The 56611-nt window shown below is 39.2% G+C and overlaps 1 protein-coding gene across 1 annotated transcript; it reads left to right on the top strand.

Annotated features, from left to right (window-relative positions):
- Positions 1-200: 200 nt before the first annotated feature.
- LOC139935304 (uncharacterized) lies at positions 201-54619 on the top strand. Its single transcript, XM_071929829.1, has 2 exons — positions 201-333; positions 45759-54619. The coding sequence occupies exons 1-2, from the start codon at positions 294-296 to the stop codon at positions 50063-50065; spliced, it is 4347 nt and encodes a 1448-aa protein (XP_071785930.1). The 5' UTR covers positions 201-293; the 3' UTR covers positions 50066-54619.
- The last annotated feature ends 1992 nt before the right edge of the window (positions 54620-56611 follow it).

Below are 56611 nucleotides of genomic sequence, written 5' to 3'. Positions count from 1 at the left end.
AGCGATTCAATAAATCAGCAAGAACAAATCTACTTTGATCATTTTAAACTGAAATGCTGTGAATCGACAAGAAAGGCGAACATGTTTTTGGGGAAGGGGCACCATTGTGAAAGTTGACATCACTTTGCTAGTCTAGTTGGTTGTGTACGTTATAGCGCCCTCACATCTCATTATCTCGCCATGTTGATGTCTGCCAGCTGCGAGTGCATGTCGTGTGCACGTTAGGTCCCGTATTAAAATCCCAATTCCAGCCAGTTCTTCTCCGCGCCGCCTGGAAATTCCGTCAGAGGAACATGCCCCGACGGAAGCAGCAGGCACCGAAACGTTTAAAAGGTGAGTTTGGTGTGATTTTCTGTTGTTTTGGGGCAGGCAAAGGTGTGGTTGATTTTTACGTCCGGGGACTAGCCGATCGAGCGAGCGAAGCTTTGGCTTCAACCCCCGGCTGATGATGGGTAGTGCGCGGCTGGCTGGTTCACTCCATCCTGCCTGCCGTACGAGAGAGCTAGCTCCCCTTGCATTGATGTGTTGACGGTTGCAGACTGACATGTTTCATTCGCCTTGGAGTTAGATGATTGACGCATCTCGGTCAACACCCTCGCCAGGGTCAAGTGTTAGGCTTGTCTAATAAATCACCGTTTGCCGACATGTAAGCGAATCGTAGGCGCCGAGGAAATTAGCCTAAATGAAGTTTTGTTTGGTGTGTGCCGCCGCCGAGCTAGGAGTTTGTGGCCGGCGATCGCCTCCATTTGGGGTTCAAAGGGTTAGGTGTTTGTAACGGAGCTTTAAATAATGTTAACTGTGCGAAGCGGTGGGCTGGTTTTTACGGTGCGATTATAACTGGGCGTTATGTGCAGTTAGGAAGTCGAAAGTGGTAATTTAATTAGCTGCATGTATTATACTGCACCGAGGATTTTAGCTGAGCTTGGGCTTGTGTTTACACTGTGGTGTCGGATGAAGTTTGATCAGGACAACATTATGCACACCACACCGCTGTATTTAAATTTAGCTACAGTGTGTTACACTGGCGGTCGACATCAAAGGGCTTTGTGTCTGCTGCTGTTTCCTGTGTAAAGATTTATGGCTGGATTATGCCTGGTGGTGTGGGTGCAAGTAAATGATGCATCAAATATCAGTTGGCTTTGATATTTTGCCCAGCAGCCTTTTTTACCCTTTTTAGAGCATTGTTTGATGTTGTGAAATACATTGAATTATATTTTTAAACATGATCTAATAATAATATAAAGCGTTCCAGGCACTGTTCTGTATTTAATTTCGTGTTTCCAAGTGTATGTATTTATATTTTTGTTTGATGATGAACATATACTGTACACAAATCATGAACAACATAAATAGTATTTTTTTTTTGTAATCTAACTGTCCCAGAGAGATGAAACTTGTAATTTGACCTTCAGTCCTAGTGATTGTAATGTGAAGAGGAAGGAATAACTTATTAGACGGCTCACACATGTACTTCTGGTGAAGGGTAATTATCGAGGGTTCACGCATCCACACAAAAGTTTTTTGTTTACAGTGGGCTTATAATAGCTGCCTTTGTGGAGGGCGCTTGTACTCTGAAAGATTACATTGTGCCAGGAGCACTATTGTTAGAGTTAGAATTATAATTTTTTTTCTTCAGAAATTTAGTTTTCAGTGGCACATATTAGATTAAAAACAATTGTTCGTTAGAAACGTAATGCATTTATACACTGTTACACAGATTAAAGGGACAGAAATAGTTTATACTCACATAACATATCCACTAAATTATGAGAAAATTTACAAAGTATTCCATTGAAGAGAAAACTGGCTGACTGTGGTGGACAATTTTGTATGTGTATTTTTAAGTTAATTCTTACTCTTGCAAAATGCATTATCCAAAACAGGACAAGTTGTGTTCAAGATTCCTTTATTTTATGAATGAAAATAATTCAAGATTCTGTCAGAACAGAATTTGTTCGTTTAAAAGTACCCAGCATATGATTCGGTTTTCATTGGACTCAATTAAAAAATGTAGGAAATCCAAATTACATGTAGGATCTGTGTTGTTTTATTTTTAGGAAAGCAATTCAAGATTCTGTTTTTACCCATACACCTATATGTGTTTCCAAGTACTACAAAGTCCTGGGCCCAATTTCATGGCTCTGCTTACCGCCGAATTCTGCGCTTACGATCGCGATTCCCCGCTTACGTGCAAGCGCCGAATTTCTGCGCTAGCCTTGTAAGCGTAGAATGCCTAGTAACGTGGAGTACGCACGTGCAGAAGCCCAAATTCGCCGCTAACCCGTAAAATACGCTTGCCGTAAGCACAGAATTCCCTGCTTCTGTAAGCGCCGATTCTGTGCTTACGGTAAGCAGAGCCATGAAATTGGGGCCCTGCATATTTTGCCCGGGTAGAATTCGAACCCACAACCTTTGCCAATTCCAGAGCAGATGTTTTATCACTTGGCCATTGAGATTGCCTGATAGCTAGAGGCAACTTTCAAATTTGATATTTTAGCAGCTTGGTCCCACAATAGTTTTGTTAGTCTTATTTATCAAAATCATACTAAAATTTTATAAAAACTGATTTACATAAAAAAATGTGTCCTTAGTTTTCTTTTTGTCACAGAATTACAACGTCTACCTGAGCAAGAAGATCAATAGTTTCACTGGATCAGAAATATTTGCAATAAGCATTAAATACTTAGAACTTTCTTATTTGCTAAGCTTTAAGGAGAATATTTTGAAGTGAATTTGCTTTTTTCATACATTTAATGTGGAACTTCAAAGTATAGGCCTGTTTTTTTAAAACATGGGACTGCCGATTTTTTGGTTGAAATCTGGTTCTGATCAGATGCTGGACTCCGCTGACCAGTGGTCCATGGGGGTTTTCAAGCCCTCACAAATATTAGTGTGTTTGTACCTTTAGGCAATCTTTGGAGATTAAAGTTTTTTAAACATCAAAAAAACAAAAACAAACATGGAGAGAATGCTGCGTACTTGACTTGTAATTTCTGCAGGGAAAAAAATGGCTCGAGTGGGATTTGAACCCACAACCGCTTCTCCTTAAAAGATGGAACATTTTTTTAATCTTGTGTAATTTGTGTCACATACCTCACAATTAAACCAGCCACTTTCTTGTTCCCTGACTCAAAAAAAAGTGCAGGTCCTGATTCCGTACCTTCCCTTTTTTTGTCTGGAAACATGTGTTACCTCAATTTTAGGCTTTCATTCTTTTGATCTCTGGTATTTGATAAATAATCATCAACCATAATTGTTGAAAGCTGTTACATGGATTAATAGAGTAAACGAATAGTTAAAACAGTCTGTGAAATTGTTGTTTGTTCACTTTAATGTGTACTTACAGAGATTTATGCTGTTGGACAAGTGTCGCAAAGTTCAAAGGGGAATACCGCCTCAGGGGGCGGGGGTTGTTGTGGGGGGGGGCTATCGTTATCTGAAGTATAATGAGGATGTGATTTTTGTTTTTATCAGCTAGATTTATTAATTTTTTAAAGGTACATTACAGAATTGGTTTTTGTTAACAAAAGAGTTGCTAGCAAACTATTTGTTTGACAAACCTGTGTACAAGATCAATCAGTAAACCAAAAACTAAAAAGTTGACAGATTTACAAATAACTTACAGGGTTTACAGAAGGTAATGGTGAAAGACTTCCCTTGAAATATTATTCCATGAAATGCTTTACTTTTTGAGAAAACAATAAACAATTTTCGATATCAAGAATAACGGATTTATTTAAAACAAACATGTCATGACATGGCGAAACATGCGGAAACAAGGGTGGGTTTTCCCTTTATATTCTCCTGACTCCGATGACAGATTGAGCCTAAATTTTAACAGGTTTGTTATTTTATATTTATGTTGTGTTACACGAAGTGTGGGCCTTTGGACAGTACGCGATTGCTTTAAAGGGAAGGTACACTAATGGTTATTGTCAAACCTGTGAAATTTGAGCTCAATTGGTCATCGGAGTTGGGAGAAAATGATGAAAGAAAAAACACCCTTGTTGGGCGAATTTGTGTGCTTTCAGATAGGAATAAAAGACTTCTAGCTAGAAGTCTTTAATTACTTTAGTGAGAAATTACCTCTTTCTCAAAATCTATGCTACTTTAGAGGGAGCTGTTACTCACAATGTTTTATACTAACAACAGCTCTCCAATGCTTGTTATCAAGTCAGTTTTTAAGTTAATATTTGTTTTGAGTAATTACCAAACGTGTATGTTTCCCTTTAATCAACCGATTACAACTGATACTATGGATTGCAATGAACCTTAAACCTGCGGTGAAATTCCTGAAAACATGGGAATCTTGTCGTTAAAGCTATAATGACTATGAATTTTGGTCTTTTGAAAGATGGGCTCGTTTCAGTTATCGGAAAGAGGAATATGAGGTTGCAGCTTGTGAGTGGTCTTGGGGAGGTTTGTTTTCCTAGCAGATTGTTTCGGCCAGATCTGACAATTTACAAGAAATTATTTCAAAACATGATTAAAGTCACTCTACTCTACTACATATATTGCTATTCCTGAAAACCTGGGAATCTTGTCCTTAAAGCCATTGGACCCTTTCGGTAAACAGTGTTGTCCAAGGCCCACACTTTGTGTACCACAACTTCTATATCAAATAACAAACCTGCGAAAGTTTAGGCTCAATCGGTCATCGGAGTCGGGAGAAAACAACGGAAAAACCCACCCTTGTTTCCGCGCGTTTCGCCGTGTCATGACATGTGTTTCAAATAAATTGGTAACTCTTGTTAACGAGAATTTATATTGTTTTGCTGTTTTCTCAAAAAGTAAAGCATTTCATGGAATAATATTTCAAGAGAAGTCTTTCACCATTGCCTTCTGTTAACCCTGTAAGTTATTTGTAAATCTGTGAACCGAAAGGGTCCAATGGCTTTAAAGCTATACTTTGAATTTTGGTCTTTTGAAAGATGGACTTGTTTCAGTTCTCGGAAAGAGGAATATGAGGTTGCAGCTTGTAAGTGCTCTTGGGGAGGTTTGTCTTCATAGCAGATTGTTTCGTCCAGATCTGACATTACAAGAAATTATTTCAAAACATGATTAATTTTTTTAAGTCACTCTACTCTACTACATACTGCAACGCAGTTGAAACGAGAACCGTATTGCAACAAGGGATTTTGTTGCATTGTACAGGACTGAGCAAGGGTGTTTGACCTGCTAAATGCAACAGTATGCATCTATGTGTGGGACCATGAACTCAGTTAAAATGCAACAAATTCGATCCAGGTTTGAACTTGAGTTGACTGCCAATACAACAAAAAGCAACACCAATATGAAGTCACTTGATTTCTAAATACAACAAATTCAGTCAAAGAATAACATCAGAGTTGACTGCCAAATGCAATAGATTACAACAACTATTACCAGTTGTATATCATAACAATACATTTAGATAGGGTTTTTATCTGAATATTGATATAGTGTAACGATTTGCCGAAATGTCTAGGTTTAAAGAACTCTGTAAACAGCCGACCGCCAGACTTATCACCCTGTGGTATGGTACCCAGACATGTCAACTTCATAAAGGTGTAGGAGTTTTAGACATCTAGGAAGGTTCCTTGTGAAAATGCCAAACCTACAGGGTGTATGGGGTTAATCGCAGAAAGAGTAGCTGTTACGTTGCCTTGTTACGCAAAATAGTATTTGTATGTCACAAGTTTGCTGTTTTGCCGTCCCTTTACTGTCTGCCATTTGAGTTCCACAAAACCTATTTGCCTGGAATACAGATTGACATTTAAAAGAAATGTGCTTATCATAAATATATTTGTGAGGGCTTGGAAGGGGGATGCAGGTACCAAGGAGCAGGCAAGTTTGTTCACCTCGGGAAAAAATTAGTATCAATAATGGACTTCAGAAACATTGAGACTACGCATAGTCAGCAGAGTCAAAAAGAAATAAAAAAAGTTGATAGATATTACCCAGTGCCAGCCGCCCATATATCAATTTGAAAGGGGGTCGTTTCTAAAAGCTGGTTGATGTGTGTGTATAATAGTGTGCAGAGCGAAGGGTTGATACTCTTAGATTGTGAACCCAGAGGCCCCTTGAGCAACAAGCCCCAGGGGAAGGCAAGGGCACCGTTTTTTTTCTTCTTCTGAGGCTTGCCTCTCATGAATTGATCTGTCAAGAATGGTGAGAAGCTAATGCCAGCGATGTCATGCAGCCCCAGCGCACGCTGATTTGTAGCAAGACTGACAACTACTTCAAATGCTCACTTCCGCATGGGTTGGCCAGGATATCCAGCCGTTTCCTGGACGGGGAATGTTGAATTAAGAAACGGCGCAAAGGAAAGCAAAAACTGATATTATCCATGGAAATTATCGCCCATTCAGTGCCCCCTCCAGTTTTGTTGTGCTCATGCGGATTGCGGTCTATAGTATTTATATGTGTGCCACAGGAGTGCGGGACAGCGCCGTGTGGTGAACTGCACTGGCGATGAATAATCACAGGGAAATTGAGTGACTGATTCTGAGGTCCTTTAAATTGGTGATCCGTTCATGTTATGATCCGTTCCGGGTCTGATTGAGTGGTTGCTTGCATGTAGGATGCAAACACGCAAACAACAACAAAACAACGTTTGCCCACCTTCTCTGATACTCTCTTTAGAATGGCAAACTTCTAGCATTTATTTTGTGCGGGTGTTCCCTGCAACTTTGACCAATAGACCCATTGCATTTGACTCTTTGAGGTCACAAGCCTAACAGTGCTCTCATTAAGGTCAAAGTTAGACCTATCATTGACTGATAGTTGTGCGCGGTGCGTGCCTGCATGCACGTTTGCTTTGTAATGGCCTCAATGATGACGATCAGTACTATAATATTTGGCAATGTGATGAAACACCTTAACAAAGATTATTAGTGGTAAATAATTTGTAAACAGTGGTTGTCCAAAGTTGTCAATATTGTTGAGGTGCTCGAGAGACGACTTTGACCTCAGTGAGGGGGCTGTTTTGGCTCACGACCTCATAATGCAAGGGGTCTTTTGGATGCAGTTGTCGATAACACGCACGAAATAATTGTTAGAAGTTTGCAATTCTGCAGTGAAGAGTTTATCAAACGATGGGCAAACATTGTGTTGAAGCATACATTTGAAAAGAACTAGGTAGTAGTGGTGTGTTAGAAGGGGGAGGGGGGGGGCTTTTGCTCAGAACCAACTGCCCCGCCCTTCAGCCCCAAAAAAGGCACCGAAGAAAGAATATAATGTATAGTATTAATCAGTACTGTTAAGAAGCCTCTTGCAAAAAAACATTAAATTGTTTATTCAAATCAGTCTTTGAACTTCATAACCCAATCATAACTGGAAGGAAATGCTTGCACGATCGGTGTTTCCACATTATTTCCTGTTTGTGAGTGCTGTGGTTTGGCTGTGTGTGTTATACCTCGTGGAGGTAACTCTTATCAAGACCATTAGCTCCAGTTACAACTTGTACTGTCATATATGTCATTACACATGCATTACACAACACACTGGACCAATGACTTTACATCCCTTCCGATAGACAATCATTCTCAAGTTGCTGTATGGTTTTGTCATTCTATTATTTGTTTTTTACAGTGTACTATTTTTTTACTCAAAAGACATTGATAAAGTTGTCTACATAATAGTGTGCATGGTGTATAATGCATACTGTACATCTGTACAAACTTTCACTCGTTACGTGTACTGCTGGTTTGTGAACTGAATCCGCCTTCTCTTAATTTTGTGTACCCCCTATGGACCCCCCACCCCAATCCCCTAGCCCCCCGATGCCTGCACTTCATGAAGAAGTCATCATCATCATGCCTAGTCTAGTCATTGGGTGGGGTTGTACAATCTACAAGACTTCTTGTCAAGTTTATTTAAGATAATCGTACCTCACTCGAAAATATCCGCGTATGAAACATTAAAATAAATCTTTCATCACATCCGACCCTATCAGACTTCCGAATTCAAATGAATGAGTAACGCCCACTTCTCTAAAGCACAAGCACATGTTCGTCAGTCGCCAGCCTCCCGCTTAATCTAGGTAACCAACATACATGTTTGTTCTACTTACATGCTGCGATTGTGAGGCTGCCCTGTTTAAAAATAAATACACACAGGCTGTGTGTATACACCGAAATGTCATAATAAAAGAAAACACACTTGTCGCGCTAAAGCGGGATGGCCTCTCAATTTCCTTGATTTCCCCTTCGATTAGGAGTTGGCAAATTCACGATTGGTTGTGATGTCACATCGGACAGATAAGAAAATCAGACTTCCTCATAACAAGGTTAGCGAATCAAGAGGCTTGGAGCCTTACTGACTTGCCGTTTTACCCTTATCGACACAACACTCCAAACAACACAGAGCTTGGCAACAATATATATCTGCACCCAAGAAAAAAAAAAGCAATTAGCACCTGTATGGAGATGTATACTATGTATACCTTAGGTCGGGCCAGAGCAAACTGACCGACGGCTCCTCGTGTATATTTAATGATTCTTTTCTCAGACTTGGGCCATTCAATATGCAAGGGGAAAACGAATGCAATGCTTTGGTTTACATCTGAGTTGTCCGTGTACCAAGCGGTTTGTTGTAGACATGCGATGCTGCCATTTTGAAAATCGAACAAATGATTTTGTTTAAAGGCAGTGGACACTACTGGTAATTACTCAAAATAATTATTGGCATAAAACCTTACTTGTTGACGAGTAATGGGGGGAGGTTGATGGTTTAAAACATTGTAAAAAACGGCTCCCTCTGAAGTGCCATAGTATTAGAGAAAGATGTAATTTTCCACGAAGTTGAATTCGAGACCTCAGATTTAGAATTTGAGGTCTCGAAATCAACCATCTAAACACACACAACTTCGTGTGACAAGGGTGTTTTTTTTCTTTCATTATTATCTCGTAAGTTCGATGACCGATTGAGCTCAAATTTTCGCAGGTTTGTTATTTTATGCTTATGTTGAGATACACTAACTGTGAAGGCTAGTCTTTGACAATTACCAATAGTGTCCACTGCCTTTAACTAGTTCTAAACTGGAACAAAACAAATTTATTCATGTTGCTTCCCCATGTTGACAGCTCCTCCCTCCCCTGCCCTACATAGAAAAAAAGATAGAAAGCCAGGAGCCCCCCAACTACACACTACCACTGCTTTAAAGTCATTTTCCACTAAATAAAAATTGGTAGGGAACCAGTCAAAAACATCACACCTCACAGTATCGCATAGTGTTTTTAGCTGGTGGCCTTTTTTCTGCTCGCCAAAATGTGTTTGTGAAGAGCAAATTATTGGTCTCTGGAGTTTGTTTATTGAACATTCTCTGAGTGGGCAAGGCGGTAAATGTATTACAATTCACCGTGAACAAATTTGTGTTTTATTGTATGTAAACTGCACCTTCATCGTCTGGTATTTGAGTAAACCTAGATAGGGGTCACGGTGTAATTCAGTTTTTGTATGTGCTCGCAGCTGCAATATTCAGTGATGATTAGAATGAATGCCCATATGGTATCGTCGGAAACTAAAACATCTGTAGAGTATCTGGAATTTGAATAAAACTTTAAACAGGATTCTGGTTAGTTTTCTGTTCCCTGTTCCTTTTGCATATCTTTGCATACAGATGGATATTAGTAATATTGAATTACGGACCAACTTGCAACATTAAGGATTTTAATGGATGCTTGAATTGTTTGTCATCGGGGATAAACAATATTACTTTGTTTCAAGTTGCTTTGTTTTAACCCTTGCACCGATATAAACACACTCTTTGCAGAGTCAATTGAGCAATTTCCATTGGCAAACATTCAAACCCATGACCTTTGCCATGCTAGAGCAAATGTCTTAACCACTAGACCATCAAGCTAGCCAGTGGCTAGAGGCAGTTTGAATCCTATCGCCTCTCTTAATACTTATGCATGACGTCATAATTCCTACCCAAAATGAGGCTACGGGCGCACGTTCCCCATCACTTGCAGTGGCTGCGCCCATTGCCTCGTTTTGAGTTAGCATTGTGATGTACATCATGCATAAATATTAAGAGAGGCGTATACCAGGTACTGCACAATTTGAAGGATAGTTTTGCATCGGGATAAAGAATACCAATTTTGTTTTGCCCTTACAGCAGAAGAAGAATTGCGTACATTCCTGAATACTGTGAAGAAGAAAAAGTTAAGGGTGCTTGAATTGTTTTTGTTTTGTTAATTAGAATTTTCAAAAATGACACTGAGTTGGACTTTAATACTTTTCGAAGTATCTTCTATAGTTAAAGAGAATTGTCAAAAAAGGGACAGACAAACTGTTACTCCGGTGTATGGGAAAAACCAAAATTAATAAACTGTGACTTGACAAAGGCTTGTGGCTTTGGGAATTTGTGTACCCTGGAGATCAAACTAGGACCAGGCGAAGGCACTATTGCATTTTCAAGAAGAGGGTTGCAAGGGTTCCAGCAACCAGAAAACTTCTGTTTCATTTTATCACATACAAATATTTTTACAGTGGACCCAACCATTAATCGGAATTTGCTCTTGAGAGAAACGGCTCCCCCAGAAGTGACGTAATTAATTTCTCACTCAAATATTTTAACAGGCCTTTTACTGAAACCTTTGTATGCATCTGAAAGCACACAAAGTTGTGCAAGAAGGGTGGTTTTCTTTCATTATTCTCTTGCAACTTTTATGACCAATTGAGCCAAAATTTTCAAAGGTTTCTTATTTTATGCATGTTGGGATACACCAAGTGAAAATGATGGTCTTTGACAATTACCAAAGGTGTCCGGTGCCTGTAATAAGAGAATGCTTTAAAGATGCTATGTCAGATTTTTGGTCCCAAACATTAAAAAATAGATTTTTTTGACAGAATGGTATTTCATATCACCCGCTCTAACGAAAAAAAGTTAAACTTTTACTTTTAATGGTCAGGAACCATGAAAACAATTTAAAACGTTTCTTATAAAACACATAAGAATTGGTCACGTGATATATTGTCGGGATCCCGACAAAAACTAATTTTGAGCACTTTATTTCACTGCTACTACATGTACTATTTGGCAGACTTTTTCGAGCAATGGCTCAAATGAAAGCTTGTAACTTTCTCAACCCCCATCAAAATACCTATTGAATTTTAACTCAAATTTTTGGGTCAAATCGGCAAAAAATCTGACATAGCATCTTTAAGAGTAAGGTCTTTACATGTGGCTTGTCTGTTGTTTTGTATGACCCCCAGCCTTGAGGTCAAGGTCTGACTGCCCTCTGGCCCCTTTAAGTGTGTAATCATCTGGTTGACCCTAAAGTTGAGGTCAAGGTCTGACTAGTACCCATGTTTATTTACTATATAAATCTCTACTGTGTTCAAAATAAAGTTTGATTACATAACTAGTGGTGTACCACATGGCTTTCTGTATCTGTGGCTGGTTATTGAATTGGTCAGGATACACTATACAATTGTTGCACGCTGTGACGGGGTCCATGGCGTTTTGTACACTCGAGGGGGAAAATGGAACGAAGCCGAGGGTGCCATTTTTTCAAGATCAAGAAACAATTCCCTCGAACCCGTGGCTGTTTCGTACACAGCGCTGGAAATCGACCAACGCCGGGAACGATCAAGGTGATGTACACCGGTGTACATCACTTCTCATGTTACCCGGCCCGTCGAGCCATGTAACATGCGTATTTGTTGCACGGCACGTGATTGGTTCTCGACCAATCAAATTTCACAATTTGTACAGAGGTATTTATAACAATGCTCTATGGTTCTACTAAGCCGTGTTGGCACTGGATAACCATTTTGAATAACTTTACCATGACGCTGGGTAACTTTCCAATGGGTTAATCTTCCCACTATCTGCACTTAGATTTAATTGACGTGGGTAGAATTACCGAGACATTAAACCGTGTACAAAAGATGCCAGCTCTACGCGTGTGATCCACAATGTATGCAGGGCGATGAAATGTAACTGGTTTTCTGGCTCGGTTAAACTGACCTGCAGCCGATTTCACGAAACGCTAGGATTAATCCTAACTCGAGCTAGGACGAGTAACCCTAACTTAGGATGCGTTCAATGCGTCCTACGTATTTGGATACGGAACTGAACCCGTCCTTAAGTCCTAAGATTAATCCTAAGTTAGGAAAAGTTTGGTGAAATCGACGGCTGGTCAATCTTCCTAGGCACCTTTTGTTCTGTTAAACTACCCACGTGGTGTCGTTAAGTTACCTGTCAGGAAAGTTACCTGGGCTGTTCGCACTGGACTTAAAATGGGTAAGTTACCCACTGGCTCGGTTAGTTTACCCAAATTAAGTCCAGTGCGAGCATGGCTATAGTGTAGTCCTGAAGTATTGGCCAAAACCCTCCTCTAATGTTAGATGCAGTAAAAGCCACCAGTGCTGACATGATGTCATATTGCAAGCTGGAACGAGAGCAATGTTGGATGTAGTCAAGGAACACCTGCAAGTCATTTTAACTAATCATTTAATTATTAAGTGTGGGTTTTTATTTTGTTTTTGCCGAACTATGGGCAAGCATGTTTTCATGAACTGTACGTTAAATGCAAACTCAAGATCAGCTTTTTGCCCTTCATCTGACTTTTGCTTTCCTCTCGGATTGATTTTTCCTTAACTTGATTATATACAATGTTGCGAGAGATGCCTGCTTTCTTTTCAGCTGTCATTTTGTATTATACATCAAGCTCCTCCACTTAGTTTCATTTTTTGAGTTGTTTTGTTTGGTTTAAAGGCAGTGGACACTATTGGTAATTACTCAAAATAATTATTAGCATTAAAGGCAGTGGACACTATTGGTAATTACTCAAAATAATTATTAGCATTAAACCTTACTTGGTGACGAGTAATAGAGATTGATGGTATAAAACATTGTGAGAATCGGCTCCCTCTGAAGTGCCATAGTTTTCGAGAAAGAAGTAATTTTCCACGAATTTGATTTTGAGACCTCAGATTTAGAATTTGAGGTCTCGAAATCAACCATCTAAACGTACACACTTCGTGTGACAAGGCTGTTTTCTTCTTTCATTATTATCACAGGGTTTTTATTTTATGTATGTTAAGAATACACCAAGTGAGAAGACTGGTCTTTGACACTAACCAATAGTGTCCAGTGTCTTTAAATTTATGATTCTAAAGAATGGATCAATTTCACATAAATTATACACTGTAAATATTATATGAATGTCATCTGCAATGTTTCGATTTCTAGTAGGCCTTTGTTGATCACTTTTATTATAAATTGCTATTTTTGTTGTAATGTTTTTGTTGATGTTGATGGTGGTTTGCTAATTGTTTTAAGGGTAGACAGGACACATTCAGGGAAGTTGTAAAGTGGTTTAAAAACACAGCAAGATTTTACAAATCTCTCAAATTGGTTTTGTTTCTTTGGGGTCGGTCGGGGGGGGGAGGGGGGGGGCAGGTTGACACAACCCATTCATTCCAGTGGTCAAACACGACAAACAGAAATGGTGAGCAATAAAAATGCCAGAATTTTTTTTTTTTTAAACAAACATCAGCACCAATTTTACGACTTTGAAGAAAAAAGAGGCACAAAACATGCGAGAGCTACTCTGAACTCTTATGAAGCTGTGGACCATTTGTTTTGGGAAGACGAAAGAATCCAGTATGAGTAGTAGGATAATGCCTTGACTTAGAGTTTGTAGGGGGGTCCTAGCTGCAGCGCAGGGGGGTCCATGCAAGGACGCGTAGATCCCATTTCCAGGGGGTAAATTCATTTTGGCTGTCAAGATTTGGCGATTTCCTTCGTCTGCATCCAGGGCTCAGATGTGGAGCCAACGCAATTAGAAAATTGTCACCTAGTGACGGCGCCGATTATGCTCAAACTCTAAGGAGATCTGAGACGCTCAGGGATCGGCGCGGAGTTGACAAATGCTCAACTCCCTATTGTGCCAAACTTGTACAACAGTTGATGGAACGTCATGCTGAAGGAAAGAGTTTTAATGACAATTTAGTCTTGTTTGTGTGAGGCGTGAGTCATTCACTCAGCTGAAGTGATGACTTTAAATTCAAAATGTTTGAGACTATGGGTTAATAGTGTTGCACTGAAAGCTGTGTATTTCCTGGTCAGGCCTGATACTTCACTGGGGGCAACGAAGGCGGTTGCCTTCATGCCCCCTTGTCATTGTCTTGGTGCCCTTGAATTGCTCCAGTTTAAACTTAAAATTTCCTGATAGGGTGCCCTTTACCATGGAGAAAATACCTTGGTGCCCTTGCCCTTTCAAAAACAAAATCATAGGACCTACATATGGGTTTTTTCTTTCAGAATACTCTAATTTTTTTCCTCTTCGGCCGAACAACCTCACTTTGTGTCCATTTTTTCTTCCCACCTCATTTTGAAACCCTTTGCTTCATTCTAGTCGGAGCTAAACTACTGCAGGACTGTTTAACTGTCAGGTTTTGTTTCTGATTCAAGGATTTTCCACTAATCTCCCTGTGCCATCAGATTTTCTTGAAACCTGCAAAGCTTAGCCAGCACAGAGTATGACATGACTTTCCTATGTTATGACCTGGGCCTAGTTTCAGCACAGAAAGTAGCTTAAAGCACAATAAATATTATACACTTACCAAAATGAGGTGATCAGCCAAATTATATGTGAAATGATGTAGTCTACAAATTCCAATTTCACGGCTCTGGTTACCGTAAGCACAGAATCAGTACTTACGGAAGCAGGGAATTTTGTGATTAAGGCTTGGCGTATTTCACCACGTGTTAGCGGCGCATTTTGGCTTCTGCGCGTGCGTACTCCACGTTACTAGGCATTCTACACTTACAAGGCGCAGAAATTTGGCGCTTGCACGTAAGCGGGGAATCATGATCGTAATCCCAGAATTCGGCTTATAAAAGCAGAGCCATGAAATTGGGCCCAGTACATTTAGGGAGCTTCATTTCCACTCACAGAGGTAATTGTAAATACCAATTTTCAGAATTTTGTAACATTCACCCATTCTCAAGTATGCGTCCCTCTGGAGACATCTTTTGTTCTTTCCATTGGACTTGAGATTCTCCCATAGACTTTGTACACAAAATTATTTTCCCATTTTTGTTTTGTACAAAATTGGTCTTCAGTAGTAGGTAGAAGGTACCGAATATGGGAGCAGACTATCTTACGTAAATCTTATCTTTTATAAACCATTTCTATCGACTCTTCTGTAACCCTTGCAGTCAATGACCTTTTCAGACTTCCATTGGATGCACGCAGTTTGATTTGAGCTCTGTTAAAGGTGCAATACATTATTGATTTGATTATTAAGTTACCCTGTATACTCCTGAGTTTCCCGATTTCTTTGGAACAAATTCTCAAACATAGTGATGGGGTGAGATTGTTGAACCAACAACTTGCCTCTAGGATTCAAACTGCCTTCAGCTACTGAGCAATCTCAGTGGTCTAGGACATCTGCTTTTAGAATGGCAAGATTATAGGTTTTAAATCAGCTTAAAGGGTGTATGTACTTTTTGTAGGACAAAAAAACACAATGTCCACAGATTTACACTAAACTTACAGTTTGAAGATAATGATAGTAGAAAGCTTCCCTTAAAATATTACGTGCTGAGGTACTGTAGTTTTGGGGAAATGAGTAAAACAATGTTATGAAAATAATTTCGTCTCATGAGAAGAAAATTATTTTAATCATTTACAAACGTATTTTCATGACATTTTTTTTACTCATTTCTTAAAAACTACAGCACCTCAGTAAGTAATATTTGAAGGGAAGCTTTACACTATCATTATCTTCAAACCCTTTAAGTTTAATGTAAATCTATGGACATTTTGATAAAGTACCCAAATCCTTGAAATCAGCCAAAAATGGGACTCAGCAGCTGTCAAATCTTATGAGAGTCTAAAATTAAAGGATTGGTAACATGTACATGTACAGTACATGTACTAATAGTGTTACCAGACTGAATCCAAAGAATGCGATTTTATTCTAGAAAGATGATAAAGGAGACCTGCGACAGGTCAACTTTAAGAATGCATGAGGTCGTAGGCTCGAGTCCCACCCAAGTAGCTGATGGGTTATGATCACTGAAATGGAACTGACTTGTTAAGTCAAATTGTTGGCATATCCCAGGGCCCCTCCCCTCTCTTTCTCAAAGAAACATGTCGCTGTCCGATAAGTCAAATTTTTGGGCAGCAGGCTATTTTACCGCCTTTGTATTGAGGCATGTGATTTTTTAGGACTTTTCTTGATTTCAGGATTTTCTCAAAATCTCCTTGAGCCTTTGATTACTCTTGAAATAAATAATGTTGCCAAAGGTTGGGAAAAATAGTCCACATTGTGTCTCAAACCTTTGGTTTTGTATTTCTGGTGATCTACAGGGTCTGGACACCTCCTTAACTGCATCGTCTGGGAGGTTCTTGCATTGAGTAAGACCTGAGAGTTTTTTTCCAGAAGTTTCTGATACTGTTGGTAACAGCACACTAGTTGACCTGAACATTTGTGATTAAAGTTTTGGAAGTCTGCTTTGGACTTTGTTGTATGACTTGACATCAGTAATGTTTTTCTGGAATTGTTTAAAAACTCTCCCCCAAAAAGGAGAAGTTATACTACACCTTCAAATGTACACTTCTCAATAGACTTGGCTCAGAATATTTCAAAGAAATTCACTGGACTTAATGGTTGGATCTATAATGAAGGTTTTGTCTGTAAGAGAAACTGTTACTTCAAGTAAATGTAGGTTGTGAGTCAGAAAGTAAATGATGATGAGGGGTTTTAGTGTTCAAAGAACAAAAACTGGGTTCATCAATCGTCGGCGCAAAATATCAATTTATATTAATCTGAACATGTCATATAAACTGCTCTCACATCTGAAAGACTATGTCTGAAAAGGTCTGAAAAACATCTTGAATTCTAGTTAACACGGATCTACCCTTTTTTTTACATTATCGACTGCCAACCCGGGCTCTACCCCCCCAAACTGGTAACACCTCTCTCCCGAAGCCGACAGAGTGGAGCTGACTTGCATTTGCCGTCCACAGATTGACGGCTTTACATCCAAATGCAAATGTCTCTCATCGTTAGCTTTTGTATCACATGGTGACACATCTGCTTCTCTCTTAGTCAGAGCAGAAAAAACAGCTCGAATCAGAGCAAAGCTATCTCTCTGATCTAGCGTGGCAGTTTGGGGGGGGGGGCTTTTGGGATCTGCAATATGGATGTCGGGGCGCTGGCATTTCAGTGCTGTTGAGTGAGTGGTAACAGTTTGACCTCTCCTATGCTACCCCTCCCCATCTAAGAAAAAACAAGGGTATTCCACCTTTCAGACACGACGTCAATAACAATATTAGTGCAACTACAACAACAACAACAACAACAACATCAACAACAACAACAATATCAACTACAGCAATAACCGCAACAATGGTAACAAACAAACCATAACAAAGATTATACACCATAAACAACAACATCATTAATAATACATCAATGGATAGCAATTGCCACCATCAGCATGCAGTATTTTCATGCAATACACTCATTAGTCTGTCAGAAATGTAAAGGCACTCGGGTGGATTTCACAAAGAGTTAAGACTTGTTTTATCTTGAGATAGGATGAGTTACTCGCCTTAACTTAAAGTCACCTGGAAGTGGTATTTTTTCAAAATAAAGCTTTTGTCACTAATATATGTGTTTTGATGAGTGGAATGTGAATAAACAGTTAACTAAGGTTTTAAAAAATCAGTTCTTATGTTATTTACAAATTTAAGAGTAGACCCCGACCCGAGAGGGCGCTGTTCGTGACGTCAATCGAGGCAGACTTTGCCTGTAATGCGTAGAGTAAACACAATTGCAAAGTACATGTCAGACCAAGTCGTGAGTTTGTACGTTTCAAAAAAAAAAAATTATGTTTTTTTCCGGCAATGCCGACCAGGTGTATTGCTGCTGAATGCAGAAAAACACTTTTTGAAATGTACCAACTCACGACTTGGACGTACATGTACTTTGCACGTGTGTTTACTATACGCATTGCAGGCAAAGTCTGCCTCGATTGACGTCACAAAAGGGGTAGGCGGAGTCAGCCCCCAAACAACTTTATATATTTTTTAAACAAATATAAATCGTGACAAACAATTACTAAAAAAATTGTTTTATTGTTCGTAAGCATATACTCTTATGTTTGAAAGAAAAAAATTCTATTTTCAGGTGACTTTAAGACAAGCCTTAAGTTTTTAATATCTCCTAGTCAATTTGGACTACATGTAGCCTCTTTGTGAATATGACTCCTGGACACTTTTGGTAATAATGTCAAAGACCAGTATTCTCACTTGGCTTAAACCAACATATAAGCATCAAATAACAAACCTTTGACTCAAGAAAAAACACGCTTGTGTGCTTTCATGTCTTAAAAGGCTTCAGGCATGAAGGCTTTTTTGTTTGAGTGAGAAATTTCCTCTTTCTCAAAAACTATGACATTACTTCAGAGGGAGCTGTTTCTCACAATGTTTTCTACTATCAACAGCTCTCCATTGCTTGTTACCGAGTAATTTTTTTTATGCCAACAATTATTTTGAGTAATTACCAATAGTGTCCACTGCCTTTAATGACTTTTCTAACCAGTCAAAGGAGAACTAAACTGTAAACACTTTTTCCTGTGAATCATGAAAAAAAAAAGACAAGTGGCATCGGCATGGCAGATTGGAGGCCTCTTGACTGAACATGCAGTGAAGTAGAAATGTTGGATATATTAGTACTATGTTAACAACACAACAATTTGTTACAGAAATATTTGCACTGACTGGCAGCCTGCTATTCAGACCTATAGCACCGTAAATAAAACACAGACTTGAATGCATTTTCTAAACCAACAGCAATCAACATAAACCTCATCTTGTATACTATATATTCCACTAAATTATCCATTTTCACAAACGCCGTCGGAATACAAATCACACCGACGCATACCACTTCCTAAAGCACTGAGCATATTTGCCGTAATTGAGTCGTTTGATTAAGATTCACAGGAAACTGGTTTTAAATTGAAAATTGATTTTTTTTTTTCTCTTCTCTCTCTCTCTCTCTCTCTCTCTCTCTCTGTGTCTCAGTCGTTTGCACACATCTTTTTTCTGTCTCTATTTCCTCTCTTGCTGTACCCCCTTATACATCTTCCCGAGCACACACACACACACATGCAGAGAAAGGGCTGGAGGCTACCTTAAGCTCAAGTATGCCCTGGCATGGGTTAATGCTTGGGACACTTGAGCAGTTGGCTGTCTAGTAGATACTTGAACGCGGACTCCCTACCCCCCCCCCCCCTCCTCCTCTCCTTCAACCACACGGTAACCTCATGCTTAGGTGATAGCGCGATCATATCGCTTGACCGTTTACAGACCTGTGCTCACCACAGTCAATGGGGAATTAATCGCAATGTAGGCCCCTGTTTTGATGGGAAATATATGTATAGAAAGCAATCTTTCTAATATGCACATAATCAATTCGGTGTCCTAATTTTGTTAGTGATTATATTTTAACCTGCCACCCGGACAACTCACACACAAGTCTGATTAGTAGAGCTGTATAAATTATGTAAACATTGACTTGAGTCCATCTCGAACAGATTTAATACAATTATAACCGTATTAGGGTCAATCAGTTTATTGTAATTCGTCATACCGCACAAACTGCACACAATGTACCACTGTTTTATTACAAACCATGTTACCTGTGTTTGTCACATGTTTACAAAAGAGCCACAGAGCCTGTAACTTGATTTGTTTGCGGCTCAATGGAAGAAAAAACATCAACCTTTATAGAGTTTCACTGTTTGACTTTACTGAACTCTGTATTTTTATCAAGTTGTTATGATCCAGTATAATTTTGTTCAACACTTAAATTTATGTTAAAATTATTTTACCACAATGTGAAATTTTACCACATGACCAGTGAAGTATTTTGCCCACCAGAAAGGTCCTGGAATGTACAATGTCGCTCTTTTAACACACATCTATTACATGTTGTACATCAAACTGCATAGTAATGTACGAAGACAATATACAGAACACGTTTTCATCCAGCGAACATAACTCATGAGAACAAATAACCCCAAGGGAACATGCTGTTTTTTATTCATACACCTGAAGAAAGAAAAAAAGAGAATATAAAGAACCGACTATCTCAACATTTAATTACCATCTTGAGTTTACAAAAAATTACAAAGGTTCCCCTAAACAAGATATAAAGAAGTGAGGAAAAAAAAGGATGTGTAATGTGAAATATGCGGCAAATTTGGGTTTAATTAAGTTGCTCATGATTCCCAAGGGATATTTGCTCAATAAATAGACCTGGAATCAGTTTGGTCAATGAAGATGGTTCTTACAAAACTCTCCGTCGTCATCGTACTTGATTTTTTTTTTTTTTAGATGGGGGTCTTTGCATTTCCTTCATAGTCTTGAAGTCTTTCTTGTGTGTTGTTGCTAGAGTGACTGTCTTCATTAATATAGTGTTATGAATAATTGGACCGGCGGTGCGGGCACTGATCACATAAAGGCAGACAGGCAGAAGTGTCCGTGGAGCCACGGTGGTGCATTGAAGCGTTCCGCCGTTACACAAAGTCACAACGCCGATAAAACAGACAACATACACGAGACCTCACGAGAGCTGCCACGTATGCCCGTCTTCATTTGTCATGTGATTGACTGACTGGGAACAGCTACACACTCGAGAGTAGAAAAAAAAAAAGAGAAGAAGAAAAAAAGAGAGAGATGAAACAGAAAATAGAAAAAAAATGTACAAGGCTTGTGTGTGATGGTGCTGCTTCATCTGCGATCTTTTAAGAGCACATAAGATGCTGTCGTGACTCAAGATAGCTGGTCGGTTATGTGTGAAATGACGATTAAATGTACTTGCAACAGAAACATTTCTCGGGGTAACTGATAGCGTTCAGTGACATTGCTGCTGCATTTAATCTGATATTCCAATGATGCTGCATTTAAATTGGTATTCCCATGTTGGTGATTTTTGTTCCAGCGTTAGAAAAACTGTATGTTTTTTTTTTTTTATCTGGAAATATAAAAGAAAAAAATGAATTTGCAAAGTGCTTAGCAACCGCCATTACCAGAAGTAGTAACACTGGCCTCTTGTTTTAAAGGAACACGTTGCCTTGGATCGGTCGAGTTGGTCTTTGAAAAGCGTTTGTAACTGTTTTTTATAAAATGCATATGGGTAGAAAGATGTTGTAAAAGTAGAATACAATGATCCACACAAACATGCCTCGAAATTGCGTGGTTTTCCTTTTACCTCGTCGACTAACACGTCGGCCATTTATGGGGGTCAAAATTTTGACTCCCATAAATGGCCGACCATGTTAGTTCGCACAGTAGAAGGAAAACCACGCAATTTCGAGGCAAACTTGTGTGGATCATTGTATTCTACTTTTAAAACTTCTTTCCAACCATATGCATTTTATAAAAAACAGTTACAAACGCTTTTGTTTTGACCAACTCGTCCGATCCAAGGCATAGTGTTCCTTTGACCCTTGATGCTTTTGCGTGACATTGAAGCATTTTTCAGCTAATGGTTTACAAAATATTAAGAGTTCTGTATGCATTTTCAAAAACATTTTTTTTAAACAACCAATGATGATTTTCGCCTTAAGATGTTTTCATCTTAATGAGTGTTTTGTTCTTGTGGACACACATGTTGTTTTGTTTTTCAAATCATTTTTACACACAGCTTGTTCAGGCCCAAGACTTCATGGAGGCAAATAATAGTTTAAGAGTTATGTGTGCGCTTCCAGAAAATATTTGTTTAATAATCTAAAAAAGATGATGATTTTTCCCCCTTTAATAATTTAATTTTGAAAAACGCCCGTTCACTATTTTGTTCTTGCAGACAAAACTGTTGTCTCTTTTTAAAATTTAAAATACACACAATTTGTTCAGGTCCAATTCTTCATGGAGGCAAATAATAGTATAAGCGTTTTGTATGCATTTCCAGAAAGTATTTTTTGAACATCCCCAAAAAGATGATGATTTTCCCTTCTCCCTATAGCCATTCTTGAGAAAAACATCCGATGACTATTTTGTTCTTGCAGACAAAACTGATTTTTGTCTGGTTTTTTATTCAAATCATTTTTACACACAATTTGCTCAGGCCCCTATACTTCATGGAAGTTAATAAGATTGTAATAATGTTTTCCCTAAACAAGTTATTCTTCAAAACTTATGAAGATTATTTTGTTCTGCTGTTGTCTCTTTTTTTCAAACAATTTTTTTTTTACGAACAATTTTTTTCAGGTTCAATATTTCATATCAGCAAATAAGAATGTAAGAGTTTCAGAAAAGATTTTTTTTGAAAACATCCAATGAAAACTTTCGCCCTAAAATAATTTTCTTTGGGAAAACATTCGATGAGTATTTTGTTCTTGCAGACAAAACTTGTTGTCTCCTTTTTTCAAATCGAACTACACACTATTTGTTCATGCCCTGTACTTGAAAGTAATTGTCATGCCCTTGTGGTCATTACCTTGATGCCCTTGAAATGTTGACATAGACAATTTTATTTCCCCCATTAGGTGTGCACTTTACTAAGAAAAAACTCTCTTGCCCTTCTGAGAATGAAGTATCATAATTATACATGGAAGTTTAAAGGCAGTGGACACTATTGGTAATTATTCAAAATAATTATTAGCATAAAACCTCACTTGGTAATGAGTAATGGGGAGAGGTTGATGGTATAAAACATTGTGAGAAACGGCTCCCTCTGAAGTGACGTAGTTTTCGAGAAAGAAGTAATTTTTCACGAATTTGATTTCAAGACCTCATCAAGTTAAGAATTTTCGGTCTCGAAATCAAGCATAATATGGAAGCACACAACTTCGTGTGACATGGGTGTTTTTTTCTTTCATTATTATCTCGGAACTTCGGCGACCGATTGAGCTCAAATTTTCACAGGCGCATTATTTTATGCATATGTTGAGATACATCACGTGAGAAGACTGGTCTTTGACAATTACCAATAGTGTCCAGTGTCTTTAAAGATCAAATACTGATTTTTATGAGAGTGGCCAAATTTCTTGGAACCCCTGCTAGATTAGTTCTACTTTTCTTCCCCCATGATCTTTTAAAAATGAATAGCCCGATTTTTCCTGAAGTAAATCTTTTTGAAGATTTTTTTCTCAGAATAAACTTTGACAGATGATGCTGTTTCAAGAGAAAAAAAAATGAAAAAAACTTTTCAATAATATGCCACGGATATTGCTTACAATACACACATAAAAATGCAAAATTGTTTGTACATGGCTGATGGATGTGAGGATCGTGACAACATTTAATTTGTAGCTAATTAACGACCACTTATAAATGGCACATCAAAGGAAAGCTTATAACTTTCTTGAATCTATGAAAAATAACTATTTAGAATTAAAAATATATATCGTTTCGTGTCAAACCTGCCCAAAGTTAGACCTTAATCTAATCTCATCAAATCATTTATTGTTTAAAGTGCACCACATACAATTATCTCAGCACACTGTATAAAGTTTTAAAAGGTCGAACGAGAAGAGTAAAAACTTATAGTAAACAACGACTCTTATAGTAAACAACGACTACCATAATAAGAACGAAACAAGTGTGACCTAGCACCTTCAACACATAAGTCAGTCAAGCAAAAACAGTTGTGTTCACAAGAACAATGGAAGACTTTTCGATAGTCCTTTGTCACAGTAGTGCGCGTGCTCAGACCTACGTGCGCAAGCATGCGCGCGCATGTTCAGAGCCGAAAAAGGACCGTGATGTCTGCTGCCACCAGTGTCTCAAAAGTCTCCTATTGGTATCCAGTAAAAAATATCATTAGTAGTGTTTGAACCTCTATGATGTGACTGGTCCCCCACATACTTTTCCCTAGAGGAGAAATGTGTTTATAAGCAAATTGATTGCTTAAAGCAGTTCTATGCATCTGGCCTTTGTAAGAACATAATTAGACTATGACAGCTCTTGCAAATCGTAGGGACAAGAAAGTGGCATCACGTAATGGCAAAATCTGTTATTATAGGATGAATAATATTAACTGCGGAGATCAATAGAAACCATACTTTAGTCAGACTGAAATAAACAACTTTCAAAATACACACCACAGAAAAAAAGGTGCACTTCCTGATTTTATTACAGAATTTCTGAGTATGGTAAATCTTGACTTTTTTGTGTCAAGTGCAAGTGTGTGTGTACTTTCATTAGCATCGTGTTATTACATTACCGATGTGTACGCATCTGTTTACATGTTGTACATATGTACGGACAGCATGTACACAACCGTTCGAACCATTTGATGTCTTTACAATTTTTTTCATGCAGCAACCATAAAAAAACCATGAGTTTAAAGGAACACGTTGCCTTGGATCGGTCGAGATTGTCTTTGAAAAGCGTTCTGTAACCATTTGTTATAAAATGCATATGGGTAGAAAGATGTTGTAAAAGTAGAATACAATGATCCACACAAACATGCCTCGAAATTGCGTGGTTTTCTTTTTAAATTGTCGACTAACACGGTCGGCCATTTATGGGAGTTGACTCCATAAATGGCCGACCGTGTTAGTTTGCGGCGTAAAAGGAAAACCACGCAATTTTGAGTGATACTTGTGTGGATCATTATATACTACTTTTAAAACATCTTTCTAACCATATGCATTTCATAACAAACGGTTTTTATAGACCAACTCATTCGATCCAAGGCAACGTGTTCCTTTAATACATAAAGATGTGTAGCCTTTAATATTATTTTGCCGCAATTTTTTTTGAATAACTGATGTATACAAACATAGTGCAAAGTGGATATTAAGCAGACTGTATCATGTGCAGAGTACTATTGTATGTCCCTCCAAACATGGCAAACATTTCTTATTATAAGTACATGTTGTTCATATACAATACAAATCTTGTCAAGTTTACACAAAAACTAGCTGACAAACACTTTAGAATTGACAAAATTAGGAAACATTATAATGTGCATACAAGAATCCCAATGTGTTGTCCTTGCTCGCTTGCAAGCACAAGCATCAGTGCATCACGGAGGTATTTATTTGCAATTCAGTCTGTGTGTGCATCAGCAGCCTAGCTATAGCCGGGGTGTGTGTATTTTTAGCAATGGGGCAGCTGAATTTATTAATCCATTGAATAACAGCGTTTGATTGATGATACATTGGCACATATTGCAACCTCGGTCGGGTCGACCATCATGACGGAGTGACAGGAGCAATCGGAGTAGAGTAGAGACAGCGAGGGTGAGATTGTGTTCACGAACATACCCCCTTCCGAGGCCTTCTCAGTGCCTTGGATATCACAAACATTCTCCTTATCTCAATTTCCCTTATTGGGGGTCCGGGTATATCCCTTACCATCAAAACCACCAGATGGGGAAGAAGTTAGGTGAGATTGCAGTTGGCATATCTCGCTCCTCCATACTCGGCACACATCCATCATGTCTTGGGTTGATCGAGTGACGTTGATAAAAAAGGGAAGAAAGAGAAAGAAATCAAGTAGATATCGGAGGGTAGAGTGGTTTTGTTATCATGTTGCTGAAATTAGGACAAATGCTAAGCAATATAACAAAAACTCTCAACTGCTCGTACTAAATCCTTTTTTATTTGCAAAAAGTGAACTTCCATTGTTCTAGCAATTATTCCTCATGATGATGAAACAGATAGTATTGTTTAAAAAATTGTAATGAGCTCTCAACTGCTCATTATACTAAATCTGGTTGTATTTGCAATAAAGAGAACTTTCATTGTTCATTTATTCCTCATGATCAAGTGTAATATGGGACAGTTATATTTTTGTTTAAACTTAACAAAAAAGTGTAATGAACTCTCCACTGCTGTTACTATATCTAGCATTTATGTGACTTTTCAGCCCCCGTTTATTCCTCATGATCCAACCTTATTATAAAACAGTTATATATAATTAAAAAAAACAAAAAAAAACCAGAAGGATCATGTGTTGTATTGATAAAATAATTTCCAGCAGGCTATAAAAACCTGATTTAAAAAGCAAATCAGGCCATTAACTATTTTTGGTTGCATTTACACCATATGTCCTTTTGGTTGGTAAGCAGTTTGCATTGGCAGCTATACTTTTTCTAAAAATATATTATTATATTACACTCCCATTATGTGTTCCCTTTTATAAGTATTTTTTTTACTTGGATAACATCCAATTTTTGTGAGTAAGATTTGCCATGTACATGTAGTCACTATTTAACATGTTATTGTTTTTTAATGCTTAGTCTCCCAGAGTCAGGGTTGTTTGACTTTTAAGTTAGCTTATTCTCGAATTATTCTTGGTTACTTATTGAAGCTTTTTGGTCAGAATTTGTTTAAATCAGGGCATAGACATAAACAGCACCTGCCTCGATGGTTGAATTCACCTGACATCACTGTACATCTTGGTTAGGGCCATATTGGGATTTGGGCTCCCAAAGTGTTTTAGGCCAAGTCCGAACTGGTGGCTTTGGCAGTTTTTTACTGCAAAGTTGCTGAAAAGGGCCTTCTTTTTAACATTCCAGTTGTAGTAGGATGTACACCTACACTTTCATACATGTGGAGTACATCAACTCTGTCCGCTATATATACGCACCATAGCAATTAAAGAAGATCCAGCAATAAAGTACATCTTGAAACAAAAGTTAAAACAACTATTTTTTCCTCCTTCTTTCATCTATAATTACACCCCAGGAGGCATACCCATGCAGTAACTCATTTTGGTAAATTCACTCTACTCTGACACAACTAGCACACCATACCCTAAAGAACACACACAATATGGCCGCACTCATTATTCCCTCTCTAACTTGCTGGCACACTTGCATCAGCTGCAATTCTCTTTAGGCAAGCTTTTGTCGGTGTCCTTTGGAAGTGGCGGCATCGCCTTTGTGGTCTGAGCCATTACGAAGGGACTTTACATACTCTGAACTACACAGTCTGTGGACGGTACAGTGGCCTGATGACAGATCGTTTGATCTGATCGTCTGCCATACAGGGAGTGTCACATTAGAGAAGAAAAGAAATGAGAAGAAGAAGGGAAAAAAATGTTGGCTTTTCTGTGATGACGGCTTTTTTTCTGTGATGATGGCGTGATATATGGATACATGAAGGTCTGACCAGACTAGATTAAGGAACATCTTTCAGGTTCTGAACGTCATAAATCATCAGTCACTTTTGAGTGTAATCCTGGGTATTATTATTATATTTTTTTTTCGGGGGGGAGGGGGGGTTATTTTTGGAGGCTGTTGTTTGTTGGCCTGTGAGTACTAGGAAAAATATAGAAATATGATTTCTGTTTTTTTTTACATGTATTTCTGGATATGGCTGTTTGTCAGTTTTGGGAATAATGGGGAAAAGATAGGACTGTAATTTTGGTTTGGTTTTTCCCTGATATTTTTGTTGGTTTTTTTCCGGAGGTTTTGAGAATATTTTGGAAACAATAGGAATTATAATTTTAAAAAAATGTTCCGGATATCTTTTTTGCTTTCTTTTCATTTTCTTCGTTTTTTTCCTCCCGTTTGTTTTCGCTTCTATAGTTTATAATTCTTTAGGTGGCTGTTCATTGGCTTTTGCAATATCAAGTTATCGGGATAGAAAGATCAAAAGATAGCAATATTAAGTCTGGGCAGTTTTATTGCAATATCTGTAATTAGTGATGATGTCAATGCAGTGTTATTCACCTCTATTGGAAGTACGATCATGTGGAATGAATTTATAGGAGTCGTCAAGCATAACATCATCTCCTGACGATGACTAGAGCAAGCTAGTCGAAACGTTGAGACAAATTCAGAACTGACTCCGCGGCAGTACAGTATATTACGATCCTATAAGCTAAAGTAGTAGCCCAGTCTAATTTCTGTACCGTCCGCCCTGGTAATAGTTAAATGCAGGACAGTTCTTTTCAGAACTGAGAAGTCACCCGAACCTCCGATTATCTACTCCGCGGCAGTAGAATAATAGCAAGACAGTTCTCTAAGAACAACTCTACCTGGCAAGTAGATACACACATGGTGTTACCGCAAACCAAATATACATAACATCATCATAGTAATAAGTAATAACAAATTGTTATTAGTACAGCACAATGTCCATTTATTTAAAAAAATTCTCCCACGCTGTATACACTGAACTAAAAATGCAAGAAAAACAACTGAATGAAACTGAAAGAAAAAAATCTACATTCACAAAAGTACAATAAAGAGACGCGTAAACAAATCTATGTAGATGGGGTTGACAAAAGAATAATCAAACCACAATAGGAAACAGGATTGTTAAAGATGAGTTTAGAAGTACACACAAATCAGTAAGAAAGATTATTAATAAAGGATAATTAAAAGATGTGGAATAAATACAAGCTGTACTGCAGGGCTGTAATTTGGCTGGAAAATGCTCAAAATGTTTACTGGACCACCAAGCACCATGGGTGGTATTCACAAAGAGTTTTTAGGACGAGTTACTATTGGTTATACTCAAAATAATTATCATCATAAAACCTTTCTTGATTACTAGTAATGGGGAGAGGTTGATGGTATAAAACATTGTGAGAAACAGCTCCCTCTAAAGTGACGTAGTTTTGGAGAAAGAAGTAATTTTTCACGAATTTGATTTCGAGACCTCAAGTGTAGAACTTGAGGTCTCAAAATCAAGCATCTAAACGCACACAACTTCGTGTGACAAGGGTGTTTTTTTCTTTCATTAATATCTCGCAAATTCGACTACCGAATGAGCTCAAATTTTCACAGGTTTGTTATTTTATGTATATGTTGAGATACACCAAGTGATGAGACTGGTCTCAGACAATTACCAATAGTATCCACTGTCTTTAAGTCTGTTATATATTCTAGTCCTTACTTTAGGTTAGTCGTAAGTCTTTGTGAAATCGACCCCAGAATTGTTTATAACAAGACAAGAATCCTGGCACACGAATGATCTGTCAGAAAAACACAATTCCTTATAAGCGCCTGCTGATTGGTCAAAAGTTCACAAAAGAATGGAACGTTTGAAATTTTAATATCTTGGATCTCAAGTTATTAATATTATCTTTCTCTCTAAATAAAATATTTATTTTGTTCTTTCTTTGTGTCTTCTTGATTTATTGCTCCATTATGATTAGTTTTGATCCAGACCATTTTAGATTTCCTGTGTGTGGGATGATAAAGTGTTGATATAGGTTATCTCTTGATGTGGAGTTTAATACTACTGCAGTTATTCAATGACAACAACAACAACGTACATTAGGTAATCCACATATAATAATCCACCTTAAATACCCCCATAAAAAGGAAAAACAAGGAGTCACAGGAATTCATAAAAAAAGATAAATACGAAGATATAAATAAATAAATATAAATCTGTACAATTTTGCGTGACATAATCACATGATTCAGGAAAACCAATCCTGACTATCTATCTTTGTCAATATTAATCTAGCTACATGTTTTATGTATTATATTGATCAATCTAGTTTTTAGCTATCTGTACTGATCTATCTATCGGTCTAACTCTATCGATCTTTCAATCTATCTTTCTTTTATCAATCTAAGTACATGTGTCTATCAATCTATCTATCTACCTGTCTATCTTTCTTCGTACAGTATATATCTATCTATCTATCTATCTATCTATCTATATCGATCTGTATCAATCTATTTAATCTATCTATCTATCTATATATCAATCTTAAGTACACATGTATATATCAATCTATCTATCTACCTGTTTATCTTTCTTCGTACAGTATATATCTATCTATCTATCTATCTATCTATCTATCTATCTATCTATATCGATCTGTATCAATCTATCTAATCTATCTATCTATATATATATATATTTTTTTTTCTTCTTTCTTTTGAGTGGAGCTCTAAGACTTCGTTTATTCGTCACCAGTGAAAACAACGTCAAACAACTTCAATGGAACATTATACATACTGTTAGAACAATACATTAAGGATACAAGAGGCTAGTTAAAAGACAATGAACAAAGGTGATATTACATATCAAACAACAAGAACATCAAAACATGATAAAAAGCAATTTTTTGCAAGAAGAACGTTTAACTTAAAAACGAACGTATATATATCTATCTTTCTATCTATCTATATCTATCTGTCTACATGTAACTGTCTATTTTGCCAGTACATGTATTCTTTAAAAAAACAAAAAAACACAATTCCTTTGTCATCTCATCATGTACAAATTTGATGTTGCTTATATATTGCTAACTCATATTTGGATAAGACATACCACGTCGTGGTCGGTATTGCTTTCATAGTCATTATTAAACAATTTAAATTTCCGGCCGGCTCTCGGTATTTTTGTGTGTGTTCTTTCACTCTCGAACGACAGAACGCTTCCAGGTGGCTGCCCAGCAGTCATATCGGGGGAGGAGAGGTTGTAGGGTTACCATGGCAACCAAGAACACACAACACTCCAGTGAGTGGAAACAATAGGAGTAAAGCATCACCGCTGTGTGTCCACGGCGCATCAGCGTCTGTAACTGTAGACTTTACGAATAAAAGGCTGTATATATCTCGTCATGTTACAAGGTAATGCATGATTTTTTTTTCGCTGACTGTGGAGGGTTGATCAAGCTGTCGAGCGTCGACAATGAAGTCATGTACATGTAAGTTGAAAGCAGGGAGTTTTTTTTTCTTGAATGATAAGATACAGCATTCAATGTTCTAAAGGGGAAAAACATTTATTACTGAGTTTTCTGAATTCAAAACTAATATTTGCTTGTTTTGGATAAAGGCACTGGGATGGATTTCACAAAGAGTTAGGACTAGTCTTATCTCGAGTTAGGACGAGTTACTAGTCCTAACTTAGGACTATCCATGCAATTTGTATATCTCCTAGGACTAGTCCTAAGTTAGGACTAGTCCTAACTCTTTGTGAAATTGACCCCTGGACACATTTGGTAATTGTCAGAGACCGGTTCTCACTTGGTGTATCCCAACATACATAGTTTGCATAAAATGACAAGTCTGTGAAAACTTGGGCTCAATTGGTCATCGAAGTTACAAGAAAATACGTTGGTTGAAGATGTTGGTTGAATTCAGGATGTTTGGCATTGCTTCGAAATCAGCGCGCCATCATGGTTGCCAAGCTGCTTCGGACTAAGATTTTACCCAGAATCCTATGCGCGCTGATAATGCGCATTGGGACAAGTGTGGGTTATGAAATAGTTCAGGATTCAACAACCACGTGTGAGCATAATGTTGTTGTTTAGAATACTCATCCACTGTTTATTCTCATGTGCGTTGTGACAGTGATAAATGTGAAACCAATGTTTGTTTGAAAAAGACGGGTTGTTTGCCAGTAGGGTGCTAGTATCCCTTCATGGGGCGTGCCAAGTTCCCTTCGGCAAGGTCTGTCTCTTGCACACAGATACAGGTTTTTAGTAGAAGCAGTGAGTCAATCTGCAATTATAAATATTTCAGGGAAAACAGGTGCTGTTTTTATGTTACAAGTTTAGAATAGGGTAGTCAACCTAAGTACATGTACATGAATGTACATAATTTACAACATTATTTACAGAAAAATACAGTTCACTTGGTTAAGTAGGGCTATGTTTGTACTATTTGTGCAGTCTATGGTGTATGAAATTTGCTCTCGTTATGTGTGTATTTATGTACTAATCTTCAATCAAAGTATACCAGGAATCATGCAGGTGCACAATGTTTTCAGTCAACATTTTGTAAGTAATTAAATAATATTCATAAATACCCCAGACAGTTTCTCTACTCCTATTGGTGGAGAGCACGTCACGTGGGTGTGCATAAACCTTTTGTTAATGCACACTGGAGCTCTGTTTATGCACACTGAGCTGGCTTCCGCATGTCGGGCGCGCAAGATTATCACGCGGAACGTGCAAATCATAGCTATCAGCACGTAATCTAAGCGCGCGCGCGTACACACAGCCCGCGCGCCCCAAACAGATTCTTCACAAAGTTTTGGAAAAAAATATTTCAAACCTTGAATTTTCAATTGTTAAAGTGTCTATAACTGTATTTGTTTACATTTTTTAATAAAAGGGCATTTATGAATGGAAATAAAAGAGTAGTGACTCGTTCTTCAACGTCCGTTTAAAACCTTGCAGGGTCGTTGCCGTGCGATAAAGGCCCTCGCCTTCGGCTCTGGCCTTTATCACACGGCCGCCAACCCTGCCGGCTTTAAATGGACGTTGAAGAACTTGTCGCTACCCTTTTAGTCCCTTAATAATAATAATAGTAAACCGTTCTTATAAAGCGCATTACACACGGAGTCCCAATGCGCTGTACAAAGTCAAAAAAGAAAAACAAACAAAATTAGATAGACTTTAACAAGTGAGTTTTGAGAAGGCGTTTGAATAAATCCAGAGTTTGTGCATCTTTGATGTTACGGGGGAGTTTGTTCTGAAGGGTAGGAGAAGACGTGGAAAATGCACGTTGGCCGTTAGACTTAGTTGAGGCCGATGAACAGGCAAGTAGAGATTGTGATCGGGAGCGGATATTTCTAGAAGGCTGGTATTTACTGAACACTTGGTAATTACTAAATATAATTGTTAGCATAAAAACATACTTGGTAATATTACTTGTTCAAGGAATATATGACTGTTGACAATAGTAACGTAGTTTCTGAGGAAAAGGGCATTTCTCACTCAAATAGTAAAAGACTTCAAGCCTGCAGTCTTCTACCGCATCTGAAAGCACATAAATTTGTGCAACAAACAGGGTGTTTTTTCATTTATTATTCTCTTGCAATTTTGACGACCAAAGAGAACAAATTTTCACATGTTTGTTACTTTATGCATATGTTGGGATACACCAAGTGAGAATACTGGTTTTTGACAATTACTAAAGGTGTCCAGTGCCTTCGCAGAACAGTAACTTGAACATTTAACTTCCTGTGAGGGCCTCACTGACCTAGTTTGAGAAAGGCTTAGCCGCAAAACAGCCTTCAGTGGCACAACAGCCTCAATGTATTTAAGATCATTTCTGGGTAAATTGATGGTGTCTATTTCAATTTTAAAGTTTCAAAGGCATGCTATATAAAGATGTGAATATCTGAGCCTCTTAATCTAAGCCTTTTTCACTTTTCACCATCTCGTTTTTATGGCAGAACAGCTTATCTCTGTACTTACTTTTCTCAAAATGTCTTTTGAGTTTGCCATGACAGGGCCAGACAGGGTGATTTCTTGTACAATATATATCCATTTTAGATTGGCCTTCATTATCACTATCACTCAAATCACCATCCATGAAGAAAACGTTGTCCGGCCATTTTATGTATAGGAGACATTAACTTTTGTATCTTACAGTATTTGAGCAAACAAATGATGTTTTGACCCTAGCCAAAGGCTTTCTTGAAGGCTCAATGACAACACAACAAACACAGTAGTTGAATGATGTTGTCACCGAGTTGCATTAGGATTGTATACAAAAAACAGTGAAGTCAATTGGTTTGGCCATATTATGCATAAGAGACATTAACTGTCGTATCTTACAGTATTTGAGCAAACAAATGATGTTTTGACCCTTGCAGAGTCTTTCTGACATCACGCCAAACACAGTAGTTGAATGATGTTGTCACTAAAGTTGCATACGATTCAATTAAAAATAGTAAAGGAAATGTTGTCTGGCCATAATGCATATGAGACAACTAACATATCATTTATTTATTTATTTATTTATTTATTTCTTGTTTATCCTGGGAAATCCATTCAGTAAGAAAAACTCACTGATCTCCCATGGATCCCAGCTAATAACAAACTACAGAAGTGAACTTAAAATAAAAATATTACAAATTTACACAGAAAAACATTGCACATTCATTTAAAAAAAAAGCACTAGATCCAAGCACACATACATTTTGAAAACTACAAAAAAAAACGTTTTTAAATAGGACGAAGAAATTTAAAGGGGGAAAAATACACATCCATTAAAAACACACAACCAAATACAAAAAAAACAAACAGATGAACCTCAATGGAGTAATAACAAAAGCCAGTATTTTGTGTAACAAAATTTTAGTGGCCTGATGTTTTGACCCTAGCAGAGACTTTCTTGAAGGCTAAATGACAACATGAAAAACACAGTTAGTTGAATGATGTTGTAACCAAGTTGCATAGGATTCAGTACAAAATAGTGAAGGAAATAATGTCTGGCAAATTTGAGCAACAAAATGTCTAGTGCCCTGGGCCCAATTTTGTAGAGCTGCTAAGCACAAAAATCTACTTTGCATGAACAGTTCAAAACAGGATTACCAACCAAATGTCCATGTGATTTCCAGGATAAGGAAACAACAGCTGAATACCAGTAACAAGCAATATGTAACAAACGGAAACTGTTTGGTAATCCTGGTTTTATCACGGAAGAAATTTCATGCTAAGCAATTATTTTGTGCTTAGCAGCTTTATGAAATTTGGCACATGTTTTGACCTTCGCAGAGTCTTTCATGAAGGCTTACAGGACAACACAACACACATAGACCACAGTATTTGAATTATATGTTGTCACCAAGTTGCATTATGATGACTCAATAAAAAAAAATTAGACCCTTTATTTTAATTACTCTGAGTGCAATCTCACACTTCAGGAGACACACTTGAAAAAACAACACCACATTTTTTTTCTTCTTCTTCTCACTCTCTCTCTCTCTCTCTCTCTCTTTTGGTTGTACTAAAAACAATTAAAGAAGAAAAGAACGCTGTTGGCAATCATACGGTCAATCAGCCTACTGAAATTTGGTCTCGCGCTCCTCGTAGTATAAGGTACACAATAACAGAACAGGATGCAGACCTCCGACTTCGTTCGTCCGTTGTCCCCGAGTCTGTAGATGGAGAGACGCTCAGCCTCGGGTCACATAACTTTCGCACCGTTTGTCTTAGGGGGGTCCTCACAATTATTTTCTTATTGGTAGAGGTAATTTTATTATCGGGGATTCTGGGGTAGAGAGTAATGGATTTGGGATACGTCAGGTTTGACGGCTGGTCCGTGCGAGCACTTCACTCGGGCTGCTTTTTTTGCGCTTGCTTCATTAAATAGATCACCTTGTCAGGGTTAGGGGAATGGAGAAGAGATAGAGGTGGAGGGGGAGGAATAAAAAGCGAGTGTGGGGCAAGCCTGGAGAATGCTTCAAACTCTACGACTTAAAGGCACAAGACACATTTGGTTATTGTCAAAGCCAATGCATTAAGGAACAAACTTGTGCAAAATTTTGCTCAAATCGGTCGTCGATTTTTGCAAGAGAATATTGAAAGAAAAAAAAAACCTGTTGTAAGTACCTCTTGCTCAGAAACTATGTTACTTCAGATGGAGCCGTTTCTCGCAATGTTTTACACTATCAACAGCTCTCCATTGCTCGTTACCAACTTAACGTTTATTTGGGTAGCAATTATTTTGAGTAGTTACCAATAGTGTCCAGTGCCTTTGAGAAAGCGCCCGCTACAATGTCAGATTATTAATAAAGAAAGATAGAGAAGAAAGAGAGGGAGTATGGGAGTAGGTAAGAGAAGAGTTGTCATTATTTAAAGATGACAAACGTACCTTCTTTGACATGCATAATTGAATTGTCCCTCTTGCTTTTGGTCAGCGATGATAGATAAATGACTGCTTCTGTAACAGCTACACGTGTAAGGGGGCCACCGTTTGTAAAGGTTTTTTCCTGCCCTTGCTGACATTTTCCTCTTCACAGCTTTTTAGAAAAAAGGGAAGTAGACTTCTCTGTCCCAACCACCAGCAAACAAAATCTTCTCTCTTAATTGACCAGATTTGCGTAATTACATCAAGTACCAATTTGCGCCAAAATCTTGTGGCGTTTGAGGAAGGTTTTGCTTGGTTTTGAAACCATTCTGGCCATTATATCAAAATCGTTAAACCTTTGAAATATAATTCACCCAGTCAGTTTCCCTCGTAGTTTTATTGCTCGATATCTGAACTACTATTTTGTCATGAACTCAAAAGTCTGTATCAATTGTAACGTGGGGGGGGGGGGGGGGGGTCACATTGGCTGATACTAGATAGTGGTATCTTGTCAATTGCCTTTCACCTCTCCTTGGACCCCAGCTCTCTGATATGGATTATGTATTCCAGTCCACGCCTCCTGGCGATGTGGGTTTAATGAAGGGGTTTTTCCTCCCACATCTAAAACTGAACATGTCGTCCTCGGCTTCATTGATTCACCATTAGTCTAGGTATCCTCCAGCAACACAGGTTGTTGGGATCCCTTAGTTTTATCACCTGGGCCCAATTTCATAGAGGTGCGTAAGCAGAAAATATTGCTTAATATTTTTCTGCTTAGCAGAAATGAGCAGGATACCAGTCACAAATTGTACAAGTGACTTAATAGTTTGGCTGGTTACCACGTTCTAGTCAGCACAATTTTGCAAGTGCTTAGCTACTTTTTGTGCTTAAGCAGCTCTATGACATCTATGAAATTGGGCCCAGAACATGTTGTAATGAAATTTTTGAATTTTCAAACTTTTCAAAATTATGAAATCCTACTTAGAGACAGTGGACACTATTGGTAATTTTCAAAGACCAGTCTTCTCACTTGGTGTATCTCATCATTTACATAAAATAACAAACCTGTGAAAATTTGAGCTCAATCAGTCATCGAAGTTGCGAGATAATAATGAAAGAAAAAAACACCCTTGTCACACGAAGTTGTGTGCTTTATAGATGGTTGATTTTGAGACCTCAAGTTCTAAATCTGAGGTCTCGAAATCTAATTCGTGGAAAATTACTTTTTTTCTTGAAAACTATGGCACTTCAGAGGGAGCCGTTTCTCACAATGTTTTATACCATCAACCTCTACCCATTACATGTCACCAAGAAAGGTTTTATGCTAATAATTATTTTGAGTAATTACCAATAGTGTCCACTCTCTTTAGGCAGAGCATCATTTTTGTCACAAATGTGTGAACATTGTGGTTATTTTTATCTTTAAAAATATCTCCCCCCTGTTTTTGGGGGGGGGGGGGGTTTGTTCTTTTCCTTAACGATGGAAGTGGGGCATATAGGTAAACTGTGGCTTAAGTTTCTTGGGTTTATGGCTGGGCAATTTTTAGGTAACTGTTTCCCCGTCTTATTTCGCAATTTTCAAATGGGTTTGTGGTTTTTTTGCAGTCATCAAATTATCTTATCATTTGTCAGCATTAAGTGTGAGTTCATGGAAAAGAAGGTGGCATTTCTCCATGGCAATAAATATACAATAATTCCAGGCCAGGCCCCATCCTGCTCCTTAAAAAAAAATAGAGCCAGGCTTGCATAATGTAGCGTGATGGTCTTTTCAGTGATGGACAATGGGTTCAATGGTTGCCACGGCGACAGAATGATATGGATCTCCACCGTCACAAAACATCAATCAAACGTTGACACTCGATCAGGGCTCGTTGAAAGACTGGCCTGGTCGGTCGCGGGCAGGCGCTTCATCGTAGTGGAAGTCGGTTATATTCGCTGCTGCGGCTAAATGTTGATTAGACTTGCACACTGTATAATGTCATCCAAGATGTAGGAGACATAAAACAAGCAGGGGCACTTCACATAGGCGACCCCTTACTTGGACAGTTATAACACACAGTCATACATTTTGGACACAGGCAGTTGTCTTCTTCAAACAAAGTGAACAGATTGGCGTCGCGAAAATGTTTTTATTAAAAAACTTTTTCTGTTCCCCAGACATGTACACCGTTTGATTTAACTGTAAACTCACGTGGGGAAAAGGAGATGGACTTGTATTTTGTCTGTGTGTGTGTGTGAATGTTTTTGTTAGTGTAGCCATATGTGTGGTTCTGTTCCATCACAATTACCTATCAATCAATCACTTGTACTTTCTGAGGGTCATGTGCTCAGTCAGTCACCTCTTCATACTTGCAATGGATCTGTGGAGTGAACTCGTTCAGTGTTTAAAGTGCCGGCGCTGCTGACTCTCACAGAATAAAGAACACACTGCTGTATGAGTGACTGTGTGCTGTGGAAGGTGACATGTTGTATCATGGCAGTTTTGATATTGTGAGTGTCGTGTTCGCAAGAATGATGAACAAGTTGAGTACATGTGATTTGTCCCAGTGTGAGCCATGCTGACTGGCTCCAACAACTCCCAGAAGCCCATAGGAAATGTATTATTTAAGGATTTATGTACGGATAAAAAGACATTTCTGACTTCCCTTTGACATATGTTTGGCTAAACTGGAGTTACACAGATACCATGGACTCTGTTGCTCTGGGCAGTGGTCTGGTTGCTCCTTACGGTCTCTGTTGCCCTCGGTCTTTGGTGCTCCTTCAAAAGAAGCCCATAGGAAATGTATTATTTATGGATTTATGTACGGAGAAAAAGACATTTCTGACTTACCTTTGTCCTTCGGATGGGACATAAAGCCGTTGGTCCCATGTGTTGTGTAACGCATGTAAAATAACCCAGTGCACTTATCGAAAAGAGAAGGGGTTCGCCTACATGTAGGTGTTCCTGGTTGTGGCTGCTTAATGCGCCGTAGCTCCTTGTAAACCCTTATAAGTGCTACATAATTGGGTCTCAGAATCCATCATTGCAATAACCTATCTTTCTGAAAAATTGTATATATACTCACCGCCTTGGTAGATACGTGCGCTATGTAAGACTTCGATATTATTTAGAAGCTCATAAGAAATGTATTATTTTTGGATTTATGTAAATATATTTGACATGCTTTGCTATTCAAGTCTTTGCGAAGTTCAGGCCTGGAGTTAATAGGGTTAGGGTTAGGGTGAGGGTAACACAGAGACAATGGCCTCTGTTGCCCTAGGTCTTGATCTTGGTGCTTCTCAAGAATTTTCTAATAGACCTCAAGATGTTTCATTGGAATTGAAGGTGCCCTTTGCAAAGTGAAAGTGGCCTTGCCCTCTCAAAGATGAAATTCCAGGCTTTAAATAACTCTCAAAAGTATCAGGTTCTGCTGTTAGTGTAATGCTTTTGAACGACGAAAAAAGGTGATTTTCTGTAAAAATTATAAAATATGTAGTCAACTTTGGAGCTGAAAAAGGTGGTAAAAACCTTGCATGTGTAGCAGATGAGGCGTGCCTATGTGTCGTTATAACAATGGTATAATTGTTGGTGTTTCTGGTGATCGGAAGTCACTCGACTTTGTATTTTAGAAAGACATCTAAAGTGCAGTACTCTTGAATCGCATTCCAAACCCTGGTATATCCACTCATCCAAACACAAAACCATTAAATAAATAAAAAATAAATTCATTCAAAATAATGCCCTTCATCATGATAATAGTGTAACTACCGCTCCCCTTGAAATAAATTGTCACGTAAAGGGAAGGTATATGTTTGGTAATCACTCTTAAAATTAATGGCTGTGACAACTTTTATTAAAGGAACATTACAGAATTGGTTTTGCTGACAAAACAGAGTGCTGGCAGTGTAAGTACTTTATGTTAAATGTTAATCTGTGATCTACATGATTTTTGTTTCTTACCAATTCTGTAACGTTCCTTTAAAGCCATTATACACTTTCGGTAAACAGTATTGTTCAAGTCCCACACTTCGTGTATCACAACTTATACATAAAATAACAATCCTGTGGAAATTTAGGCTCAATCGGACATCGGAGTCGGGAGAAAATAACGGGAAAACCCACTCCTGTTTTCGCGCGTTTCGCCGTGTCATGACATGTGTTTATAACAAATCCGTAATTCTCGCTAACGAGAATTTATATTGTTTTACCGTTTTCTCAAAAAGTAAAGCATTTCCTGGACTAATATTTCAAGAGAAGTCTTTCACCATTACCTTCTGTAAACCCTGTAAATTATTTGTAAATCTGTGATTTTTTTTTTTCTGTACCGAAAGGGTCCAATGGCTTTAAGAAGCCTACAATGTACAGCAACTTTCGATTGTTAAGCATTTTGAGAAACGTGTCACTTAGAGGGAAAGTGGTTATAAATGTGAAAAGATAAGCTTTTATGCCCCAAAATTTGAAAATGAGAAGCTGTGCAGTAATGCTTTTCAGATTTTGAATTCCTATTACAAATTAGTCTTCATGTTTGGACATATCGTAGTGGATTATCGGCGACATCTCAAAAATGAACCACCTTATGGAAATATACTTTGCATTTAACATTTTTCTGCTAAGCAACAATATGTCACAGCAATACCAGTCAAAGACCAGTGAAATGGCATTTTGGCTGGTCACCTTATTCTGCTAAGCATATATTTGCTAATTATTAATTTTTGTGCTGAAGTAGCAGAATGAAACTAAGCTCTGGGTCAATTCCATGGAACTGGCCAAACACAGAAATTGTATTGTAATTTTGAGCTTTTTAAGCCTTAATTAAAAAAATTAAGGACCCCCTTATTTGCACAAATATCACCTTTTAAAACCATTTGGCATTGTAACATTCTCCCATCCATCGGTTTAATTGATTTGTATTTTCTATGGAGTGTTTTTTATCGTGATACGGTTGGATACGTTTAGATTACACCTGGATTCTTGATTCTATAGAAGTTGATGTCTGGGGGGGGGGGGAGGGGAAGAACAATAGGCAGTTTAGTCACAGAGATGTGGTTCAGGATGTTTCCTATGCCTTTAGATTAATGTATTAAAAGGGGATGTGTATTGTCCTGTTGGTTATCATGGTTATGGAAGAGAAATATGACCTTAGTTTTTAATGAACACGGCAATCTAAAAAGCCCACTGATACAGGGTTGAGTTATTTCATACTTTCGCTACACTGTACCTTGAAAGAGTTCACTGTTCCATCTTTTTCATAAAGATTTAGTTGTTGAATTCCTTTTATGTTCTTTTGTAAGGGAGGGGGGGGGGTATTGATAATTGTTTTCCTTACTGAAGTAACGTTCTCTCTTTTAGTGTATGAGTGTATTTAAAGATGACCTGTCAGAAATACACAGATCTTCAGAGACATATCCTCAGTTCAAAGCTACACAAGACTCAATGACTCCATTCGCCCTTCTCTCTCCTATCTTTTGGCACTCCTTGACAACAGTAGAGGATGGCTACATTATAAAGAGACAGAAGAAAGAAAGAGAGAGAGGCCTCCGATGTGGGCTTCACTGCAAAACAAATTGAATGCGCTGATTGACATAGCAGTTCTGTGCGGCTGTGTGTGTTTTTCCAGAGAGACAAGCAGTGTGTACAGGCAGAACTTTCCTGCCTTGTTGAAGAATTGACACAGTGCAGATTGCCAATCAACATAGTCGGCATCTGTAAACACTTCAGACAGAGAGGGCTGGCTGGAAAGAGAAAAAAAGAAGAGAGAGGAATGAAAAACCATCAGTCAGTTCCCCCTGTATGCCTGTGTATGGGGTGCCTCTGGTCTGATAATTCAATACTTTAGCTGGTACACAAAAAGGTCCTACATGTAATGCTAAAAAGTCTGTGGAGGTACTTTTTGTACGGAGAGAAAAAAAAGAGAGAGGAATGAAAAGCCATCAGTCAGTTCCCCCTGTATGCGTGTGTGTGTGTGTATGGCGTGCCCCCTGGTCTCATAATTCAATACTTTAGCTGGTACACAAAAAGGTCCTAATGCTACAAAGTCAGTGGAGGTACTTTTTGTACGTATGTTAAAGTGAATATTGGGTGGGACCCTGCCGGCTAAAAGCGTAACTAAAGTGTTGCCTTAGTGAAGTACTGTACATGTAATTTATGACTCGTGTAGTACTAGCTTGGGTTGGATTTAAATTGCTGGAAAGGCTTATAACGCTGAATCCCCATTTGTGAATTCGGCCATAATCATTATTTTGTGGTTTATTGGAGAAAACACAGTGGCAATACTCCTGTCTTGGATTTAAGTGTAACTGAAATGACATTAAGTTTGCTATGTTGTGGCTGCTCCTCACTCAATTTTTGTTTAGCAAAGGAATAAGTCAAGCAGTATATTTCAAATTCTACTTACCAGCTTCATGAAATCAGGCCCTGATGATGGAAGGGCTACACCACCGAGGACGGCTCTTGTTTTTGACTAGTAACAATACAGTCCTTCATTCCCTCATTCCCTGACAGTTTTATTGACTCCAGCTACACTAAGTCCGCAAAATTGATTGCATCCAATTTGCACACAAAGCCTACAACACTGAAGTCATGAATCAAGAATGCAAAAAAAGGCAGACATTTCTATGCAAACAGTAGACATCTACTTAACAAAAAAAAAGGTGAATGATTTCAAACAACTACAAAACCAAACATTTCATGGGTATTTGCAGGTTTAGGATAGTGCCTTGATTAGTCGGCCATTGACACTATAGATTTTTACATGGTATTTAATCTCAAAGACAATGTTAATGAAGTAAACAACTTAGTAAACAACTTTTAAAAAGAAATTGTAAATGGTTTGAAACCAATTACAACACCAAACATTCGTGACTTAAAAGGAAGGTATAGGATACAGTGCAGCAATCAGTCAGCCATTGACACGATAGATTTTTACATGGTGTTTAATCCGGAAGATAAGGTTAATGAAGTAAATGACTTTAATAGTAGACAACTTTAAAACAAAATTGTGAATGATTTCAAACAAACTACCAATCCAAACAATTCGGGTGTAATGGAGGTATAGGATACAGTCCCACCATTAGTAAGCCATTGACACGATAGATTTTTACATGGTGTTTAATCTGAAAGATAATAATAATGCAGTTAACAACTTTAATATAGTAGTCGACTTTTTAAAAAAAGTTGTGAATGATTTCAAACAAACTACAAAACCAAACATACAACATGTTCAAGGAGTTAATGGAGGTTTAGGATACAGTGCGTTGACTAGTCAGCCATTGACACTAAAGATTTTTACATGGTATTTAATCCAGAAGTAAAATTAAGTATATGTAAACGAAGTGTTAATGAAGTAAATGACATTATGAGTAAAAAAAAAAAAAAAATGAATTTAACTACAAAACCAAACATTCAAGGATATAATGGAGGTTTAAGATACAGTGCCTCACCAAAGACACTAAAGATTTTTACATGGTATTTAATCCAGAAGTAAATTAAGTACATGTAAATGAAGTGTTAATGAAGTAAATGACATTATGAGTAAAAAAAAAAAAAAAAAAAAGAAATTAACTACAAAACCAAACATTCAAGGATATAATGGAGGTTTAAGATACAGTGCATGATAAGGCCAGCCATTGGTGCTATAGATGTTTACATGGTATTTAAAGCCAGTGGACACTATTGGTAATTGTCAAAGACCAGTCTTCTCACTTGGTGTATCTCAACATATACATAAAATAACCAACCTGAGAAAATTTGAGCTCAATCGGTCGTCGAAGTTGCAAGATAATAATGAAAGAAAAAACACCCTTGTCACATGAAGTTGTGTGCTTTTCAGATGCTTGGTTTCGAGACCTCACACTCTAAATCTGAGGTCTCAAAATCAAATTTGTGGAAAACTACTTCTTTCTCGAACACTGCGTTACTCCAGAGGGAGCTGTTTCTCACAACGTTTTATAGTATCAACCTCTCCCCATTTTTCGTTACCAAGTGAGGTTTTTATGCTTAAATAAATGATTATTTTGAGTAATTACCAATAGTGTCCACTGCCTTTAATCCGGAAGATGATTATTTTCATGAAGTTATTTCTACAGGTGGTACCATGGAGCAGCTGCTCATTGATAGCACTTCATCATTTTGCGTCTTCTTCATAATATTTCATGTAAATGTCAGCCAAATCAACCTCGTCATTTCATTAGCTAAGAGACAATTGACAAGAGGACATATTGAAGGAATTATGAGCTCGTGTGTCAAGTCTGACTAGAGAAGAGTCTGGACTGTGCGACTTGTAGGTGACTAGATAATTTCACGCTATGACCGCGAACCGATCTCATTTTTAAAGCTTCTGGGAATAGTTAATCTATCAGCCATCAATGTCAGAAATGTTCATTTTTCCCTTTTTTTTCATCTAAAATTGTACTGATCTACTTAACCACCCCAGTTGTTTTGGGGTTTTGTTTCCCTGGAGGGGGAGTTTTATTCAAGTTTCTTTAATGCTCAAAGCTACACAAACCACTGGTAAAACCAACTACTACAAGCGATATGAAAAGAGAATTGGCAATGGCAAAACAGAAGACCACCCCAGTTTTTATTGTTTGGTTATACCCTTGCAGTGATGTGTGTAAACCACTGTGTGCTTGTTAAAGGCAGTGGACACTATTGGTAATAACTCAAAATAATTGTCAGCATAAAACCTGTCTTGGTAATGAGTAATGGGGAGAGGTTGTGAGAAATGTCTCCCTCTGAAGTGACGTGGTTTTTGAGAAAGAAGTAATTTTCCACGAATTTGATTTTGAGACCTCAAGTTTAGAATGTGAGGTCTCGAAATCAAGCATCTGAAAGCACACAACTTCGTGTGTTTTTTTCTTTCATAGTTATCTCGCAACTCTGACGACCAATCAAGCTCAAATTTTCACAGGTTTGTTATTTTATGCAGATATATGTTGAGATACACCAAGTGAGAAGACTGGTCGTTGACAATTACCAATAGTGTCCGTTGTCTTTAAGCACTGCATACTTTCCAGTGTCTCATCAAAAAAATAAATCCACAGACATGTATCCCGGGTGGGATTGGAACCTGCAACCTTTGCCATTCTAGCGCTGGGCCCAATTTCATGGCTCTGCTTACCGTAAGCACAGAATCGGCGCTTACGGAAGCAGGGAATTCTTTGCTTACGGCAAGCGTATTTCACGGGTTAGCGGCGAATTTGGGCTTCTGCGCGTGCGTACTCCACGTTACTAGGCAGTCTACGCTTCTAGAAATTTGGCGCTAGCACGTGAGCGGGGAATCGTGATCGTAAGCGCAGAAATAGGCGGTAAGCAGAGCCATGAAATTGGGCCCAGATGTCTTACATGTACCACCTGCCTACCGAGATTGCCTGGCATCTAGAAGAAGTTAAATCATATATTTTAGCAGCGAGTACTGCAACAATTGTAAAATTTGTTCTGGGAATAAAGAGTTTTATTTGGTTTACCCATACACCGATGTTACGTGCTAAGCACTGTATACATGGGGTGCAATATGCGTCATAAACTGCTATATTTGATGTAAAACAATGGAAAAGTGCACGCCTGTACACGCTGCACGTGACTCTCAGCTAATGGTAGCTCTTCATGCGTGCCCATGACGCCTATATGCAATACATCTATACTCAGTCCTTTCCAAAGCATGCGCACATTTTATGAAACTCATTGCACGATTGGTTAGTGAACAGTGCGGTTGGGTTCATCTTTTAACAGCAGTGGCGACTATTGGTGATTATTTAAAATAATTTTTAGCATAAAACCTCACTTGGTAATGAGTAATGGTGAGAGATTGGTTGAATAAAACATTCTGAGAATTGGCTCCCTCTGAAGTAACATAGTTTTTGAGATATAAGTAATTTTCCACGATGTTGATTTCGAGACCTCAGATTTAGAATTTGAGGTCTTGAAATCAAGCATCTGAAAGCACACAACTTCGCGTGACAAGGGTGTTTTTTCTTTAATTATTATCTCACAACTTCGTCGACCAATTGAGCTCAATATTTCACAGGTTTATTATTTTATGCATATGTTGACATACACCAAGTGAGAAGACTGGTCTTTGACAATTACCAATAGTGTCCAGTGTCTTTTTAAAGACACTTGATGATTGTGCAAGCCAAAATGCGTTTTTCCCATAAAGATGGTGTCTATTGGGAACTGTTCATAAATTTCTATTGTACTTTTCTTCATTTTGGTTTTGATCTGGTTCTTCTTGGGTTTTTTTCGCAACAGATTTCTATGGTACTTTTCTCCATTTTAATCTTAATCTTGTCCTTGTTTTTTCTTCCAGCCCATGAAGGTGACGCTGATGCCGACGATGTTAGCCCCGGTGAGCTAGCAGATGACGAATCAGATGATGTTGATGAGAAGGACAGAGAGGATGCGGAAGAAATCCGCAAGGACATTCCACCAGTGGTGAAGAAAGAGATACTCGACGATGAAGGACAGAGAGGCTCTTGCGACCGCTCCTCCTCGTCAGCTGCCACCTCTCCGAGAAGCCCGCGCCATGGACCTCTGGCGTCGCCTGTCCACTCCCTCCCCGTCCCGAGCCTACCTTTCCCATCCACAAACGGTCCGATGACGATGTTGAGCAAAATGTGCACTGCTCTGTCGGGGACAGACAGTGATTCTGAGGATGAGGACTCGGAACTGGAAGCCATGCTTCGCTTTAATCAACTCGGAATGTTTGCCAGCGGCAACAGGCCAACCTTCCCGGAGCAGGAGGAGGCCTTGGACTTGAGAGTATCCAAAGTCAAACACCGGAAAGAGTCGCCGGGTCACAAGTCGAACGGCAGATCCAAGGCGAGATCAGATTCGTCCGATACGAGTCCGGGCAAATCGGTGAAAACCGTGTTCTGTGAGACTGTCCCTCGAGATGTACTGGCCAGTGTGTCCCGCTTACAAGCAGACTATAGCGTGCTTCCCTCCCAAGTCAGTCTCTGTCGTGGGATCAATGGCCGCTGTAACTTTGTCCTTTGCACCGATTGCTACCAGGCCTTCCCCAATGTGGGGATGCTGTCCTTGCATCTCATAGCTACTGGACACAATAGCACAAAGCAGCTGAACTCTGAACTCATGCTACAGAGAGGATACCTGGCCCTCATTCCACCAAGGACAGAGTTTTTCAGCACCTGTGCATTACGCAGGAAGCAACGCCTCCCTGCGGCATCCTCACGGAAGGAACTGTGTGCGTACACCTGTGCCACTTGCTCAGTCTCATTCCCAGACTTCTTAGACTATACTGTGCATCTAACAACAAGCGGACACGATAAGCAGGAGAAGCCGCACTCGTCACAGTCTAAACCTCCCGCTGGGGACTGTCCCGAGGAGATCCCAGTCAACCAAGTCCTGAAATGCATGATTTGCCAAGCTTCATTCCGAACCCTTAAAGATCTGACCATGCACATGGTCCGGACAAAACACTACAGTCATGTCCCAGGACACACCGGGATCCTCTTGACCAGAGCCAACGTCAAGCAAGATGAGAAAGGAATAGATGATGCGGAAGAGGATGGAGACATCTTGGAGGATGAGGAATGTCCGATGCCGGCCAATTCTCTCGTAGAAAGACTACCAGCCAATGTTCTGTCCCAAGAGACGGAGAAACTATCACGGAGAGAGCAGAGAAACTCCCAGAGCTCCGTCAGTTCGAAAGAAGAAATGTGTCAGACCGCGACTAAGGCTGCACTGAATCAGTTGTTGGCTGCTCGAAGTCATAGCGCTCAAAAGAGTCCCCCAGCTCTTGAGCGACCACACTCATTCGATTCTGAAATAAATCAAAGGACTACTAGCAAAAGTCGATCGCTCAAGTGTTTAGGATGCTATCACCTATTTGCTAATGTACACAAACTCACGGAGCACATGAAGGAGACGGGGCATTTCCTTGCTCCTGCCTTCGGCCATGATACCCTGCATAAAGAGGCAAGCTCAGAGCGCAAGGCACCAACAAATGGAACGAGTGTGCCAATGAAAGCAAGCTCGCCCACCAAGAAGCAGCATGTGAGCGGTGGAGAAAGGGAAGACTCCAGCCAACAACCGGGAGATAAAATAAAGATCGTTCTCAAGGACGGCGCCTCAAAGAAACAGCTGCTGAGTGTGTCTCAAAATTTGGATTCAGAGAGTAGGAAAGCAGCCGTTAGAAGTGACCGCCTGGATGACGGTGAAGACAATAAGTCAAAGTCTCAAAAGAAACTGCAGAAGGCCACTTCTGCTGAAAGCATCGGGGACGCTGTCTGGAAAGATAGCCTCCGCGAATCTCCTGTCTCGAATGAGCCACAAAAGCGCACAGATAAGACACCAAGTCCTCATGGGTCACCCCCGAGCTCGGCTATTAAATACGTGAGCCCGGATAACTTTGATGAGATTTTTCCTACCAACATGACCAATCTGTCTTGCCTCAAACCTCGCTCGTCAGAGAGCAGTGTAACAAACCCGCTCGATAAGCTCACATCCATGGTGGAAACGGCCAAAGAGACAAACTTTCATCCCAGGTTGCTGAGCAACAACCACTACCGAGTACCATGGATGCCATTGGTTGAAACGCCCCAGCACCAGTACGTGAACGGTGGAGGTATGTTCCCAAGTTATGCCGGTCTTGCCATGGTTTACAACGCTGTTTCCCAGGCGACAAGCCCCTCCGATGTCATCGCCTCCAAGATGGAAAAGCATCTCAAAGCGAAAGAGTCCGAAAATGTGACTGTGGCGGAGGCGATCGACAAAATCTTGTCCCATTCATTTCGGAAAGATGACAAGAGTCCTGAATCTCGTCACAGCCCAAAGCTCGGCCAGGCCACTGGAGGGCAACGCCACGGTCAACCCACTGAACTGAAATCAAATCTGATGGAAACTTGCCCATCGAACAAGAGTAGAGTGCATTCAAGAAAATCCTCCAGGCATGCACGGAGCGAACATCTGAAGAGATCCACAGACAACAAAGAGTCCCAAATCGAGCATCAGAGCCATAGAAAAATCGCTAAGAGGAGGCACTCACTGGCTTCGGAATCAGTAAAAAATTCACACTCGAGGGACTTTGTCGCCCAGGCCAAATTCATTTCAAAGAATACCCTCTCACTGAAGTCATTCAGGGCTGATGTTCAGTTTGCCGATCAGAATACACACTCTGAGAATGAGCCGCAGGCTACCGCGTCGTCGTTGTCCAACAACAAAAAACAGTTGGTGAGGGCGACGACCGTAAGCATCCCCGTTCAGAAATATGTTCAGAAAAAATGTCTAGCATCTTTTAAGAAGTCCAGTCATTCTTCGTCTGAGAGTGGCAGAAAGGAGAAGAATCGGACAGAGACTTACAGAGAAATGAGAAACACAAGAAATTCTTTCAAGCGGAGTGAGCATCACAAGAGACATTCGTTCAACAAGCATGTCGCGGAAGAGGGAATGAGAAGCGGTTTGCAAAACCATAAAAACAATTCGCAAAACCGCAGTCGGAATATGAATGCTCTAGATTTGAACAGCTCCCCTCCTGTGCCCGCTAAAGTTCACAACAGTGTGAGCAATAAACAGAATCACGACAAAATTACCACCACCCCTGAGAAACAAAATGGAGGTAGGGACAGGCAAGCCAAGACAAGAGATCTTACCTCATCCACCGGAGCGTCATGCAGTAGCCATAATGATGGTGTCAATGACCTGTCTCAGCGAGACAAAGTTAAGGTAAAGACTGAGACATGTCCAAACTTGTTCTCGAAAGAAAAACCAAATGCTCCAGCAGACATCCCTGAGGATGTCAAACCATTTATTTTTGATGGAAAGCACAGACATCTAGTTACCAACAGTGACAGTGTCGAGAAAACTCAGACAAAGATAGGAGAGGGTCATCAGTATTTGGCGCAGAATGGGGACACACACCATGATTCGACGGGTGACAATGAAATCATAACCCCCGCCGAGGGACCCATTAGTCGCCTCAAGCGGAGTCTGGAAATGTATAAAATGTTCTGCGACGGCGCCTCCACCTCGCACGAAAGACGACCCGCGATCTCGGACAGGAGCATCAGCAAGACAGCATCAGTAAAACCTCCAGGGAGGATCACCTCCCCATCCCCACCTCTGCTGGCGGCGTCAGCCCCGGGCTCGATGAAAATCAAGAAAGAGCCCGGGGTCGTCGAAGTTCAAAAGTGCCAAACTGGTGAACACGATTGCAGGTCCATGAAAAGCCACAGCTTGCCCGTCAAGAGAACCCTTAACAATAACATGCTGTCCTGCTCCACGGAGAGCAAAACTCCGGACTCCAAAGCCGGGAGTCGAACCTCGGTATCACCCGAGTCATTAACAACAAACTCAGCCACTGATGCTAGGCGCAGTGTCGTCCTAAGCAATTCGGACCTTGTGAAATATAACGACACTGCATTGTACAAGAACAGCGACCCACTACATGAAATCGACAAACTCGTTAACAGTACGACCGGGATCCAGCATCCAACTGTCCCGCCGAAAATCGCTCGGATTTCGGTGGATATGGCCAACAGAGGAGCGTACGTGATGAAACGAGAACCGGAGATCTACGTTAACCCGGGGATCGAGAACACGAAGACTAATCCGCTGGAGGAAATGTGTAAAATGCTCAACTCTACACACAGATGACACCATCATGGAATTCAGTATCAGGGTTAGTAGTTGCTAGACGTTTAGGTAGATATGTAAAAAAGTAAAATCACAAGAAAAAATGTTTTTGTCTTTGAGCTTATAAGAGTCGGAAGTCAAACTGCCCTATTCAGAGAAAGCTTGCAATGATACATTTTTTTTTACATTTTTATAATTGGGATTTTCAGGAGTGCTTTCTCCAACATTAAACATTTTTGAAGGAAAACGAATTACTGGAGTTAACCGATCCCCATTTTCTGTCAAAACAGAAAAGCCTTGAAAAGATTTATTAAATATCTGGTTTGGGGGAGAATCTTTGAAGTGCTCTAGAACTTCTTTCAAATTCTTTTGGGATTTCTTTTTTTGGGGGGCAAAACCCCAACTTTTGGGTGCAGTTAAAAAAAAACAACCATAAAAACAGCTTCAGAATATTATTGTTCTGGGCACTGCACAATAAAAAAACAACATTCTTTTATCAAAGGCCTGTATTGAAAAATGTGAGATATTGCAGTAAAACATTATAATTAGCTGTTGCAAACTGCTTACAAAAGGACCTATGGTATGAAAGCAACAAGTAGTTAACAGCCTGACGTTTCGACTCTAGCATATTCTTTCAGAAAGACTCTGCTAGGGTGGAAAACACCAGGCCATTAAAGGAACACGTTGCCTTGAATTGGATGTGGTCTTTTAAAAGTGTTTGGAACCATTTGTTATGAAATGCATATGGTTAGGAGATGTTTTAAAAGTAGAATATAATGATCCACGCAAGTATCGCTCGAAATTGCACGGTGTTCCTTTTACGTCCCGAACTAACATGGTTGGTCATTTCATGGAGAACAAATTTTGACTCCACAAAATGGCTGACCATGTTTCTTCGAGGCGAAAAGGAAAACCGTGCAATTTCGAGGCATGTTAGTCTGGATCATATTCTACTTTTAAATTATCTTTCTAACCATTTGCATTTCATACACTTAAATGGTTCCAAACGCTTTTCAAAGACCAACTCGACTGATCCAAGGCAACAGGCTCTTGTATAAACAAGAATCAATCAATCTTTAAACTGTATGCTTTTTTTAAAATTATATTAATACTCTGTTTTGTCTTTCTGTTGCCTGGCCAGTAACTAGTAAAACAATAATTGTAACCCTTTAAAGACAGTGGACACTGTTGGTAATTGTCAAAGTCTAGCCTTCACAGTTGGTGTATCTCAACATATGCATGAAATAACAAACCTGTGAAAACTTGAGCTCAATTGGTCATCGCACTTGCGAGATAATAATGAAAGAAAAAACACCATGTCACACAAAGTTGTGTGCGTTTAGATAAGTTATAAATCTGAGGTCTCGAAATCAAATTCGTGGAAAATTACTTCTTTCTCGAAAACTATGGCACTTCAGAGGGAGATGTTTCTCACAATGTTTTATACCATCAACCTCTCCCCATTACTCGTTACCAAGAAAGGTTTTATGCAAAAAATTATTTTGAGCAATTACCAATAGTGTCCACTGCCTTTAAGAGATGGTAGGTCCTGATTGTGGCTGATTTACCTGAAAATTTAGAATTAAACTTTTAATGTCTACATGTATCTACAAAGATTTAAAAAAATTCAAAGCTCTGATTTGAGGTATTGCACATGAAAAAAAATCCACCAGTGGAAATGGTAGTAAATAAAAAACTACCTGACATCATCTCAACAATTTGTTGTGCTTAGCAGCTCTATGAAATTGGGCCCTGGTCAGTTTTGTCTTTGAAACATTAGGCAGGTGTATTTTCTGAGGGTTCTTCCTGATTTTCACAATTTTTTTCCAATCTCCTTGAGCCTTTACATTGTCTTGAAAGAAGCAAAGCAGTCACAACAGGGAGAAAGAAGCATGAATTTTGGTTTTTACCCATACACCGATGTGTGTTATCACTGTATACTCAGTACTTTCTGTGTGGGATTCAAACCCACGACCCTTTCAATTCTAGAACATTGTCTTACCAAATAGACTACCGAGATTGCCCGGTAGCTAGAGGCAGTTCGAATCATATGAAAGGGAAAGAAAAAGTTCTTGTTTAGTCCAAACCTGTAGTTTTGTCTTTCTGGTGATGCACAGTGTCTTTAAAACTTAATAGAAACATCTGGGAGGTTCTGGCTTCAGAATAAGGGAGGGGAGCCCAAGCCCGCCAGCCATTTTGCAGGAAGTCTTACATTCTTCAACTGTCCTACCTGATTAAGCTCATACTTCAACAAAGGTTTTCATGCTGGTTTCTAGAATGAAATGTTCTGTAAAAACTTCTTTTGTTAGGAGACAAGTTCTCTTCCATATCCAATGACGTCCGACTCTTCTTTTAAAGGCAGTGGACACTATTGGTAATTACTCAAAATAATTATCATCATAAAACCTCACTTACTAAGGAGTAATGGGGAGAGGTTGATATTATAAAACATTGTGAGAAACGGCTCCCTCTGAAGTGACGTAGTTTTGAGAAAGAAGTAATTTTCCACGAACTTGATTTCGAGACTTCAAGAGGTCTCGAAATCAACCATCTAAACGCACACAACTTTGTGCGACAAGGGTGTTTTTTCTTTCATTATTATCTCGCAACTTCGACGACCAATTGAGCTCCATCTTTCACAGGTTTGTTATTTCATGCACAATGTTGAGATACACCAAGTGAGAAGACTGGTCTTTGACAATTACCAATAGTGTCCACTGTCTTTAAGTAAACTGTCCACTGATTTATGCAGGAGGGGAGAAGTTTCCTTGGTTCTACACGCATGTATGCTTCATTTTTGCAAGGGCAAGGGCATGAAAACATTTTCTCCTTGGAAAATGAGAAAATGAGCACCCTACATGTATGAGGAAAGTGTTAGTTTCTACTGGATCATTTCAAGGGCACCAAGGCATTGACCAGGGGGCATGGAGGCATTGACCAGGGGGCATGGAGGCATTGACCAGGGGGCATGGAGGCATTGACCAGGGGGCATGGAGGCAATCACCTTTGTTGCCTTTCGTGAAGTATAAGGCCTGGCTTTTCACTCAACTTTTGTCACTTCAAATTTCCAAACAGCTTTTGTTTGTTTTTTCTTCTACTCTTTCCCTCCATCCTTCATCTCTCCCTCCCTCTCTCTTTCTCTCTATCTCTTTTTCTCAATGGGCAATATTAACAATGTGATGAAAGGGCACCCTTTGAGGAAATTGCAAAATTTCTACTGGAGCATTTCATAAGGGCACCAAAGCATTGACCAGGGGGCATGGAGGCAATCGCCTTTTTGTTGACTCCATGAAGTATCAGGCTTGTTCATTTTGTTCTCATCAATTGCCAGTAGCACACGATTATATGAATGTATTGTAAAATTGACCCTGACTAGCCGGGGAGACTATAGTCAGTTGAAAAGTCAAGGTCCTTTTGAAATTTTGCTGACAAGCTAACGTCGCCGCTGAGTGTGATCCATCGCGTATTGACGATGTCATGCAATTGGCCTCATGCAATTGTCACTTAGGAACCATTAGGAGCATCTTTTAAACTTTTCGGTTTACATGTCTGAACATGCCTGTCGTCAAGGTATGTGTCATGTTCATTGAGTCAAAGCTACTCTCAATGTTCAAGCTGAGACATTGAGTTAACTTGATGAGATTCATTGTCAGACGTGCATGAAACGAATTCATTTTGAAATCGACTTCATTAATTTCATTTGTTGAAAGTGCTTTAAACTCGCAGTATTTGTAGTTTTTCTTCAACAGTTTAAAGCAGTTTTAAAGGCAGTGGACACTATTGGTAATTACTCAAAATAATTATTAGCATAAAACCTTACTTGGTAGTGAGTAATGGGGAGAGGTTGATAGTATAAAACACTGTGAGAAACGGCTCCCTCTGAAGTGACGTAGTTTTTTGATTTCGAGACCTCAAGTTTAGAATTTTAGGTCTTAAAATCAAGCATCTGAAAGCACACAACTTCGTGTGACCAGGTTGTTTTTTCTTTCATTGTTATCTCGCAACTTCGATGGCCAATTGAGCTCAAATTTTCACAGGTTTGTTATTTTATGCATATGTTGAAGTTCACCAAGTGAGAAGACTTGTCTTTGACAATTACCAACATTGGTACTCTTGAAAATGTATATGATATAAAGATCATTAGGGGTAAAAAACTTATTTTAATTATTTTTTTGGCAAAAAATATAGTAAGTGGCCTGTGTTTTGACCCTAGCAGAGTCTTTCTTGAAGACTGAATTTGTTTTCTGAAATGGTAAAATTTTTCAGAGGAGTAAAGTTTTGCAGGGGCAGGGCCCAAATAGAAACAAGGTTAAACTGACTTGATTCAGTAGTGACACTCCTCACGTCATGTGGGAAATAGTCATAAAACTTGTTTACGCACTCTGGTTTTAAATATGGAAACACCCATGCCTATAGTATACGCTCTAAAAAAAAAAATCAGTGATGGGGGCCATCATCATCAGCTTGTGTATTGTTGTGGGGGCCCCTTACTTGATGTCTTTAGTTTGGTTGACATACAGGAAACATGAGTGACAGGTCTCACATTAGAGTGACGGGAAATGAGCCCATAGGAGATGAAGGGGGTTGAGATGGAGACAGTGGTTGAAGGGGGGGGGGGGGTTACGATACGAGCCCCCCCCCCCCCCCCTGTCTGATATATCAGGATTTAGTGAGGGCTGGGTATAGTGGCAAGATGATAGGCCCCGGACGAAGCTACAGCTGCGTGTCAGCTGTAATGAAGACCGTACACTGATGGGATTCAGACTCCGGTGAGCTTCTCATTTTGCATTCCAAATCAACGTTTCAGACAAGAGACGGAAGCACACACACACACCGAGAGAAGACAAAAATAGCGGCTGAAAACGCAGCGTTTATACTCGCCTACGGTATCGATTTGATAATCCGCATCTAGATTGTGCTTCCTGGGAACCCGTGGAGAGAGGTGACGGTGGGAGATTGACAAGTTTATCTTTTCTGTTTTTTTCTTTACACCTCCATCGTATGAGTAATTTAAACTGCAAAAGGTATGGGCTTTTCTTTCTCTGGCATTGATGGATCGGTAGGGTTGCGGAGTATATGTGTCACTCGGCAGTGAAAACTCTTTTAAAGTTACATGCCGCATACAAGCTGACTGGGTCATGTGCTACATTTGTCAGGAATGCTGTCTCTGTTTGTAATGTTTTGTCGATCTGGATTTTAAAGTTCTCTCCCCTTGACGTTTTCTTTTCAGGGGGCGATATCCCAATAATGACATTTCTCAAGATCATTAAATGAGTTTTCAAATGCACACTCGTCTCTCAATGGGTTTTACGAGGACCCATCATCCTGAAAACCGGTTTCTTCTGAAATGCTTTTAGAGGTCTTGAAGACAAAATGACGGCTTGTCATGTTGTGTGCCCACTTTTTTTGTTGCATAAATTTGTTCATACACAATGAAATTTGTCACTGTTCTGTCAAACTCAAAGCACCCATGATGGTTCAAGGCTTTTGAAGGGCTGTTTGTTTAGCTGACATTACTGCAGGCATGTAAACCAATCGGTTTTTAAAGGTAATACACTGAATGTTTGTGTCTACAGAGCAACGAGTGCCCAATGAAGTTGAGTGACTTTGGTTTCGTTTGTGCTGATCACTGGATGATCGGCGGCAGGCTTGATGCTTCATGAAGGCAACAGAGGCAATTGTGTCCCTAGTCACTGCCTCGGAGCCCCTTGAAATGCTCCAGTAACAATTTACTTTTTAAAAAGATGAATGCCTTGGTGCCCTAGTACAACACACCCTGAGAAGTTACTTCACAGAAAACTTGAGCCAAAATGTAAAAGAGCACAACTTTCTTTCTTTGTATAAATGCAGTAATGTTTCAGGAAAAGCATTCAGTCCCATTTGAAGTCATGAAGTGTCGGCTCAGTGCAAAAAGTTTTTTAAAAAATGGTAGCTGTTACTCACTCTGGTGACCAAGGATTTTGAATCGATGAGAAATAAGTTCTTTCAGAGTTTAAATCACTCCAACTTGCATTCGGTATGTAACCCCCCTCTGTCTGTTCTCAAATATTTCTATGGAACCAACTTTGTTTCCCCTATCAAGCTGTCTGACCATGACACCAGGCTCTCTGCTTGTTCTCACCCATACATCAGGGGATGTAGTTGTGCTTTTTTACTTTTTGGCTCAAGTTTTCTTTGAAGTAAAACAAAAAAACTTCTCAGGGTGTGTTGTACTACATCAAGTAGTAGCTTTCTTTCAAGGCTCAAAGGGTAAATGTCATCTCTGGGTTCCCTGAGGTATGAGGTATTTTATGAATGGAACCCTATTCACCCAATTAGAGTTATCTATGGCAGCCAGAGTTAAAACCTTGGCAACAGTAACGCCTTCTTTCTGTTGATCATTTTGGCCCCAAACTACCTCTGCAGTATACACACAGCCTGTAAAATAATGCTATGATGCTTAAAGTCTTTCACTCGTCAGTGGCGTCACTCAACGCTCCACATTCTCCCGGTCTCCCCGTCTCATTCTCTCTCTCCGTCTTTCTTCCCTGCATCCTGCTCCAGGAGGAGGGAGGAGGTGGAAGGCCC

Source organism: Asterias amurensis, chromosome 3 (genome assembly GCF_032118995.1).
Source record: "Asterias amurensis chromosome 3, ASM3211899v1".
NCBI lineage: Eukaryota > Metazoa > Echinodermata > Asteroidea > Forcipulatida > Asteriidae > Asterias > Asterias amurensis.
This window is presented reverse-complemented; position numbering and strand designations above follow the sequence as displayed.

What these genes read in the sequence shown, in the direction of transcription:
- LOC139935304 (XM_071929829.1), top strand. Translation starts at nt 294, where the DNA reads ATGCCCCGACGGAAGCAGCAGGCACCGAAACGTTTAAAAG. An exon ending in GGCACCGAAACGTTTAAAAG is followed by an intron (nt 334 to 45,758) that starts GTGAGTTTGGTG and finishes TTTTTCTTCCAG; the next exon opens with CCCATGAAGGTGACGCTGAT.